The sequence below is a fragment of the Neopelma chrysocephalum genome, unplaced genomic scaffold, assembly GCF_003984885.1.
Source record: "Neopelma chrysocephalum unplaced genomic scaffold, ASM398488v2 Primary Assembly neopelma1_97102, whole genome shotgun sequence".
Classification (NCBI taxonomy): domain Eukaryota; kingdom Metazoa; phylum Chordata; class Aves; order Passeriformes; family Pipridae; genus Neopelma; species Neopelma chrysocephalum.
This window is the reverse complement of record NW_020925744.1, coordinates 1,320,853-1,391,243: the sequence shown is the minus strand read 5'-3', so window position 1 is coordinate 1,391,243 and position 70,391 is coordinate 1,320,853. Positions and strand designations below refer to the sequence as shown.

The following is a 70,391-nucleotide window of genomic DNA, read 5'->3' as shown; positions in this document are numbered from 1 at the left end:
ATCAACAGCTGTCCATGCAAGCACATCTGAAGGTAAAAATAACCTTCATTATCAGTATTGCAGTTAATGTAGATCAGTAGTTTTGCAGGCTCTTACAGCTTTCCATCATCCTGTAATGATCTGTAAAGTGTAAAAAACCACTTTCCTCTAAGTGTATAAAAATGCTTTCCTCTAAGGTGCTGAGGCTCAACTCATAAACCTTCTAGAGGAAATCAACTGTTACGCATCTTGATAAAGATATTATTCAGAAAAAAAGTACCATAATGAAATGCTGTTTTAGTTGGACTCAATTTCTTTAATGAACTGTTGGGGGTGGAGAAATTATATGCAGATCTTAAACTGAATTTGTTCAATTGAATTTATTTTGGGGTTTTTTTGTGTTTTTCTTCTAAGAGCCTTACATAAGTCATGTTCCTGTTTGGACACGAAGTGGTCAATTAAAACGTCAGAGTATAAATAAACATAGACAGCAACCTGGACCTGAAACTTCAAAAGAAGATGATGAAAATGCTCTTCCTGCGTCCAAAAGCAGGTATCAGAAGCCTGGATTGTACTGATTTCTTATTTTGTTGCTTGGGCAGTCACAAACTGCATCGGTGTCTCAGAGTGTGCTACTGGTATTTCTTCTGCTTACTTCCTATTTAACTTGCTTGATTTTAAAATTACTGAAACTAAAGTCTGATGTAAGAAAGAAAAGTGAGGCATCATCTGAAAGAGTGACTGCAGCAAAGTGTAGTATCTCTGAAAGCTCAGCCAGATACTAGAAATAAGAAGTATAGAAATAGAACTAGAAGTAAGAAAACAGTGAGGGCTGAGGCTGTTCTGCTACAACTGAGTCTGCACAATGGTAAAAAATCTGTATTCATACAGCACAGTTTCTTGTGATAATGTAACTGGACTTGTATCTGCAATGCTGCGTGTGGTCTTTGAAGAGGTGTCCCTTCCTGACTTCTTGTTATGGTGGCATATTGCAGTAAAATGAAGTCTGACTGTTTATTTTAGGAGTTGATTATTGCTTGTCGCTTAGTAACAAGGATTATAGGAGTCAGTATTTCTTCAGATAAAGCTCTTTGTTTATATAAAATTTTAAACCATTATATCTAATCTTACATCCTGAAAAAAAAACATCTCCAGTTTTAAAGATGTTATCCTGTGGAATAATTGTCAAATGTGGATGTGAAGAGTAGTGTGGCTTGTGTGCCTTAACAGTTCTTACAGGACAGGGCTTGGAGTACTAATTTGCACTGGCTTCCATCCAGAAAGCAAAACTGTGTCTATTTGAGTAAATAAATAGCCTCCTCTTCCCTTACAGGCACACTGCCCTCCCTAGCCTGGTCCATGTGTCTCTGCCTGTCATTCTTTTCCAGAGAAACCCACTGCAACCCTGGAAACTTCTTTTGAAGAACCTGAAGACAACCTGATTATTTTCTAGGAAATCACTTAAACTTGTTCCATTAGATTTCTTCAAACAAAATTAGTTGTGGGGTTTTTTTATGTGAAGTTGAAGTCTTCAGCTAGACACAGCCTTATTTTTGTGTTTAAACTACTCTGTGGGACTACAGATACTGTATTGCTGTGCTGCATTGCCAGTGGGCTGCCCTAAGCTGTTTCAAAGAGGCTAAATGGCACTGTTAAATGCTGCCACAGCTTGAGTAATGCTTTGCCCTGTTACCACTAGTATTTGATTAGTGGTATGTGAAAGGACTGGCATTATATTCAATATTGTTAGTATTTTTGGGCCTTGCAAAATTAAGCCAGTGAAGTGCTGCTGCTCCTTTGAACAAGATGTGTAATATGGTGGTTTGAGCAGAGCTAAGGGGTATCCTAAAGGCAACGGAATGGGATTTCAGCTTGGTTCTTTCCTTCCATGCACATCAGCAAGTGAAACAGGGTCTTCTATTGGGGACCTTCCTATGGAGTGTCCTCATCTCAAGACTAGCATGTGGGCATAAAACCCTCCAATACTGCCTTTACTATGAGATCGCAAAGCAGACTCCTGCAAATCTATTGCATGTGCTTTTTTTTCTTTGCTTGTATGTGGTAGTTTCAGTTCATCTAAACTTTATAATCTCAAAAGTGAGAACTGAATATTTGAGTTAGTGTTACTACCCATCAGGTGCATCAGCACTTCATCTTTAGCTATTTGCTAATGCAGTGTCTAGCTGATTGAAACATCTTCGGCCATGATGTGTTTAACGCCTTGAATTATTTTCCAGTAGGGACCCCTGGTGGCCTAGTGGTTAGGATGCGGCACTCTCACCGCTGCGACCCAGGTTCGATTCCCAGTCCCCCAGGCAGATGGAGCTCGTTAGCCCTGTGAGGCCATCCATCTATGTGAAGGTCACTCTAAACAAACCTACGTCCTGAGGACCTCACTGCCATTGTCCAAGCTTGCTTGGCCCCGGCAGATGAACCTTAGGATTAAAGGGTGGGCTCAGTTCAGCGCAAGCTGTGTCTCACCTAAAAAATCCATTGCGCAGGCTGGAAAGGTAAAAGACCTTTCCCAAAATCTTCGTTCGCGAAGACTGGCCATTATTATTATTATCATGAGCTGAGGTAAGGACCAGGAGAGATCACTTATTGATCACCATCATGGGCAAAACAGACTCAAAGTGGGAACATTAATTAAATTTGTTACTAACAGGATCAGAGCAGGAGAGTGAGAAGTAAAATAATCTTAAAAACACCCTCCCCTCAACCCTCCTTCCTTCTAAGTTCTACCTCCTCCCCTCAGAGGCATAGGAGATGGGGAATGGGTGTTATGGTCAGCTCACCACAGGTTGTTTCTACCACTGCTCAAGGAGAAGAGTCCTTCCCCTGCTCACAAGGGTTCCTTCCCACAGGAGACAATCCTTCACGAACTTCTCCAGTTTGAGTCCATCCCACGGGCAGCAGTTCTTCACAAACTGCTGCAACGTGGGTCACTTCTCCATAGGGTGCAGTCCTTCAGGCACAGGCTGCTCCAGTGTGGGTCACTCACAGGGCCACAAGTTCTACCAGGAAAACCTGCTCCAGTGTTGGTTCCTTTTTCCGCAGATCAGCAGGTCCCTGCCAGGACCCTGTTCCAACCTGGGTCACAGCATCCTTTGGGCATCCACCTGCTCCAGCATGGGCTCCTCCACAGGCTGCAGGTGGCTTTCTGCATCCCCATTGTCCTTCAGGGACTGCAGGAGCACAGCTGTTTCACCATGGGCTGCAGGGGAAGTTTGACTGGCTCCTGGAGCACCTTCTCTCCCTCCTTCTCCACTGACCTTGGTGTCTGCTTCGTTGTTCACATGTTCTCACTCTGCTCTTATCTGGCTGCAATTTTCATCTATACAATAACTTCTTTTCCCCTTCTTAAATATCTTATCACAGAGGTGTTACTATCATTCCTGGTTGGCTTGGCCTTGGCCAGCAGTGGGTCTATCCTGGAGCCACTTGGCATTGGCTCTACCGGACATGGGGGAAGCTTCTGGCAGCTTATCACAGAAGCCACCCCTGTAGATCCCCTGCTACCAAAACCTGGCCACAGAAACCCAATACACTGGTCATGAAAGAATTTCCCTGCTGAGATCACTAAAATTATGTATTAATCTAAAAGATTAAAAGATGTATCTTAATACCTGCTGCAGGCCGGAACTTCTTGCCCACACATCTGAAAACTCTGAAGACTTGGTAGAAGTACCTAAGGTGGATACTGTTGAGAAGGATGAGGAAATTATTGTTGAAAACGAGGGCCAGTCTGTGTTAGAAGCGGAGCTACATGTATCACCCCTTGAGAAACAGAATGAGAAGGAGGTGAGCTGGATGTGATAGCAATAGCAGTTTGGAATACAACTTATAATTTCTTTTAAATATGGTCCTTGCTGCCTTGATCCATGTGACTGTCAGCTCTTTGATATTTCTCACCAATGCTTCATTAAGAAATATATCTGAGAAGCTTACACTAGTATAGAATTAGTTTCAGGGAATATTCCACTGTATGTATTTTGAACAATAGAGTTCATAGAATCTTCAATAAGGTGATTTTCTAGCTTGTCTAGCAACCTAATTTTCTTCATTGATTTCTCCTAATCAGAAATTCCAGAGAACTGGAGTAAGGTCAAGATCTGATCCAGTATCACTAATTAAAAAAAAAAAAAAGTCTATGTGAAGAAGCCAATAGCTGGTCTGCTTCAGTGACTTCTCTTGGCTCTTTCTATTCGTCCCCTTAAAACTTGCCTGTTGGATTTAAACATCAAGTTTAAATCCAACTTTTATCTTCAACTTGTTAATAGCTTGAATTTAAATCTCTGAGTACCCTTTGTGCCTAGCAATGCCTCCAAGATTTTATGTTCTTACTGATGGGTGAGAAAGTCAATCTTACGTTATGTTGGGTTCAAGGGATGACTTCAGCATGCATGCGAGATGCATAAAAACTGATTGGCTTGGCACCTAACAGTGTAAGTTATGTAGAAATTTAGTGCAGGTTACAACACCAAGCTACTAGTCTGGTTAAGATAGCTACAATGCATTAAGTTCTGCCTTCTTAGTACACATTTCTAGGTACCTGAGCTATCTGCTTCTCACATTAAGCTGCTAATTTAGGTCACAGGGTACACCCACTAGTGCTGGGGGACAATAGCTGGACATAATCTTGACTTAAAAATGTGATTTATTTTTTTAGGAAACTCCATCAGAACCTCTTAATGGTGAGGTAGCAGAAGAAACTGGTAAGACCTCACTTATGGCTGATGAGGAAACAGCAAATGAAGTTCCGAGTGGCGAGTCAAAATTGCAGTCTGAGAGTCAAGGAAAAGAACCCTTAACGCTGTTTGTTCCATTAATCCTTGAGTCTCCAGCAAAATCTTCAGAAGACACTGTATCAGAAAAGGTGAGATAAATGAAACAAAATGTGAAGTAATTTTTCCTTTAGAGTGTATGTATCTTGCAGGTTTGGGGTTTTTTCTTTTGTTAAGTCACAGATAGAAAGTAGCCCCTAACATGATGTGAAATTTTTGGGAGAAGCAATTATTAGGCCAGATAATGTAAATCTATAACGACAATATACTAACACTTCTGTTTCAGTATGCAGAATGGGGACATATATACATGTGATAACTAAAAAGAAAGATATGTTTGCTACAGTTTGCCTTGGCAGTAATGAAACTGCTGTTTCTCGCTAAAATATTAGTTGGGTATGAGTGAAAAGCCACATCCTTGTTTTGTCTAGCAATTCTTGCCTGATTAGGTGTGCAAGTAATTAATTACTGCTAAAATACCTTTCTAGAACACAGGTTTTACTGGGTTTTGTTTATAGTGCAAATGCAGATTGTTATATGCTAGCAAAAATAACTGTATTTATCTAAAAAATTTTTTTCCCCTTGGGATTAATTTCAGAGTGCTTTTACTGTGCCTGAGTACTCCTTGGAATAATTTGAAAATTGGGTAGTAACTCTGCTTACCAAATGCAAGTCACAAAACAGTCTGTTTCAGAAAGAAGGAAAGGACTGACTTATCGAATGTGCGTGTAGTATTAAAAAATGCTGAATGCCAAAGTGTCCTCTGAGGTCGCTAGCTAAGGGCAATTGTTATTCAGCCTCTTGTATCTTCAATTAATTGTCCTTTTGGTTGTTTTGGCGCCCCTTCCCTCCACCCGCAGGTTTTAAATGAAAATGATTCAGAAGTGCTGACTGAAGAAGTTACATCAGTAGAGAAGGAGGGCATTGGAGAACAGCAGGAATCTGAAAAGACCACCACTGAAAATGCATCTGCTTCAGCATCAAAGGAGGAGCTCTCTGACAATGGCCTGCCTAACTCTGTGGTAACTGAAGCAGCTGAAGAATCTCTTTCTGAAAACTTACCTGCCTCATTGGAAGTTCAAAGTGAGGAAACAGGGCACAACTCACAGGAGGCCCCTGTTGCCTTGAGTCAGAGCTCTTTGATAGTGGTTGAACTTGAAGGTGTTTCTTTTCAGCAGCCTGCTGGACAGGAAGGACAGAAGAACCAGTTGGAAGAGCCCTCGGAAGAGTCTACAGAGCAGACGGATCACTACACGCAGACAGTGGCAGAGCGGGCTGCTGACAGCAGCTCTGAGGAAGCAGAAATTGAGGTACCTGTTGTAGATCGGAGAAACTTGCGAAGAAAGGCCAAAGGCTATAAAGGTCCTCCTAAGAAAAAAGGAAAGCCGGCTTAATGAAATATTGATTGTTAAATCATCTATTTATAAGAAAGCTATTTTGTGTAAAACATTAGTGTGTAACTAAACCATATCAGGCACAGGACATGCGTGTTTAAAATTCTGTGTTGGACTTCCTTTTGGGTTCATAACCTTTTCTCAAAGTTTAATTTTTAACCACCAGACACTGAACTTCTTCATAGTATGAAAGTAAATAGCCAGTCTCCTCCCTTCATAAAGGATACATGCTGAAGAAATACAGTTATGCTATCAAAGGGAACAGTTTGTGTATTTAAGGTGGCAGTCTTGGAAGAAAAATGCAGTGTGAAATCCTGGCCCTATCAAGGTCCCTTAAATTCCCATAGATGGCCATGATACCAGACATCACTCCAGATACTGGTTTTTTTTAAAGTAACTTTGTGTTCTCTACTGTGGAGAGAAGCACAGCAAGAAAAATCCTTCCTTGCTTCTTGTTCCCTTCCCAAAGGTTTTCTCAAGATTAAAAGAATGTGAAATTCCGTCATTCTAGGTCTCAAAATGTACAAGGTGTAGCTCGGTAGATCAACACAACATAAGCATTTATCTTTCATGAGAATCACTTGAAACAGCTGAGTCAGTAGAAACACAGTGCAGTATCTGCCACAGCTGATTCTGGTAATGGATTTCTTGTGTGAAGATTGAGATGCCTATGCCGTAAATGATTTGTGGCTTCCAAAGCAAGCATTTTGATAAGCCTAAGTTTTTCCAGAGTGTATGGATTGTAGACTACATATGGAATCATTTGAACTGCCTTCCTAACTACTTGCATGTGTTGAGTGGATAGTTGATTACTTGTTGCATTACAGGAAAAGAATATGACAACTTTTGATCTTGTTTTGGTCTGAATGGAAATGGTTCTTTGTTTTTTCCAAATACTTTGCTAGTGCTGTGGGGTAACTATTAAAATGTTGTGTCTGCCAGATGTGCGACTCCTGAGAGCGCTGACATTTCAGATGGTTATGACATTCATTAGTGTGGCTATTAGTGGGTTTTTCAGCAAATGCTTGTTTGCCAAACTTCCATGCCTTTAGGAATGATCAGGTGATAGCTTGCAAATATTTCTGATTCCCACTTTCTTTTTCTAACCTGAGTGTAATTCATAGGATGATAGCTTCCCAGTTCACAACATTTCTTAAAAGCAGCAACCAAACTTTGCTGTTTGCAGAGAGAAATAAAACTTTCCATGCGTATTTCCCTTCTGAGGTTCTCTTGGCAAACCATATATTTAACTTGTCACACATACCTGAGTTACTCCTTAGTTTGCTATGTGTTTCTTTCCAGTAAATGAAGCTCCTCTAATAATGGGTTAAAAACTCAGAAATAAAAGAACAATGATTCTAAGAATGGGAAATCACACACCACTTTTTGTCCTGCTTATATGCCTTTTCCAAGGTGAGTGAACTAGTCTTTCAGTGTCTCAAAAATAGAGGTACAACTATTCAAGGTTCACCTGAATAGTTGCAGTGCTGTCTTAACTTTTATCCTTTTATGAAGCTAATATAAGAATCTGGTTTTGGACTTCTATACTTATAGAGTTTAACTCTATTTGTAGGATATTGTAACTATATAAGATACATTCATGCTATTTCCTTTAGCTGATGAAATACCATGCTCTATTTGAATCCGTTAAGAGCAGCTTATAGGAAAAAAAATGTTTTAAAACTAAACTTTAAACCTAAACTTTAAACTTGGAGTGCATGAGATTACTGAGTTAAGTCTGGGTTTCTTGATCTATTGCATGTAGCTATAATATCTTAGCAAAGTACATACAGGTACTCCTTACGAACCCCATCCCTGAAAAATATTCAAGATATTTCCTGATTGTGTGCAAACATATTCAGGTGAACGTTAAGCATTTCTAAAACTTATGAAACTTTTTATATAAAGCATATAAGACAAAACTTTTTTTATCTTCTGTATGGTTTCTCTTTTACTGCTGAGATTAATTGTATTTTAAAAAAAAAGTGGCTAGAAAACACATCTCTTGCATTGCTAAGAATTTGGGATTTGTGAGGACTGGTGGCCAGTATATTGCAATTCATCTTCCATTTTTAGGGCAAGCTTTACTGAAGATGAATCTGCTGAATCCTTCAATTGATACGAATTTATCCACTTTCAAAAAGTTAAGGATTCTTTTGCTTATGAAAAGGGAGCCCCAGTTATTTCAGTTACTCCTAGGTGAATTTTTGATATCTGTCTTTATTGTTTATATTCCCAGTGAGGTTGAAAAACTGTTCAGGAGAAGGTAATTTCACTCACCTGGCTTTTACTTTACGTGGCTAAGTTGGAATGATTTCAGTTAGATATTTGCATAATGAGTACAGAAAAAAACCCCCAAAAACAAACAAACAAAAAAACCCCACCAAAACCAAAAACATAAGTATTACAATGTTATGATATTAAGACAGTCTTGGTTTCTAATGAGAACAATCAAATTTCTGATCTCATTTCAGTGAGTCAGTTTTAAATACTGAACTTAAATTCACATGTTTAAAGTATACTTCTGTAAATCTGGTGTACCTGGGATAATAGCTGATGGCCAGATTTTTACATACAGATAGTGGGCAATTGGGGTGCAATTGGAAATTCATATAACCAGTACAGTCTTGAAAAATGGACACTGTTCTAATTGTGATCACAGCAGTACTTTGAACCAAAGGCCGCATTTTATAACAACTTCTTTGGCATCAATCATTCTGCAGTAAATACGGAGTAGGAAAATCAAAATACTGACTTCATTGTTTTTATGGCTGTACTGATTGTCCCACTGGAACAGTAGTTCAATAGCCTATGCATTCTGTTGAATTTATATAAGGGAATAGGTCTGATTACTGGATTGACTGGAGTGCTTTATCTTGGGAAAAACAGTGGTTTCTAAGCTTGGAAAATTTTTTTGTCTATTAACTGTCTTATTACCATCAAACTCTTAAATAATTTTTAAGATCCTATTGCACCAGCAACAAATGATTAAAACATCAACTTTATACACATTTGTAACAAATGTTATTACAACATGCTGTGGAACTAAGTGTGTACAGTGAAAGCAAGCAGTATTATTTTTGAGCTTTGTTTAGGCTAGGAATGGAGCTTAAAGAACATTTTGTGACTTCAGCCTTGCACTTAAATGCTAAATGGTTTTGTACTTGAATGCAACATTTGTTTGAATGTCTGTCTTGTACTGCTTCTTGCACATTCTCTCTTGGTCAGTTTTAATTTCATGCAGAATTCTTGTTTGCTGTTCTCCTGTTCCATAGCCCTTTACATGAAAATGTATACATCTTACTTCAAAAGAGCTTTAACTTATTTTAGATTATGTTTGACCTCGGTTTGCTGCTTTTTTGTACCATATTTCATGTGTAGATTTCAGTAATCAAATTGATCATTTACAATGTCATTGACACGACTTACACATAGCAACAAATAGGTCTAAGTTTCAGCTTCCCTGCTCTAAGTGACTGTTCTAAAACACTATTTCCAAGGGGATATACTTCTAAATTTATTTTCACAAATGTGGTGTTAGATGTTTTCTAAACTAGTGATACTGTGTTTATAAATCTTATGAAAGATGTCTTACTATTGCATAGTATTGTACCTTAGTCTTGTTAGTGTTAATATTTCCTTTTTTTAGTACTGCCTTGGCTGCTTTTGAAATGTTTGAAGTAGTAATTAAACCATTATTTTGTGATTTTTTTTTACTTCTGCTTGGTTTTTAGTATTTGAGTCCTTTCTGCTATACAGGAAGCACATTTTAAAGTGGTTCAGTTCATTAGAACTATTACTTTACAATCTGTCTGCTACAAAGGAGTTCTAAAACATCAAAATCTTTTATCAATTAGACCAGTTTTCTGTAATTAGCTTATGCAGCAGACTTTTTTTTTTTTAAGTAGCAGAATAGGCTCTTCTGTATGTTACAGTGTGGATTCTGCTGTTTATATCAATTATGCAAGATGATGTAAACTTAGCAGTTATTAATGGAGTTTGCTATAGACAACCAAGTAGAAATGCTGTAACGCACTCCTACAGTGTGGTACATTTAAATGCCTTAAGAGCAGTAATTGCTGAGCCAACAAGTCATGTGTAGATGTCAGTAATCAAACTGGTCATTTACAATGTCATTGACATGCTTACACATAGCAACAAATTGGTCTAAGCTTCCCTGCTTTAAGTGACTATTCTAAAATACTATTTCCAAGGGGATATACTTCTAAATCTATTTTCACAAATGTGGTGTTAGATGTTTTCTAAACTAGTGATACTGTGTTTATAAATCTTATGAAAGATGTGTTACTTTTTTAGTATATAAATATATTTATAGCATAAAAAGTAGTACAGTTTTTCAAGACAGCTGTAGAAAATTATTCTGTTCATGTTGTTAATGTCTAGTAAAGGGTAAAGCAACAAGAACTTAAATGGAGGGTTATCTGTTCTGACAAAATGCCCTCTCTGCAAGCAAATAACTTACTGGCTTGTGACTCTCTTTTATTTTCAAATCACTTGTCATTTACACAAAGTAAAAATCATAGTAAGTTACTAAGTCTAGATGAGGACAATGTGTTAAATTAATTAAACAGTTTGTAACAGAAGGCTCTGTGGTATAGTTAAACTACTGCCTCTATCAGATCGTATAAGAGAAGTTATGATGACAGTATACAGGCAGCTAGCTTGACTTCCTGACCAGAGTTCCAAATCTGAAACATGACAAAGGAGCATCTGTGATAGAAGAGGCTGAGAGCTGCAATTGTTCTCCCTGAGGAAGAGAAAGCTCAGGAAGGTCTTACCTTGTGTACAAATACCTGGTGGGGAGGGGGGTGTATGTCATGAATGATTCTTTAGGTTGCCTAAGGTCAAAGGTATTAACAAAAGCAGGTTTAATATAAATTTGGAAAAGCATGATTTAATAAAGTTTGTTGGTGAGATTTGCTCTATTACTTACTGGATAGATGAAGCATACAAAGGAAAATAGAATTAGAATCAATCTGAAATTATTTACAGAGATTGCCAAAGAGTAAGGGAGATGCTCCTGTTGAGTTATGAGGTTCAGAGAGGACTCCCTTGCTTCTGTATGTGCATAGAAGGTAAAGATTGTTGGTAATAGCACACTGTGAGAAAGAACAGGATGTGGCTGGAGATGGGGGCATATCGAGGTAGGACAGCACTTTTCCAGGAAAAACGTCCTTGTTCTGGCTTCTGGGAATAAGCACAACACAGTACAGAGCAGGTGCAGGAATATGGCTGACCTACCCCCATGGCTCCACAAGGCCTGGGTGCACATGTGCCATGGGACATGGACACCCAATCAGCTGCACCATTGCTCGCAATCCCTCCCTCCCTTCCTAATTCATCTCTCTCTGTCTCTCTCTCCCTGTTTTCAACTTTTCCTTTATCCAAAACCACTGGCCTGTGCTTATACTAGATCTGGGACTAACGTGCTAACTGTGTAATTTACCAATAAAACTTCGTAAGCTTTTGTGGACCCTCTGACTTTTGTCATTCCTTTCAACCACAAGCACCTATGAATCTTGGGTGCTCCCCTCTCCTTAAGGGTGGGATGGCACAGCTTTCTAAATTCCTTATGGAGTGTGACTGAGTCCAATCTTAGTTCCAGACTTGGTCAATGGTTTATGTATTAAGAATTTGGCAGCACTTAATCGTTGACTATTTAACCATTTACAAAGTGATTCAATAGGATTTACTCAACAGTGACGTAGTTACAGATTTGACATAACAAGTTATACTGTACTTGCTATATAGGGTGTTTAAATCAATTCACATGCACATGTGTGTGCATATATATATATATGTGTGCATACATATACATATATATATATATACACACACACAAATTTACCTGCTAAAATCTCCCTTGAGTTCAATGAAATGCTCATATCGAATGTCTTTACATTTCTCAAGGGCTGAGGGTTGAGCCTTGAGGAGTGTGGAAGGCTATCAGCCTTCATCAGCTTTTGGCAACAGCAGTGGTCCTCTGAGTATTGCAAACTCTCACACTGGTGAGCTCTAACAGGTTTTCCACCCACAGGGAGATAACAGTCAGCCCACTGTGGCCCAGGACAGCTCAGAGGGCCTCACTTAGGACCACTCTTTATAGGATTGCAAGATGATTGGCTTCAATCATCAGTCAGTCTTCATCCTGGCCATAAGTAATTACTAGAATTTTTCAGAAGTCCAGTAATAATAATATTTTTCCACACTAGCTATGATTCAGGTAAGTTATGGTCAGACTGTTGGGTATGGCTGATCATCTCTTATCCCTCTGTGTGGTTAGGCACTGGAAGTTCCTGTTTACGGACTGTTTCTGGTAAGCTCAAGGGGAGCTTAACTGTGCAGGAGCCACTAATGGAGGCCAACGCCTAATGAGATCATAGAGCAGCCTGAGGAGGCAGCAGAAGGCACTACATGGTATAAAAGTGGATCAAGAGTCAGCAGTGCCCAGTTGAGCACAAACTGAAATATAGGAAATTCTATTTAAACATAAGCCCGTTTAAACTAAGCGTGGTCAAATGCTGGTTCAGGTTGCTCAGGGAGGTGGTGAAGTCTCCATCCTCAGATATACTCAAAACCTCACTATATGTTGTCCTCTGACACCTGCTGTAGGTGACTGCTTTAAAAACGGGCTTGCACTACACGGTCTCAAGAGGTCCCATCCAACCTTAACTACTCTGATTCTATCTGCTATTTAACCTCATTGCATGTGTGACCACCTGTAGCTTTAAACTTTTGTTAATGCAAAAAAGTCCAAAGCAAACCTATTCACATTCTCGCTTCTGAAATATCTTGACAGTTTCATTTGAAAGTTTCCTTCTTATAGTGTTGAAGGGTAAGAGTGCCCTCATAAACTGGATGAGCATAAACCATATGAGCAAAACAGGAAAATTAAATCTCTTTATTTGGACAATGTTCAGCTGAACAAACATAATAAATATGAAAATGTGAGCAGTTGTTTCTGGCTTAAGTTCCTCACCAGCTTGTTCTGGAATGTTTGAAGGTTCTACAGATCTTGGAAACTTCTTGAAATTCCACAGTTATTTTGCAGGAGCCCACGTCCAATGCTTGGTATCAAACCCAACTTAAACAAGTAGAACTGCATTAATACAGCCATCGTTTTCCGGATTGTTTGTTACTTGTGCATATTTCCCTAAGGAGAAAAGAGAATTAAATGTCTGCAAAAGCTCGAAATAGATCACATAGGTTAGATTTTTCTATGTTTGCAAGTTCAATCTACAAGTCTCTAAAGAGTAGGGACTCAAATGCATTTTGAAATCTAAATCTACCTTTTACTGGGCTATAAACTTATGTTCTCAAAGTATTACATTCAGGCTGTTTTTTATAAACAGATTATTTAGAGTTCTGAGTAGAACAAAAAAAATACTTAGGTTTGCTACTGTCCAAGTGAAACCCTCTATTAAAAGAAGTCAATCTTATGAAGATCATAGAATATGCTGACTTGGAACAGACCCATCAGAATCGAGTCCAACTCCTGGCCCTGCACAGGACAGCCTCAAGAATCACACCATGTGTCTGAGAGCATTGTCCAAACACTTCTTGAACTCAGACAGGCTTGGTGCTGTGATCACTTCCTCAGGTAGCCTGTTCCAGTGCCCAGTGACCCTCTGGGTGAAAAACCTTTTCCTGATATCCAACTTTAACTCTCCTGACTCAGCTTCACGTCGTTCCCTCGGGTCCTGTCACTGGTCACCACAGAGAAGAGATCAGTGCCTACCCCTCCTCTTGCCTTCATGAGGAAGTTGTAGACTGTGATGAGTCTCCCCTCAGTCTCCTCCAGGCTGAACAGACCAAGTGACCTCAGCTGCTCTTCATACAGCTTCCCCTCAAGGCCCTTCACCATCTTCTCTGCCCTCCATTGGACACTCTCTAAGAGTTCAATATCTTTCTTATATTGTGGTGCCCAAAACTGCACACAATATTAAAGGTGAGGCCGCCCCAGTGCAGAGCAGAGTGGGACAATCCCCTCCCTCAGCTGGCTGGCGATGCTTTGCCTGATGCCCCCAGGACACGGTTGGCCCTCCTGGCTGCCAGGGCACTGCTGACTCATATTCAACTTGACATCAATCAGGACCCCCAGATCCTTTTCCACAATGCTGCTCTCCAGCCTCTCATTCCCCAGTCTATACTCAAAACCAGGGATGCCCCATCCCAGGTGCAGAATCTGGCTATGATACTCCTATACAACTGCCACTGAAAACATAATACGATTGTTCACACAGTTAGTCTTTATAGACTTGTGACATTGCTCAATGTGACACATAGGCATGCAAGCTGAATCTTTGTTCTGAACTTCATCTAAGTGAATGGAAAGCCTAAGATTAACACTTAAAGTTTCTATTTTTAGAGTTGCTAGTAGTTGCTTCTGCCACAGCACAAACCTAACATTTAACAATGACTATAAGACAAGGTCTTAACAATGCAATGAAGACAAATCTTTTAAAAGTAATTCTGCAGTATAACTAGGTAAACTTACTTACCCCAGATAACTTTGCCCCCTTGTGTCACAAGGCCAAGCTCACTCACGTTAACCTCAATGACAGTACCCTTGGTAATTACACCAAGTGTCGTATACAAAGGAGAAGATGGATTCTTTTTTACACCAAGGATAGGTAGGCAAAAAGTGGCTTTAAGTTCGGGATGTGTCACATGTGCCTTCTTGAAACGTAAGCCCTGTTGCATAAGAAGTGTTAGAATGAGTTAATACTTGCTTTAAGCTCTCATGTCTGATCTAGTAAATGCTTTCAGCATTATGTCCTCAGCTTTATATATTCTGAGAGACTGGATTAGAATACAGAATGGTATCTACCTACTATAGAATGTCAGACTTATTTTAAAACCTGATTAATGACAAGATAAAGCATATTTTCAGGATATGAATTTTTAATAATAGCACAACAACAATACTTGTTACCTTGGATGGTTAATGTTCCATAAAGAAAGTATTGTAAAATATTAAATACTCATCTGTATAGCAGTTTTTATCTAGTGACTTGCACTTTGTAAAGGCTACTTTACTATGAAGTACCATAAATCATTCCATGTCAATAAAAATCTACCCAAGGCTTCTGTGTAATACCATCAAACTAGTAATGAGGTACAATCCAACAGGCAGCCTACACAGTGATTATTGACTCCTGTGAGGGAACAAGAGCAGGTATTCATCTGAAAACTTTGCTATATCACTGAATCCAGCTTTTCCTCCTGTGTGCTGCCAGGCTGATAGAGCCCAGGCACTATTCCTGCAGCTGTGTAAGTAAAGGTCAGTCTGGAGGTACAGCACTTCCCTCGCATACAGTCATGACTGCGCTTCAAGCTTACTTTAGCCAGGAGGGAGTTCTGGACTCTTAGAAGAGAGTTGGCTGCTACAGCTGAGAGATTGTAGTAGCTTGAAAAAGAAGCCTCCAACATTGAAAGCTATTCAAAGTACCTCTGATAAAGATTTGAAACCTCATAGTTTTAACTTCCTGACATCATCTGAGTTACGGGAATAAAAGCAGATATTTTGACACAGACTGTGACTGCAGGGGCATCACCCCACCCTCATGCAATCAAAACTTTATATTTATGCAAGCAAACCAATAGGAATGTTCTATGTAAGCAGTAATTCAATGCATTATCATACAAGAAAGTTCCCTCACCACAGAAACTCAAAGTAGTAAGTCTGAAGAATTATTACTTAAATGATTTTTAAGGCTAAAAAATATTACCATAGGTCGAATGAATCGCTCATATTTAGGAGGCTTCCTAGTAAAGCCATCTCCAACAAAACAAACTTTTGTAACCATTCTCTTCCAGGCCTTCTTCTTTCTCTTTCCTGTACGAATCACTTTCAAAACTTCTGTTTCCCCTTGTGCACGGACCTTTGGCACAGGAACCTCCCATTTCCCCTGGAAGAGGGGGAAACAAAAAGGTCAATATTCTTACATGTCACATTGCTGAGTGAAAGAGGACAGCCAAAGCATAAAATAAAATTTCCCTAAATCATAGTTAGTGGCAGACCATACTTGTCATACAACTTATAGCTATTTAATTAGCATTTAAAGTTTTGAAAATCAAGATATTGCATATGCTCACATTGTCCTAAACTGCTCAACTGAAACCTAAAGGTTTCAGGCTTTAATTAGTCTTTGCTTGAAGGCTGTTAAGAAAACTGAGAATCAGCAACACAAAGTGGTCATTGTCATAGGTAACTGTAGGTATCTGAACTCTGATACAGTTACTTACAGCTTTTTCTTTTCTTTTCTGTTTGATCATGTTAGAGAGAACCTTAGCCCGGGACTGGCCCTCTCTGTCCAGCAGGTATGCTGGTACAGCTCCCTTGGGTGTTTTTTCATCACTCTTTTGCTTTGTATTTCTCTTCTCATGCATTTTAATGCTGCAATGAAAGAAAACCAATATTAGAAGCAGGGAAAAAAGGTTTCTTTATAGATATACCCTTTCAACTTAGCTTGTGCCTGCTCAAACCTTTTTTTTAAGAAATATTTGTAAAAAATTATATATTTATATATAAGAAATAATCCTAAATAATTTTCAAGGTAAACAAGTATTTCACTTAATCTAACAACTGACAGACTATGCATAAAACCTTGCCACCTCCTGCCAAGATAGGAATACAAAACATGCATCTCTTTTAAGGAATTCCTGAATGACTTAAAGCAAACAACCAAATACATTGAGGGATGTACTTCCTCTCTGACAAAAAATAACATGCCACTCCTCTTCTGAGATTTGATGGCAATGCTTACAAGTGTGAGAAATGTGTGTTTGTAAAAGTGGGGGGAAAAAAGACCACAAACTAGTTAATAAACCCATTATCTTTACAAGTAGCAGAGCAAAACAACTCTCTACACTTTGAAAACAACAAAACCAACCTGGTGGACAGGTATTAAAGTTCATTAGCAATGAAGCATACTATTTACAATTTTGATTTCAATTTCTGAACAACAGATAAAATTTCCAGAAAAATACTTGTGTTTGTCTATGCTTGATGCTGTAATTTATCCTTGAAGACAGGCCTCATGCTCTGCTCAAACGCTATGTATGTTACTGTATTTTTTCTCCTATCCATTAAAAAAACCCTGTTGCCTCTTGCCATATTAACTCAGTGGTTGATGTGAAAGCCCTGAGTAAACGGATTCACTTTTTTGTCGTAATTACATTAATCGCTGTCATTGCTAAACAACACTTCTCTTGGGGAATGCCTCTAGCGGCGGAATTGTTAATAGTCATTGAGAAGAGACAAGTAATTATTAGCTCTTTATAACGTCCTGTCTCATCCCTGAAGCGTCAGGACTACAGGACGGCTCCAGAGAGGAGGCGGACACTCACGTCTTCTTCATCTGTATCTTCTCGGCGTGCCGCTGCTTGTGGTAGAGCTTGGCCTTCAGCCCGATCATCTTCTTGGCCTTGCGGGACCGCTCGTGCGCCTCCCGGCCCTCCTTCTTCCTGCGCCTCTCGTGGTAGTCCAGCCGGTACCCATAGCGCTTGCGGTGCAACTCGATGTGCTCGTTCTGCGGCTGTGGGCACAGAGGCAGCGCGGTCAGAGGGGACCGGGGCCGGCGCGGCGGGGAGGGCGCCTCTGCCACGCGCGGGGAGGCCGCGGCCCGACGGCGGTTCTCTCACTGCGGGGCCCACCCAGCCGCCTGCACCATCCCCGGCCCGCCCGCACTCCGCCGTCCCAGTCCAGCATCCCGCCGTCGCGGGACCGTCCCCGGGTCCCGCATCCCGTGCCCCGGCTCCCAGTTCCCGGCTCCCGGCCCCCACCATGTCGGCAGCCCCGCGGACTCCTCAACGGCGAAAAGGGAGGGCCGCTCGCGAACAGGCCCCGACTGGAAACTCTCCCCGGAGCGCTTTGGTTCCTCGAGGCGGAGAGGCAGGCGGTCTGCGCTCCCCGAGGGCTTTGCGCCGAGCTCGGCAGGGCCGAGAGAGGGGGAAAAAAGGAGCGGGAGAAGCCGAAGGGGCGGGTTTTGTCCCCTGGTCTGTCAGGTCGTGGCGAGAGGGGGGAACGCTGGAGGCGGTGAGGTAGCGGGGGAAGGTAAAGGGAGGGCGTCTTCCGGCGGCATGGCGGTGGGGCGGGCGGGGACAGGGGCAAGGACGGGGGTCGAGTGCGTCGCGCACCCCTGGGCTGGGCGGTGCTGAGGCTGCGGCGGGGGCAGGAGGTGATCGGGGACGGCGCAGAACCGCCCCAGAGGTTCGTAAGGCGGCAGGCAGGGCGGTGTCGTTTTGCGGAGCGTCAGCGGGGCTCGGCAGCGAGGCTCCTCTCGCGGGCTCGTCACGGGCAGTGTGAGGACCCGGTGTCCGTCCCGCACCCCTGGACAGCGAAGTGCACCTTCGGGAGACGAGGGTGCGGCTCGTAAGATGAGGGTGTGCAGATGAGCCTGTGCGCAGAGCTTCTTACCCCTCACTGTGAAACTACCACGGAGCATCAAATCACTGGAGCTGGACACTGGCGTCTCCTTAAATAAGTAGCAGCCAGCTTGGACTGCGTTGGAAGCTGCTGCGCTTGTGCTTTCTGTTGCAGACTTTTTGGCGATGCTTAAAAGGTCGTAGTACTTAATATTTTCTGTTGTTTCTACCCTAAATAGGTACTTTGCCCTGCAACCTATCCTCTTTCAAGACCAGAAAATCTATTTGCACTTCACTGATCTGTAATCGGTGCTCTAGAGCTTCTCTGAGAGTGAGTGTAAGCTCTGATGTTCATTATTTTGCTTTACTGTTTAAAAATTTCTTTGAGAAATATACTTAGTGTTTGTGGACATGTATTTGTGCTGCATTGTTAAGGCTTAATAACGTTATTTTTACAGATATGATACTGATTTAACTTGCAAAGTGTTAACCTGATTTGACTGGAACAAGACTAAAATCTTATGATTGAGTTATGTCAAAGTGATACAACCAACCTGTTTCCCGTCATAAATGTTTTGTGTGGTTTACTTACCTTGTCAGGGAACAGCATCAAAGAGTGGAGCCAGAATGTGGAGAGTTACGAGGAGAGTTTCAGTGGATTTATTGGAGTCATCAAGTTTATGCAATAAGGTAAAGTTTCCCCAAATTTTGGTACTTTCTCTGTGAGCAAAGGAAATACTTGGGTTATTCTGAGTAAACTTTTTTGATTGTGGTGGTGGTTGTTTTTTCTTTTTTCCTTTCCTTTAAAAGATGGTTTCCAGACAGAACAGGTACTTTCCTGTTGGAATGTGAAGATGAATTTGTAATTTTTATGTAATTTTTTTGACTACTTAACATTTATCATTGTTAAATTTGTATTATTTACAAAAATAATTAGACATATTTAAAACAATGTGGCTATTGGCAACATACTTTGATGCTATCGATAGATTTTTACTAGACATCCCAAATATTACTGGGATCGAACTTGGTTTAAACCTCAGTGTAGACATCATCTTCAAGCATCTGCTTCCAAATAGTTTGTGTTTTGAGCTTATATAAATATATAACAACAGTATTTATAGGTATATTTTTTTAGTTTATTTTTGTATAACTGGCAAAAATGTAACTAAATAATTAGTTATAATGATAAATATTCTATATGATTCTTTTTTCTTTCAAGAATGTGTATTTCAGGAAGACAAAAATGAGAGTTGTGAGCGTGAAACAGCAAAACTGCAGTCTGAGAAACTACAGTGCTCCACCAGGTATAAGTTAATTATCCAATCATCAGTCCAGATGAACATCAGCATTATAGTTGTCTTGAACTGAGACATGCGTCTGCAGAGTAAGATGTTACTGTGCTGACAGTACTTCTCTGTGTTGGCTTTTTCCTCTTATTTCTAAAGATTTTCTCTTTTTTTGTTTTTGAGAGAGAGATTTATTGAAAACTAAGTACATATCTTTAAAATTTGAGATGGTAGTGGTAACAGATTGTCACGAGTTGTGCCTCTGAATCTTTTTTTTTTTAGTAAGGTTTTTATAAGTTTTCTTAAATGTATTTTCTACGTTGGGTTCAGTCTTAAAAATTGTTGTTTAATTTTGTTTGTCTCCAGGAGATGTTAAGTCTCTGCGTTCTGTCATTAATCCTGATATATCCAGGTATGTTGTGCTGGCTTATTGTTTGGATGTAACTGGTAGTCAGGGCAATTGATGCGATGAAGGGTTAGAAGTTGTTGCTGGTGCAACGTCACATGTGCATGTTTAATTTAAATTTAGTACTTGTTTACTTTTACCCTTGTGACATTTCAGTATAGAACACTTATTGGTGTCAGAGAGGTCTGGAATTGTCTCTTGTTTACATCATCATAGCCAAAACTGGGCATATAGGGAAGCTCCAAATCCATGGTGTTGTTGGGAGTTGAAAAAGGGAGAAAGGATGTGTTGGCAACTAGACCTCTGCTGTTGCTATGACTGTGTGCTTTGTGTTCATGGGAGCACTCAGCCACGTTAGACGAGGGGAAGGTAACTGGGGACTGATCTGCCAAAGAAATATCCTAGGAGTGAAGTTCCCTTGGAAGGCTACTTCTGTCCTGAGCGTTAATGGTGAATGTTAATGGTGCTGCATAGAGGAAGTGAAGCAGTTCTGGAAGCTGCTGATGAGGTACTTTAGAAAGGAAGAGTTGAACAGAATCAAAGACAGCATCACGGGAACAATGGATGCTGTATTGGACCATGAAGGAAATATATGCAATGGATTGTTTTGGGCACTAGGTGTCAGGGACTGGGATGGATGAGAGGGTGGAGAGGCTGCTTCTGTCTGTGGGGAGGGCAGATGGGTGAGGATGAGAAGTGGCATTCCCTGAAGTGGAGCATGGAAACCTGTTGCAAAACTGTTCAATACTACTGATTTTCCACTGTTTCATCTTTCAGTATTGGAATGTACACTGTATCGCATATGCAGTAAAAGATGTTATTAATCTGAGATGTTATTCTCAGTGAGTATTAATTGTTTATGCAAATAAGAATATCACAGAATAAAAAAATTATTGCACTAAACCCGATGTTTTCACTTTATGCAGAATCCGAAACATTGGCATTATGGCCCACATTGATGCAGGCAAAACTACGACAACAGAGAGAATGCTGTATTATTCTGGATATACAAGAACACTTGGAGGTTAGAAATGCTCTTTGTATTTCAGTAGCTTTGAGAGGTTTAATAATGTACAGTAACATGCAATGCAGTTAGAGGTTGCTGGTGGAATACCTGATGTAGAAGCCAGTTGTTCTGAAGTTGTGCTGTGGTTTAATGGAATTTTAAATGCATGTTCCATTATGTTGTAAGGCAGTTGTACTTTGAGAGATCATAGGTTCATATTTTTCTTTTAGTGCATTATGTTTTGTTTAACATTTAATCAGAGGATCTCCTTAGTTTAGTTGTTGCTCATTGGCTGTTCTGGTAAAGCTGTTTCTTCAGTTTTCTTTTGACCTGTAAAGAAACTAGATTGAGAAAAAGTATCCATTTCTTTTGAAAGCCATAGCTCAGAAAGAATTCCTTGCTACAAGAACTTTTGCAGAATTTTTCAAGATTGAAAGGGTCACAGCAGTCTCTGTGATTTTTGACCTTTTAAATTTCATTCCCTATTCTTGATTATGTATGACAGTGATAGAAAATGTTAGGCTTGTGGAGCGTTTGAACTTGGTGTCTTGCTTGTTTAAAAATGTGGCAGTACTTCTCTTTTTATTAAAAATTAAAAACAAAATCCATAAGCAAAACCCAACCTCTTAGTGGTTTTTTTTGTTTGTTTTTACTTTGATTTTAACTTAATTATCTTCTGATTACCAAATTTTTAAATGTCAGTCACGTTCCATACAGTCAGTGCAGCCAGGTTTTTTAAAGCTGTAGTTTGTTCATGATTTTCGACTTTGCTTTAGTTTTTAAGATTCTCATGATGTTACTAGGATTAAGAACAATAAAAAGGTTGTTGGAATTGCTTGTCTTTGACTTGCAGACCATTTGTTCCTTGGAAGGGGAGCTTGGGTAAATTACCTGACATTATACAGTTTTGAAAAAGGCTAATTTTCATAGCTTATACATATATATAAAAGGGACAGTATTTCCAACTCTCTCTTGACAACTGTACTCAAAGACAATTTCAGATTTTGAATTGTTTACCTACCCAATTCCGCTTCCTGTTTACAGATGTTGATGATGGAGACACGGTGACAGATTTTATGGTACAAGAGCGAGAACGTGGTATTACCATTCAGTCTGCTGCAGTTACGTTTGACTGGAAGGATTACAGAATCAATCTGATTGACACCCCAGGTACTGCGTACTGCTGTTATTACTAAAGGAGAGTGGATGAGGTGGAGTGTCGTAGAATGTCTTAGTTTTAAATATGGTGCAAAATTTAGTTGGTTTAATTGCATCAGTAAAAAAGCCTAAACTCAACTCTGTTCAGCTTTGGATAATTATTGTTTGCTGATGCCTAATCTAGCTTGTGTAAGGTGAGCTCAGATATTTCCACACCAAATTGTACTCAGTTATAGGATTGCATTGTAACAATCTTGTGTATTTCAAAGACTGATGGGTGTATTTCTCTGCAAGTAAAGAAAGAGTTGTTTTGACATGATTTTAAAAAAAAGTAGTTTAAATTTGGAATGACCTGTTGATGTTGCCTGTTTGAATTATGATGGTATAAAATGAAGATTTTTTTAGGTCATGTGGACTTCACAGTGGAAGTTGAGCGTTGCTTAAGAGTCCTGGATGGAGCAGTAGCAGTGTTTGATGCTTCAGCTGGTGTTGAGGTAAAAACAACGGGTAGATTTTTCTTTTGTGTGTGCATCTGTCACATGAAAGGGGAGAGATTTTCTCAAACCCTCTTTGTTTGGTTATTGTGTCAGTGCCCCAGGAAAGTAAAGACCCTTTTGTCCCTGACCAGTTTCAGCATCCCATTACTGAACAGTCCACTTGATCAGAGGGTGGTTCAACTAACTGGTTCAGGGTCACATGCAAGTGGAAAGACCCCCTCCTTGAGGAGGGTCCTTAATTGGTCTGTCAATGCCTCAGAGAAGATTCAGGGACACAAACCAACAGCATCCCGGGCCTCCACAGGCCAGTATGTTACCTGCTGGCAGCAGCTGTTAGTGCCCTTGAAAGACTCAGACTTAACAGTTTATGGAAAAACACTCTTTATTAATATAACAGAAAACTGTGATGGGTTAAGATTCGAAGATTGCCAGTGATTGTATCTGGCTGCAAAAATGTATTCAAAGCAATGTACTAACAAGCTTAGTCCCTCACAAAAGCTGGCTCCGTATAATCATTCAGTGCACGTAAGAGTATGGTTCTTACCAATAGGCATCTCTATGGGGGGAAGACAGGTTCAGCCCATGGACTGATCCTAGAAGTTCCAATGGAGTCTTCCCTAACTTCTCCCCAGTTTTAATTTAGTTTATTACTATTTTTATGTTTAGGTGGAGGTTGAGTGATTCTAGTCATACCTCATGTACAGTGGGGGGTGGTTGTACTTTGGGAGGTCAGTATTACATCTGAGGTACCTTTTAGGATGGAGGCGTACATGTGTGATCTTGTTACGGTTGCTCGTTCAACAGTAAGAAATCTTTCTTCCCTCACCACCAAGTTCTCCTCGTGCAAGGATTTCAACAGAGCCTGGCCTCAGTGTCTCTGCTCAGTTCCACCCCCTGTTTAGTTCCCCTTAGCATGTACTGTGTGTGGGAAGTCAGGTGTGCTGACTACATCCCATCCAGGGAGTGGCAACTGCATGTCCCCCTATGATTTCCACACTGTTACAACTTCTGTTAAGAATGTGAATATAACTTCCCAGTTTTCTCTAATTTTACCCCCAGCCACTCCCATTCATTTTCCTGCAGCATCTAATGACTTAAATCAGACTGCAATACTGTACAGAGATGTTGCACTGTATTATATCTCTTGATGCTTTGTCGGCTTCAAGAAGCTCAGCACTTAATTTCAAGTTCTATAGTGCACATTTCTATGGTAATAAGCAGCAAATAAGTGGGATTACCATTAAAGTTTGGGGTGTTTTTGTTGGTTTGTGGCTGTCTTTTACAAACATTGATTGACGTGAATGCTTCTGGCTAGCTACACAAGTGGAAAGAAATGAATGTCTGTCAATCTCTCATTTTCAGATTTCATGCAGAAAATTGGAATTTTCAGCCAGAATTTCTGCTTGCCCAATGGCCTTTTTAACATGGCCTTTGGGTTGTAGTGCAGAAAAAGTGGTGGCAGGGTAGCACTTCATGCCATAGACTTTATATGGCATGAAGTATTTCAGTAGTCCAATCCTGTAGTAAAGTTATATGTGAAATCATTGTCTTTCATGGAACATACCTTTTTTCCAGATAAGGGATGAGAGAACTCTTGATCAGTGTAAGTCACATTATTTAACTTGCTGTTGGAAAACATTTAGGTGCCGTCAAATGTGAATCTGAACTGAGACACAGCCCCAACCCCAAAAGCAAAACAATTAGATCTGCTTGTGTTTTTTTTGACAATTCTGTAGCAAATTCTTGCATTATTCCATGTATTGAAATGGACTATTTCGGAATCTGAACTGATTTTTATATATACTTGTTTTAACTTTCAAATAAAAATATGATGATAAATGGCTCAGCAATGCACAAATTACTAGCAAAACTGCAGTAGTTTTAGTGTTGTATGTGTAGCCACAGAAATGCTTGCCTGTGTGTGCTTAAGTACTTTGGCAATAAATTCTAAAGGTTTTTTCATATATGTCCCCTATAATACTTAGTTTCTCTCCATGTTCTCTTGCTTGTATTTGTTCTTAGTGAAGGAAGGGAAATGACAACAGCTGAGAGACAAAACTGCTTGTGAAATTCATCTGTGCTGCTAGATATGGAATCGTCGGAACAGTCAGCACAGTTCCCTTCTGTACTGTGAACTCAGAACCTCAGTAGTATTGGGGAGTACACAGTTCACCTATTGGCACTAATGTTTCCATTTTGTCTTTTGCTTTAGGCACAAACTCTGACAGTCTGGAGACAAGCAGACAAACATCAGATACCACGAATTTGCTTTTTAAACAAGATGGACAAAACCAGGGCAAGGTATTTAGACAGATATTTAAATCATTGCTAAAAACCTTGTAAGAGAACGTCTCTGATAAAGTTTTCCTGTTAAGCATAGAACAACCCAATTATGTTAGTACTTACTATATACTATGCAAATGCATATGCAAATACATATTTTTATGTAATTGTAGGAGTAATTTTTGCAGTAAATAAGGAGTGGTAATGTATTTTACTAATGTCATTAAGTTTTGTGTAACTTAGTATCTGGGTTTTTTATATAGTTTTACATATGCCGTTGAGAGCATCAAACAAAAGTTGAAGACAAAACCTTTGCTATTACAGGTAAGCTTTCTTTCAAATGGAACTTCTTTCATCATTTTTTGCAGCTGTCTAAAGTTTCTACTGTATTTGCAGTTGCCCATTGGGGAAGCCAAGACCTTCAGAGGACTGGTTGATGTTGTGACTAAGGAAAAAATAATTTGGAAACCTACTTCTGATTTGGATGATGGAAAAAATTTTGAGCGAAAGCTGCTGCTGGAGGCTGATGATCCAAACCTGTTCCAAGAAGTCCAGGATGCCAGAAATACCTTAATAGAACAAGTAAAGTTCTAAAGTAAATGCATAATGTATTTAAAACTGTTACTTAGAACAGTGGGAAAAATAGTCTCTGTAGCTTAAGGGACTCTGGCTAAGAGAACTGCTCAAAGCAGGGCTGACTTCAGCATTAGATCGGATTGCTCAGGCCTTGTTCAGTTGAGTTTTCAAGTGTAAGGATGGTGATTACAGTCTCTCTAGCAGCCTGTCCCAGTGCTTGACCATCACTATTTCTTTTTGTCCAGTGGAAATTTACCATGTTATGACCTGTGGCAGCCATGCTGGTCCTTTTGTTGTGTACCTCTGAGAAGAATCTAGCTCTGTTTTCCCTGAAGCGGGCCCACCACTACCATTTCAAGTATTAAGAGACAGTGTTTGCCTCTCCAAGTTAGAACAGATACATCTCTCTGCTTCAGCCCTGTCAGTGGTTTTCCACTGGACTTCCTACAGTTTGTCAATTTCTTTTGTGCTGGGGAAGCTAAAAACAGAACTTTAGATGCAGCTTCACAAGTGCAGGGTAGACGGTATTAACTGCTTTCCCTGATTCACTGGCTGTGCTCTTGTGGATGTAGCCCAGTATGCAGTTAGCCTTTGTCACTGGAAGGTGACACTACTGACTCATAGGATCCAGCAGGACCCTCTGGGTGACTTCTGCAGAGCTGTGGCCTAGCTAGTTGATCCCGACTTTGTATCAGTGCTTGGATTTGTTCTGTTTTAGGGGCAAGATTCTGCATTTGACTTTGCTGAACTACAAATTTTTTTCACTTCCATCTGTCAAAGTTGCTTAACGCACGTTGGAAATGTTAATATGTGATGGCAAAACATGCTGAGTATAGAGAGTTGGAGTCCCTGGCTGTACAAAATGGAAGACTCCCTGCTTTATAGATAGGGAACAGGAGAAAGCCGACACTAAATTTGTCATGCAGTTGGCTAGTATGGTATCTTGTAGTCTTAGATGCCAAAGGATATTTGGTACATTAACGCAAAGCCTGACCTATGCACCTGAAGGGTGTCCATACTCTTCTGGAGTGGCAGCTAGAAGGTGGATGGGTTTTTGCAGGCTGGTCAAAATGGCAGTAAATACTGTGTTAGAGGCAGCTCAATCCAATCATAAATTGATCTATTTTGTTGGAAATGCTGCCTTTCATAAAGCTTTGAATAACATTGTGCAAGTGCATAAACAGGTGATGGTAGGCTTTCAGTTTCCTTTGGAACATCAGGATCAGGGAGATCTGTTTTATGTTGTTCTGAGTTCAGTAGAATTCATACAAAATCTGGTTTTCAAACTTACCAGGATTTAAATGGGGGTATTATTACTCAGCCTTTTATCTTAAGCAATGTCATCATTATCATGGCTAGGCTTTGCGAACGAAGATTTGGGAAAGGCTCTATCCACATTTATTACAAGCACGCTGGTGGTTAATAAGGCCAATACAAGATAGACATGTTTGATTGCAAAAGGCACAGCAGAAAGACTCCTTAGGTGGTATATTCTGCAAGACAAGATTCTTTCTGCGTTGTCTTTTCTCCTCGAGAGTAATCCTGTGTGCGTTCTCAAAGGAAGCAGCAGTGTTATAGATGGTGTGTCTCCAGGCCTCCCGATGTGAGGCCAGAGTAGACCAGTTCTGTTGATGAATATGGCCAAGTCTGAGATGTTGCTTCAGGGAGTCCTTGTATCTTATTCTTCGGGGCTCCTCTCGTGTGGCAGCCAGTGGCAAGTTCACCATAAAGCAGGATCTTAGGGAGACGGTGATCTTTCATCCTTGAGATGTGCCCTGCCCAACGCAGCTGTGTTCTCAGCAACATGGCCTCAATACTTGTGACTGCTGCTTGTTCTAGAATAGATATATTAGTCACATAATTTGACCAGTGGATGTTTAGGATTGTACGGAGACAGCGTTGTTGGAAGCGTTCTAGGAGATGCAGGTGGTGGCGGTAGATGACCCATGATTCGGAACCATATAAAAGAGTAGACAGCACAATGGCTCTGTAAACACTGATCTTGGTACTTTTCTTCAAGTGTTCATTACTCCATACTCTTTTATGGAGTTTTCTGAAAGCACTATATGCCTTTGTTAATCTGTTGTCTATCTCTCCGTGTTAAATGCTGCAGAGCTGCTTCTGTGTGGGCAACAAGGGTGGCGTCATCAGCATAAAGCAGCTCCCGGACAAGATGATTTAAGGTCTTGGTGTGGGCCTTCAGTCGCCTTAGGTTGAATAGGCTTTCATCAGTATGATATCGAATGTAGATACCGTCCTGATCATCGAGGTCTGCCATGGCCCTTTGGAGCATCATGCTGAAAAAGATTGTGAATAGAGTTGGTGCAAGAACACAGCCTTGTTTCACACCATTGGTAATTAGAAAGGGCTCAGAAAGTGCATCGTCATATCTTAAGAAATGTATTGTCAGATAAAAAGCTTTATAAGAACACTGATGGTTTTTCCCTCCTTTGTTTTCTGGGCCTTTCCTGAAGGAGGAAGGGGTGGACCAGTAGTGTGATAATTGAGATAACCTTGTGTTCATAAAATATTTTTTGAAATGGTTTCTATCCTGTTAACGCTCGTTATCAGAAACACTGTCAAATTTAGTATTTTGAACACCAGCCATTTTGCACACTTTACTTTCACTTAATTAAATAAACTGGTTCCTGTAATGTTTTAACTATTAGCCCAATTAGACTTCTAATTGCTTATCAAGGGTTTATTTCAGAATTTGGTCAATTGGTTTGTAGCCGTTAGAGGGGGCAAGTGCCTTCCTGCACATGGAGCAGGAGCCTGTGACAGTGCAAGGGTGTATGTGAGACAAGGTTTACAGAATAGTTAAGTTACAGGTCAAGCTAAGTGGTACAGTTTGAAAACACAGATATACTCTTGGACATACAAGCCTTTGACATGAAGAAGGTCAAAATGTCCTGATGCTTCTCTGTTTTTTCCAGCTGAGTGTCTGTTGACTTGCAAAGGTTACTTCTGCTTACTTCAGACTTTGCCATATTTGCAGGTTTGAAGTACAGTCGTTTATACCCCCCATGGCTGTCACTGGATGTTTTTTCCATTTCAGGGAGGAATACAAGCTTTCTCTCTCCCAGTGATGTTTTGTCTAACAGCAGCTTTATACGTGTATTTTAATGGTTTTTTTCCTATCCTTTCTTGAAACCTTAATTTCCATAATTTTCTGTGGCTTGAGTTTTTGATCTCTGATGTCTTTAAAGGCTTTGTTCTTGCTCTGCTTAGCTATCTATCCTACGTAAGATTTGTGTCTTGTCTATAAAACTGCTGTATGCCAAATAATAAAGAAGTATTCTCTTTAAGGTTGCAGATCTGGACGATGAATTTGCTGAACTGGTTCTAGGAGAACATAGTGAAAATTTTGACTTAATATCAGTTGAGAAGGTAATTTTTACATTTCATTATTCATAAACAGGTGTTTGCTAGCTGATATTCTGAGGGGCTGGGTTGGCGCATGGAGATTATTCCTTTGGCATGTGCAGATTATGATTTTGCAGATTTATCAACAGAAAGAAATCACACCAGCTTTTGCAGTGAATTAACAGTACTGTGAATTTAGAGCAGAATGTGTTTGAGTTTAGTATGAATTTTATACAAATGCCCTGTGATTCTTGGGCTTGCTAGGCACAATTTTAAAAGTAGGGTACGTTTGTTCAGGAAAGTGGGTTTGTTTTTTGTTTTGAAAGTTAGACTGCTGCAAAAGAGCTTAGGGAAAGGTGAATGGAACTTCCACGTAGACTCAGTGCACTTTGTGACTGAGCTGCTGTTTCTTATTAACAAAAGTAGCATCTCAGCCATTTTGAATTGGTTGGATCTTCACACACTGCATGTTGAAAGTGTTGAGGTACAAAATTCTGAATTAAAGGGACTGTTAGAAAAAGAACAGCTGCAGATGTGTGTGAAATGTTTAGAAATCTTAAAACCAGTGTCTTCTGTTTTAGCAACTAAACATTTGGGTTTATGGTTTGGAGCTCATTAAAAGCAGTGAAAGGAGTTTGGATGAGTGATGTTGTATTTACAAACATATATTTTTTAAACTTATTAGGGATTTATTAGCAATATCTGATAGCTGGAGTGCAATGTAAGGCTAAATTGTAGTTCATGTGTTAACAAAAAATAGTTTCTTTTTTGCAGTTACAGTCTGCTATCCGGAGAGTCACTCTAGCTCACAAAGCTGTCCCTGTACTCTGTGGCAGTGCACTGAAGAACAAAGGAGTGCAGCCACTACTGGATGCCATTACTATGTACTTGCCTGCACCTAATGAACGTTCATATGAGTTTCTGTAAGTACAGGTAGAAAAGGAGGTTCAGGAAAAAGGAAAAATAAATAGGAAAGCATAAAAGGAGAAAATAAAAGATGTTAACAAAGCATTCATATTCTCTAAAAATGTTTACTCTTTTTAGGTATTAAATAACATTAGAGATGTGCGGACAGAAAAATACGCTTGAGTACTGAACCTACTTTGGTCAGCGCTACAGGAATTGTATGCGTTTATCTTCATCACTTCAAAGTCTTTGTATTATCTGAGAATAATCTCATTTTACAAAAATGTGGTCTAGGGATCCTATTTAGTGTTGACTGAATCACATGACATCTTACATGTCCTACTGGAGCTGGAACTGCTTAGATTATTAATTTTTGGTATAAATTATGATTTTTAAAATCTGCCTCTATTAGTATTACAATAAGAAACATATCCCTTAAATGAATGGAAGTTTAGGTAACTGTGAGATTGAGTGGATTAATCCTACAAGTATGCATTTTGTTCTTTTTATTTTGCAGACAGTGGTACAAGGATGACTTGTGTGCCCTGGCATTTAAAGTTCTACATGATAAGTGTCGTGGACCACTGGTTTTTGTTCGCGTTTACTCAGGTTCACTGAAACCTCAGTCAGCTGTATATAATATTAACAAAAGTTGCATGTAAGTAAGAGAGGTCTGGTTTCAATTTAGAAATGGAATGTCTGTTGAAGTCCCAAGTAATACAAGAATTTAATTTTTAGAGAGAGAATGAGCCGGCTGCTCCTGCCTTTTGCTGATCAGCACATTGAAATACCATCACTGATGCCTGGCAACATTGCTCTTACTGTTGGGTTAAAACAGGTAATAAAAAATACTGACTCTGTAAGGGAGCTTGTTTCACTAATGTGCTTTCTACTTCTATTGCATTGTATCTCAGATGTGTTCTTGATAATGTTGTCAATATGTAAACTTGCTTTATTTGAAGTACGTTTACATGTACTTCCTCCTAAAATGAAATATCACAATGTACAAATGTCAATAATTGAACTGGAAGCTGCAGTGCTGATTGGAAAGGACTGCAAGCTGAAGGTGTATTTTATTAGGGTTCGAGCATACATTTATACTGTAAGTCTTAAAATACAATGTTAATGCCACAAAGAGACCTCCTGTGGGGATGGAGAAGGATGTTCCAAATAAGTTACCCAAAAGCAATAGTTCAAGTTGAAATAAATTTGTTTCATGCTTGCTTCTATTAGTTTAATAATTCAGTGTTTTATTGCCTGAACAGGCTGCATGAATCTCATTTGTTTTCTAAAATGTAACCAGCTTTGGGATGCATTTGAGTTTTGGAATTTTGTTAGGTTTCTGGTGGTTTTTTTTTCACATCACCTTCTCTCCCCCTCCTGTGTCTTGTGGCTCACTGGTGCTGATCTATAGAGTGCCACTGGAGATACCATAGTGTCATCAAAGGCTTCAGCAGTCGCTGCAGCACGCCGAGCTGGAAGGGATGCCAGGGAGAAGAAGTTTGTGAGTGACATAGACAGCCTTCTGCTGGCAGGTGTTGAGATCCCTGACCCTGTCTTCTTCTGTACAATTGAACCTCCTTCAATGGCCAAACAGCAAGGTACAATACAGCTACCTGGCTGACATAAATGATTTGCACAAACATATCAGTCAGTGATCATTAATAGGGCTCTTTTTGGTGTTTTGCACTGATGCTGTATTTTAGATCATGTTGATATCCTTTGCTATTACTACATCAAGCAGTACTAGTATTAGTACTTTTCTAGTTTTTGTGTCAGAAAAATAGTGGTACTTCATTTAGAAATAAGAGAGAGAGGCACTTATGCTGAGTTTTGCTGCAGTCACACTGATATGCTGTACATATGTCATGACTACAAATAACCTTTAAATGTGGGGGTTTTTTTCAGTTGGCATTTGCAGTTTTATTACTCTGTGGTGTAATGTCTTCAGTTAGCAAGACTTCTCTGTGTCTAGTTAGGGTTCATCCATGCAGTCTGAGCTGTAATCTTCCTGTCTTCCCAACAGTCTATACCAGAGGACTTGATTATTTGACTTTGGAAATAACCCTTTAAACTCTGGATCTTTATTCTAACAAAGCTGAGCGTGGTTGGGAGTGAAGAGGAGGAGGGATAAATACCAGTGTAGTGGAATGGAGCAAGGTATAACACAGACTGGGAGCAACGTGTCTGTAGGCTGAGCCAACTGGGTTGTAAAATATTACTGATTTTGGGGGGTTGGATGTTTTAGTTTGCTTTTGTTTGTTTTTTCCCCAGAGATAAAAAGACAGTTAAGTGCAGTCTCAGCTCTTAGTTTATCATTCTGTAGCTGCTTTCCTCAGCAGTTAAGATAATGGGGAATCAGGAAAAAAAAAGTACCTGTATTTGCATTTGAACTTTTCATGTTGAACTCATATTTAAATAAAACATGTAACAGTTGACAGTTTCTCTTATCTGTACAAAAGGATCAATACTTTTTATTGACTTTACAAATCATTTATAGGTTCCAGTCTGTCTCCATACAAACACAAAATATCACTCTGAAAATAGTACATTAAATAATTAAATTAATGCACTCTGTAGTGCAGTTAATTTGTGTGAGAAAATCAGAAGTTGCAGGTTACTTGTAATTTGACCTGACTTTGCCAAAATCTGTGCTTCTCTAGGGTCCTTTTGCTTGCTCTGAGAATAAGATTTGACCTTATGAGGAAAGTGATAATTAGGCACTTTCTGTAATTCTCAGACTACTGAATCACTTTATATCAAACATATAATGTTTGATATTTATGTACAGACTTGGATAATGCATTGAGCTGCCTTCAGCGTGAAGATCCAAGTTTAAAAGTGAAGATAGATCCTGACACAGGACAAGTAAGATGAATCTTCTACTACTCCCCTTATAACCAAGTTTTGTTTTAGAGCTGTGAAGTTAGTTCGTCTGCATATTGAGATTTTCTTGAATAAAAAGGACTTTCTAAATGTTGTATATACAAAGTTCGGTGTGTGAAACTAAAATGGAGCCTTGTGCAGTTGTGCTTTACAGAATAGAGGAAGTCACCCTGTGCTCTGCATGTTTTGGACAGTTCTGTATTTAAAAATGTTTGAATTACATAGTCTTTAAGATAATGTAAGATTACCTTTTTTTTAGTGGTCACAGTAGTGGTGACTACACTTTCACGTGTGTTACTGTCACATGACTAATATAGCAGTGTTTTCTCTCTAGGGTCCTTAGAATTTGAAGTATTGATGGGTTTTGACAGTTCAAAGCATGCAAGTCTTTGCTTAAAGCATTTGTAATAAAACCTCTGACTTTTGCATGTTTTTCCACTTTCTCTCAACTGTCTTTTCACCAGACTATCCTCTGTGGCATGGGAGAACTACACATAGAGATCATTCATGACCGAATCAAACGTGAATATGGAATTGAGACTTATTTGGGACCTCTTCAAATAGCATATCGAGAAACCATCTTAAGTGCTGCCCAAGTTACAGGTAAAATGAGTAAATGGAAGGAACATCTTGTTTCTGGATTTGTAACTTGATGTACTTTAAATGATATATGACTAACTTTCAGATTAATTTTACATATTAGAGGTTTTTTCCAAATGGCTGTTTCACTTTTTTTTCCCTCCTCCTTGCAGATATATTGGACAAAACAGTAGGAGATAAACGACACTTTGTTACTGCAGAGTTAGAGGTGAGACCCAGGTCAGGGGACAGAGCAATGACAAAACCCATCATCAACTACGCTGAGAGTGTTATTGGAGAACTACCCAAAGAACTCCAAGGAGCTATAGAAAATGGAATCATGAATTCATGCATTCAAGGTAAAGGAAGTGCTATGACAGCTGTACTAGTATAATATTTTTATAAGAAGTAATTTAACAAGTTTCTAGAAGGAAACACTCCTTGGTAGCTTGAAAACTAAAAAGTAGTACATACTAACATGTAAGATGCAAAGGAAAATTATGAAATTTCCTTAACTACAAAAATTGCCAAACACTTCCCTATTTCAGGAATGGAAGTCAGCATCCTTTGATTTGGTTTTCAGATTGATTTCATCTCAGTCACTGTAAAGTGAGGTTGGAGTTCTTCTGGTTTATTTTTTAACCTGCTATTAAGAGATAAGGTGTTTACTTCATGACAGAAATGGTTTCAGAGGCCAACATGTACACAATGCACTCTATTAGTGTTACTGATGCATTTTTTGCAAATACATAAAATCCATGAGTTTTCAGTAAAGCCTTACCTAATTGCAAAGTGAGGGCTTTCTCAAGGACTAAAAGTGTCCTTGACTTTTGACTAAAAATAGGAAGTATTTAATTACATGTTGCCAAAGAGCTCTGTCTTACAATAAAATTAACAGGTAGTTGATTGACAAATGAGAATTACTCTGTACAAAGTGTTTTTTCCATGTTGCTACGTGGAATTGGAAAGCTTCTCCCATCTCTGGCTGTTGAATGACTCTTAGTTGTGCGCTTTCTTCATGCTCCTTGAAGACACTTCAGAACTGTGCTGTCTCCAGCCTAAAATTGATGCCATTAAGTGCTTAAAAAACCCAAAAAGATCTGGCCATGTTCTCTGTAAGAAAAAAGCGACGTGTTTTTTCTCAGATGGCCTCACATCTAGTCCAATACAGTTTGGTCTGGTTGAGAGTCCTGGGTTGGAGGGAGATAACCTGTCTGAGATGCTAGATGTCATTAATCCTTTATGGAATTGAGTTAACCCTGGAGTTGTGGTGGTGGGTTAATATCAGGTTTTGCTGTGATCATATTGTGTTGAAAAGGAAGATGTAGAAAATACTCTGGCTTCTGATTTAACAAAAGGTTTCACTACTTTTTCAAGTGAGGTCTTGTTTCAATAGACAAGACAAATACTATAGTGTATTTTTTAAAAGCTTCATTTTCAGGAACAGTTGCATGGATGAGCACACTCAGGAACTTACTGTTTCAGAATTATCTATGTTTTTGATAAAGAGAGTAAGAAAGTATTCCTTTGTCTCTTTTGGCAAAGCTAGGTAATGACAAAATCACAAAATGAGGAACACAACCAGTAGTCACATTCTTTCAGGGGCGGACAGGGAAGGAGAGAGCAAAGAGGAAAGTGAGCAGCTTTAAATTAATCCTGAAAAATTTTTTGCATCTCTCTTAATATTCTGAAAAACAAATCTGCTTTTTTCTTTTCTTCTCTTCTACACTGGCCCACCCAGGACCTCTGCTTGGATTCCCAGTTCAGGATATAGAGGTGACAGTGCAATCACTGACAGTGCATCCAGACACCTCCCACACAATGGTATCAGCCTGTGTCTCCCGTTGCATGCAAAAGGTACACTGAAACTGTAAGCTGATGAAGAATACAGCACCATGATATACTGCTGGGAAAATCTGTGTGTATCTGTATCTGGTACTTGATCTGCTCTGTCAGTGTAATGCCCTCGCTGAGAACTCTACAGCTTTTAAAAGTAGAGAATTTGAGAGACGGTGTTAGCTTCATGATAGAAGTATCTATAATGTCAATTTTATTTTAAACAAACAAACAAACCCCCAAAAATACATTGACGTAATTTCCCTTCCTTCCTTTCTGTGTAGGCTTTGAAAAAAGCTGGTATACAAATACTGGAGCCCCTGATGAACCTAGAAATCACAGTAAGTGAAAATCATCTCAGTGCAGCACTTGCTGATCTTGCACAGCGGAGAGGTAGTATTCAGGAAATTCAGAGTCGTCAAGATAACAGAGTTGTGGTTGCTGCTGTTCCACTAGCAGAAATGATGGTATGTGATTACCTTATTAATGGTAAAAATAATTTTTTTATATGCTTAAAAAAATGGCTTCACTTTTTGTTATGGGTAAGTTTAGAATGGATGGGGTTTCTTACTGTGTTTTAATTATTGAAGGTCCAAAGGAAGTGCCCACAAATCTAGTAGTGTTCTTTTGCCCAATTCATATTGTTAAACCAGCACATACTCAAGTGTAAGTCAAAGAAGTAGTAAGTACTGCTAGAACAGGTTTAACAGGGAATAGTTTTTTAAAAATATTATTATTGACTCATGCATGTATTGCACTTTTAATAGAGTAATGTTAAAAAATTCACTTACTAGTATGTTGCAGTATACTTCTGACACTCTCTCTCTCTCTGTGATCTAAGCAGCCTTCTGTGCTAACTTATCTTCCCTTTATCCTAAACTGAGTGACCATCATGTCCATTTTGTCCAGGGCTACTCAACAGTTCTGCGTTCTTTAACATCAGGCTCAGCAACGTTCACATTGGAGCTTGCCAGTTATCAAGCCCTGAACAGTCAAGAGCAAAGTGCACTTCTTCAGAGGAGGATGGGGTTGGTGTGATCACTTTACTCTGTAGAACAGTGTTTTCTATCCTCCAGGTTAAATATTTCCATATGTACACCAGTACATTCGCCTGGGACCAACTGGTAGTGGTAAATGATGAGTCAGCAGCCTTATGAACAGACTGGGCTCTTAATTGTCCGTGAGGGAAAGTTCAAGAGCCTGTTCTAATGGCACAGCCTTGTAATTGCAAAGCAGGGATGGAACCACAAGGTGTTGCTTTGCAAATTTTTATCTTACAGATAAGATCTGTAAGGAGAATTGATGCACATCCTTTTCATAGAAATGAGGACTAAGTGCACCTTAGTGTGCCATGAGAACTGTTTCTTAATTTAGTAAATAAAGTTTGTGAAGTTTATGTCTATCAGTGAAATAACTTTACAGTTTCGGCAGTCTGTATCATTTGTTTTCAGCTGAGCGAAAGTATATGGTCAATATGCACTTCAAACAGTACAACTTAAGTATTACTTCTTGTACTGGTAGCAACTAGTTATGACAGAGTTCAGGACTGCGGTAACTTCTACCTGAGTTTGCTTTAGCAAGTAAGTGAAATGGATACTTCTGCAAATTGTGTAAGATCCGTGCAAAAAAAATACAAGAAAGAGAGAGTTCTTCCACGACGGTAATCCCTACTTACCACCCTGCAATATGATGAGGGAGGATTTTTTTTTTACTTTTAGGAATGAGTGAATTAAGCTGTAATAGTCCTGATTTGCTATGAGTTGCAATTATCTGGTTACTTAGAAAACTGGCCAATGATAAAATCCTTTGAAATAAAAAAGATAGTTTGCTCTTTATTTAAATGGTGTCTTAGCTTTATTTTCTCAACTTTAGAATGTAAAGAAACTGGAATTAGTAACTATGGTATCAAGTTTCAGGATTTCACAGTGAAGAATCCCAGTTTCTAAAACCCTAAAAACAACCATTTTTACTCCAACAAGGTTATCAAACAATTTTATTTTAAAAGTGAAAATTTTAAATCTTGATTCAAATACATATTCATACCCCAGAGGCACTTGAGGTTGTTGAGGAGAAGTCTTTGCAGCAGTTACGGCCCTCTCGCTTCATGGGCGCAGTATCCAACGAACACCGGTTCGGCCGCTATGCCACGGCTGTTAAAATAAAGTGGAATGTGTATGACTATAATCAAACAACTGGCTGTTTGTATAGGCAGGAAGAGAGATACTGGCACTCCATTCTATAAACAAAACAATGTCGAAGAAATAACAGATGGCCTCTGTAGGGAATGAAAAGGGGCCCTATTCCACTTCTAATTGTACTTCAGTTCTCTGTTTCAATCAGAGCTACTGAGCTATTAGCAAACATGTTGAAAAGCTTGAATTCAGGACCCAGTTGTTTTGATGTTCTGCAAAATTTACAGCTTTTATTGGAAAGAAGTCATAAGAACATGCAAATATAAATCAATTGACATTTGCACACTCTCCCTGCTGCCAACCCTAATGTTTCCTCCATATGCAGCTCTAATTATGTAATTTTCATTCATATTTGGGGGGAGCCAGGACTTCTTCCAGCTTACACTATCATAAATTAGTCTGTTCTCATGTGGCTTTAAAAACAAACTAACCAAGCCCTTGTAGTTTATGATGGTACAGTAAGATAGTATAAAAAGAATTTTCAGAGTTAAAGAAGTCCTAGTCAAAATTCTGCTTCTTGAATATTTAAGGACTAGATACTACTGCTACTAGTGTTTAAAAGTGCTGCAGTGGAAGAAACTGAATAATGGATTAGCTCAGCTGAACTATTGCTGCACCTAAGCAAGTCCTACTCTTATTTAGTAAAGACAGGGCTGGTGTCTAGGCCTCTAGAATATATGCCCACCTTTTTGTTTCCTTTCTCCCATTTTCATTTCAGTTTGGGCTGCTGTGTCCTAGGGGAGGTTGAATTTAGATAAGAGTAGCTACTGCTTTCACTGTACTGTTTCAAGAGCAGTGGCCTCAACCTTCAATAGACAGAGTTACTGTTCTTCCAGTGACCACAACCGAGCTGTTACAAAGTGCTACCCACCCATTCCCTCACTCCCTCATAACCAGCTGCACAGCAAGCCAGAGCTGTTCATTCTGCTTGGAAAGGCTCATTGGCCTTCTAAAATTGCCATGGTCTATGTATACACCATATATAAAAACATAAGTAGGAACACAGTCCTTTTCCCACACACTAAGACTACAATAGCCTGATATTAAATAATCTCTTTGAGTTCGCACAATTCTAAGGAGGCTCTGTATACATGAAAGGCAACAGAACTGCAGCTCCAAGGAATGCTCATTTCATCACTGGAAAGGCGATGGTTTCTCTAGTGTATTTCTTGTTCAAAACCTGTATCAAAAGAATAATTTTCAGGAGGACATGTCCTTTTATTAAGGTAGTCAGTTTCTAACAGGAATAGTTCACCCTAAGTCAGCAAAACAGTTCTTCTTTAAACTAGTTTCTGGTGCTAAAATGTGCAGTAAGTACAGGGAGTAGTGCTTAGTCTGCCCCTGCATCTCTCATGCCAGCACCACGAGAGCAGTTGTCATCAGCCAGCCAGCTCCCTACACAGCAATACAAGTACCAGTGTTCATGAAGAAGATGTAGATGCAGCAGTCCAGGACTAACATGGCTTAGTTCACTGTAAAACCCTAATCCTAGTGGTACAGCCACTGTACTCTTCACTGTTCAGTTGTATTTGTGTTTTCCCTGAGCCCCATCAAGAGATGCACCATCCTGTTAAGTAATAGGGCATAAGTTTTTAAAGCCCTTTAATCTTGTTTTTAACATGTATTTGTTAACTCCCTCAATGTATCTATTTTTCTCATAATCGAGGAAGATAGCACAATTTACATATAGCTAGTTTCCTAAGCATTATTTTAAGCCAGCTTGAAATAAACCCAACAAATCAAAACTTACAAGTCCTTCAGTCATTCTTGATTAATTAAGGAGCTAGTGTGTACTGTAAGCTAAATGCCAGTGATTCCAACAGATAATCATTCTAAGACACCTACAGGAATACAAGCAGAGTGCTTCAGTTTTAAGTGCTGACTATAACTGCTTTTGTATCCTGTTCTGTAAAAGGCTGATTTCTTTCTCCCTTGAAATACTTCCACACAGTGTTGAGATTTTCAATAGTTGTCATAAAGTTTTGTAGAGAAATAAAACGGCATGTTTCATTCTTGCTGCAGTCCAACTATGCACCAGCATTTGGGAAAACCTAAAAAACTCTGATTGTATATTTTAAAAGTGGAGTCAACCTTGGACTTAAAACCTAGGCATCACTCATATGTACAACTGTGAATATACAAAGACACCACTAGCAATAATTAACCAGTAACTTGTCTAGGTACTTTTTAGGAAAGAACTGCAGAGAAGAATGTGTTATGACTACTGTAGACAAAGTCAGTTCATAAAGGTATTAAAATTTATCAGAGACTCCTTAGCTACCACTTTCAGACCCTGAACTAAGGCAACACCTGAAAGAATATCTTGATCACCTCTCAGGCAAACAGCTCCACTTGATTACCTGTGGCAGGTCTTTAATTATTATTTATAATAAATAACACCAACTTTTTTTTAAAAGTGTACTTTTTCTTTTGTCAGTGTACTCCTCTCATATACCCTTTAATATCCTTTTTGTCTGAAATAAGTCAATCATGGTGTTAGTTTTTCGTTTAAAGGAAAGAGAAACATAGATTTCACTGAAAAAGTGAGTTCTGAAAATGTTAGTTATGAAACTGTCTAAAACTCCTGTCTCAATGCATCTTTCTTCCTCTTCTGTGGATACAAACCACACTACCTCTCTTCCCTTCATTTCCAGGTCAGCAGTTTAGGTCTGTACTTCTATTTCATTGGTTACAAGACATTAGAACCAAGATACACTGTAGCCACTAAATCTTACCGGAGCATGCGGCAGCGATGATTCATTAGCCTTCTATAGGCATCTTGCAAGTCGGTCACTTTCCCGCTGCTCCAGAGTCTTTCCCCTACAGCACTTGCTCGAGGCCTGTAAAGGTATACTAAGTTTTAGAGTAGGTGTGGTCTATAACCAAGAATAGATAAAATTTTTTTATAGCTGCTCAGGTTCAGCACAGAGCACTGTTACCACTATCATATAGTCTTGTTGGATTAGTTAAGATCCTTGTAGCTGGCTTCTGAAAATCAAATGATAAAGCAGTTCATACCATAATCTTGGTGTCAGGTTCGTTGCATCCACAAATTCCCCCCACAGGCAGGCTTCTCCACCTATTAAAAGTTTCTTCTGTTCTTCAGATCCTGAATTCAAAGCAAAAGGTCAGAATTTTTATTTTTCCAGAAGATGAGAATATATTAACAATTTAATTTTCTACTACTTAGAGAGGATTGATGTTCAGTTGTTTGCTTGATCATATAAAACTATCCTGAGCACTAACTTAACATTTTAGTAGTCTTGTTACTGAATGTGAGAACCACCAGGCTGTTTGCCCAGAGAAGCCACTTCTCCTCTCTTTCAGAAAGTATTTTACCTTTTATCCCCTGAAGACATTCCTGAGCCTCCTGACATTCCTCAGGGATATCAGTCCTGATGGAAACTGTTCATTCTATCACATGCAGAAACATTCTTTGAAAAAACCACTTAGTCAGGTGTTCTCCCTAATCAGCTCTGAGACCTACTTTGCACAAAATAAAAGCCCCATGGAAAGCATAACATGTTTGTATCAGCTTTAGACAGAAGGAAAGAACATGTCTTCTATAAAACAGTTTCACACTCTAGAAGCTTGCTAACATATGTCTACCAGCAGCCATTCTGCACAACTCCCCACCTAAAGTATGATGCACCTTGTCCATCATCCTGTCTCACACAAGCACCAGTATCAGATCTTGAGGAAGGTAACACCTTTCCCTGTGAGAAGTGCAAAGTTCCTTTTTTTTCAAATTTAAGAATTTTCCAGAGTTCTAGTTGACATTAAATTCCTTTGATTACACTATAATCACAGTGATGGAATGACCACTCCAAACAGCCTTATTCTTTCCATTTACCCCTTACTATAAACAAAAAATTTCATGCACAGAACATGCGTATAAAAAAAGTAACAAACCAGGGAAGTCAAGTGGTTCAACACTGTAGTATTTCTTCCAGTCTTGCCCATAACTGATGTAGTCCAAGTACCAGGGTGCAGCCAGGACAGCGGAGAACCCAGCTCCAGTGACATGGCTCAGTTCATGAGCATAGTTGTTTGCCATCCACACTTGAACTACAGTGTCTGGTTTCAGCTAAAAGGGGGTAAGACAGAACAAACAACCCCGATCCCCCCCCCCCCCCCAAAAAAAGCCATTAATGACAATCCTAATTGCTGTTACCAGGAAAAAAGGATGATGAATTTCAAAACTGGCTATTTCATTTTGAAGAGGAACATTTTGGAAGCTACCTGTGGTCATCTCCCCCAGAGTCTAAAGCTAATCAGCTCTTTGTTGGTTTTAAACACAGCTCTTGTGAGTGAAGCCTAGGTTATACTATAGACAGTTAATGCTCTAAGAGGATTCCTGCATGCACCCTGTATCTGACCAGCTCTTAAAAGCCAAGCATCTGGTGTTACTAGATCAGACACATAGTTGTGTAAGGCGGAAAAAAAAAAAGGAAACTCCTAGAAACTTCCCTGCCCTTTACTCTGACACTTTAAAACATATTATATTAACTGTGTTCACCTTCAGAAAGAACTTCAGTGCTGGTATTCCTGTCCCACCTGTCATGGTCAACAAATGGTAATTTCAAGGGAGGCCCCACACCTAGAGAGACTTGCTAATGTCAGAAGACTTGCTTTAACTTTCAAGAGACGCAAACAGACCTACTTAGTAGCCTACTTTGGAAGCTTCCCACAATATTGTGCTGTTATACAAAAGTATCTTATTAATTTTCCCATCTTACCTGTGCTTTGTGATCAAACACTTCTTGCCAGATGATTTGTCCTTTGTTATAGGAGGAAACAATGTCCAAAATGCTGGAATTTATAAATTAGATCAGGTTTGTGAACTTCAGTAAGTACAGGCACTTGAAGTAGCAACATTTTCTACCCTAAGGCCCATCTGACATTTCCCATCACTGCATAGGGTACCACGAAAAAGCATGTTGTTCTGGTTTTGGCCTTCAGTGCTCTCGAAGTCCATGCGTATAACAGTGTGCATGTGCAGTAACACAAACTGATGTTCAGAACTACCAGCAACTTGTACACGGTAACTAAATCCATGTTATTTAAGAAGGAGCCAAATAAATGGCTCCAAAACCTTTTCCTCTACACCCTGTGTGCTGCCATTACTGCAGTTATCTAGTTTAAGATATCCAATACATTCATAGTGTGTGTAGAACTAGCCTAGATATCCTTGCTGTATCCCACATTTTACAGCTATGAACTTTACATTTGATGTATTAAAGTGGGTAGTCCCCCATGTGCCGATTTTTGAAAACAATATAGATATTACATCAGCTTTAGTATCTGCACCTCAATGCTATCCTCAGATAGTGACTGTGAAAAACCGAGCAAGAATGAAAAAAACTAACATACTTCTGAATATAGTAAGATTCCAGTTTAGCATAGTCACAGCCAAAACCTTGCTTCTTCATGAACTCTTTCACTTCAGGGTTAGATTTCCTTAAATAATAACAAGGAAACAAGTTAAAGAAAAGATTATTTTTCTTATGTTTTAAACCAGATTTCCCAAACATTTCCACCTAAGCACAGCACTAGATGGTGCCTTTGGCATGCCATAGCCTGGAATGCAAAATAGAGCAGAAGCAGCAGGCTAACATGACTTCAATATTTTGAAACAGTTTCATCCTGATTTGAAGTAAAGCCAATAGTCCTAATTCTCTGGTAAAACTAGTGAAGTCTCTGTTCTGAAGTGGTCTCTGGCAGACTGCCTCAAACTCTTAAGAGCTCTGGGGTTCCTGGCATCTCTGTGACTTGGTGGGAAGGTTGTCAGCAGATCTGGGAACTCAGCAATTTTGTGCTTTTACCACAAAAGCAAACCAGCACTTCCGTGGTAAAGCATTTGTCAGAAGTTCTCTTTCTCTATAAAAATTAAATCAAGTCCTGAGTGTTCAGATTTGATGTTTAAAAATAATCATCAAAATGTTCAAATTCTGTACTATTAGTTACTCCAGCAAAGAGACTCCAAAATATTCAAAATCCACAAACAAATTAAGAGCTCTATTAACACATGTCCCACTTTAAATACAAACACAAAAGAAATCAGTTTGGTAGTACTTAGCGTTAGCGTATTTTCTGGAGGGCAGAACTCAATGGAAAGATCTACTTTAACATAGAGTATTTAAATGTTAATTATCTTATCTAGTACTTTTCTATCATATTAGTTCTCTTTCCTGCCAGGTTAATTTTCATAAAGAAATCCTTTAGAGTACTTGAGCATTTGTAAAACTACTAGACAAAGCAAAATTCTGCACAATATCTCTTGCTTGTTGAGAATCACAAATGCTCTGCTTGTAAATAATTATAGAGATAGGAGTGGAGATCTTTTGGTTATGCAGTGAAAACTGTCTCATGCAACTGAGTTCCATAATTAATGGATGTGGATAGGTTTAAGAAGCAGTAGATATTTGTTCTTTGAATTGTCACCATACCAGCAACTGAAGTCCACTTCATCTCCTCCCAAATGAATGTATGCATCTGGAAACACATTGCTGACCTCTTTGAAGAATTTAGTCATGAAGTCATAAGTTGTATTCAAAATAGGATTTACAGGTCCAAAGGACCCAGTTGGCTGTTCTCCATCGTAACAAGGAGTGAGAAGGTCTTTTTGACCTAGTAAAAACAATTAATAGAGGACATTCAGTTCCATGTTGCTATGCTAGCTTTACTAGCAGGAAGAAGCAGTTACCCATATTAAAAAGGTTAATATTCATGACTAAAGTGCTCACCTATTCCAAGTATAATCAAATAGAGGCAGAATGAAATAACTTGGACAAGGTTAAAGAACCCTCTAACTGGCAATTAGGACTTGGACTTTCAGATTTGTGATTTAACACACACTAATTTACATAACATGTAACACTATATCTGAAAAACAGCATTTGGATGACTACTTGAATAAAAAAAAACTTTAATGGATTTAGGAAGGAAGCCAAGCATAATGAATATGCTTCAGAGGCCTCTTTTCTCTTTTAATTACTCTGTTTTGCTAACATCTAAGTAGGTGTGAGGTATATAGCTCAAGGTAGATGTCCTACCTCACCCTCCTGGGAATTTACCTTTACACAAGAAAGGAAGGCTAAACAGAGATCAAAACTACACAATGGTTCTCAAGTCAAGATTATCTGAAGCAACATGAGCCACGATAACTAAATAGGAAAGAGTTATTGTACGTGGGTTGGAGATACCTAAATCCAGCTTATTTAGTATATAATAGTTGCAGCAGCAGCACCTTCCTGCCTGTGTTTCCTACTCTGAGCACATTTCCCCCAAATGAGGCCCTAGTGCTAAATTGCTTCTACTACCCTACTCACAAGCATTAAGACTTCTCTCCAATATCCTGAATTTGAATGCAAGCAAAGCATAGCTACCCAAGTTCATAAGCAAAGCCAGGACTAGCTCCTGTGCATCACATAAAAAAAAACTATATAGGAAGCTATCAAGAAAATTTGATTTTAGGCAAGGGAGATAACTTGCTCTTCAAATGAATGCAGAACACCCCACATACTGCTAGGCAAGCCAGTGATTTAATAATTCGCTGTAAGGACAAAGACCACTTGAGATAAAGGATTCAGAAAGAGTGTGTTTAGCAAATTTGGGGTTTGCCTTGTTCCTCTCCTTCTCATTTTGAATTACTGAGAAAGAGCCTAAGACATCTTTCAACATTATAGCCACAGCCCTACAGGATGAATACAAGACTTGCTAAAGTCTTGCTAAAGCTAAACTTATGAGGCACTAAAAAAACCTTTACTTTTGGCCAAAACCATCTTAAGTTAATTGCAGTGAAATTGCATTCATTGCACATTGAATTAAGGCACAAGGTTTCCTGGTCCTTGAGTACATGTAAACACCAGCATTCTGTATCAAGAGAAGTATTACTGTGAGACCGAGAAGGTAAGAGAGTGAGGAAGTATCCAGCTTTGCTGTGTTTTGTACACTGGCAGATTACCACTTTACTAAGAGATAATCATCACTCACTTTGAAAGAACCTTCCCAAAGCAGAAATCTCTACTCTACACCAGACAGCAACTCATTATTTCTAGCTACTGCCTTATTCTAAACCTGAGTACTGAGTGAGGGGATATCAACAACATAAAGTCTAAGGCAGAACAGATCTGTACCTTTGCACACACATCCAGCACAGGACGTGTCAACTTTCTTCATTCATTTTAGTTCCTGTAACAGGTAAAGGTCATGATAAGAGGTAAGGAAGGGGCAGACTCTGTGATGTCAAGGGCCTTCCAAAGCACTTTATTGACTACGTTTTAAAAAATCCATTTGCTTGCTACTACTCACCACAATCTCGTAACAATTAATACTTTTTTCGACATACCTTTTCCCCAAGACTGTGTGTGTCCTGGGGTATCAAACTCTGGGATAACTCTAATGCCTCTTAATCGGGCATACTCAATCACCAGATGGACATCAGCAGGAGTATAGATGAGATTAGAGGAATACGCTCCCTGTAAAATAACTCACATTTAGAGACAGTTTACAAAACACTATACCAGCAGCTCACAAAAATTGGACTAAAGTGTTGTAAAACTGCTCTACAGTCTACATTATAAGTTAGCCTTTTCTGGTTTATCACATGTGCAACTGTACTGATGGAACTTTTTGGCTGACTAGTGGAGAGAAGAAAAAAACAATCAAAAAACAAACCAACAAGTTCACAACACTGAGAGAGACCTCCTTGAGAAGACCATCTTTCCTCCTTAGCTCACAGTTACTGAAGAAAACAGAAAAGCTAGTTTCTATTCTGTCAGATTTCTGAAAGATACAGTTTTCAATTCTTCTGTACAGAGGCAAGTTATTTTTTCCCATTAGCTCTGAAACACAGGGCCCTTGCTACATAACACACAAGACTAATGGAAAAATTTTGCCAAGTCAGAAAAAATGGTGTCTTCTTCCAACACCTCTGCTTTTCAGTTTTGATACTGTGACCAATTTAGTATCAGGGAGTGTTTGTTTTGTGACACTGAATTTGAGTGTTATTCTACTCCCTCACATCCAAAAAATGTGACAAATGACCCAGACAGCTACAGTTTGCTAAAACAGATGCTTGCTAAAGATCTAAACTATGTAAGAATACATCATGAGTCTTCATGACTAATAGCACCTTAAGCTTTCATTTATCTGGAAATGGTTTCCACAGCTGAGTTACTCAAAAAACGTAACAGCAAACAAGAAGATTTTCAAAGAGAAGGATATTGAGACAAAAGCCATCTTCCTCTCTCCCCTGTCAGTGGAGCATAGGACAGAACTCCATAGCCATTACTAGGAAAAATAATCTGACTGCACTGTGCAAGATCTACAATTTTTGAATTATAAAATTCTTCACAGCATCTGCTCAAGCACCGCCTACATAATTTTCATGAGGGTCAGATTCCAGCAAGTGATTTAAAACAGAATCCCTAATCTTGTACTTAGGCTTAGTCTACTTAAGTATTCATGTTTGATTTGGTTTCTACCGTACCATGACTGAGCAAGAACCCCATGACTTTCAACTAATTTAACAAAGCCTGCTATGAATCTAGAAATAAAGAGACACACTGCACTGTATTTGTTTTAGAAAACAACTTCTCACTTTTGTACCTCTTTATAGGCATGCTGTGTTTTGTAAAGTTAACTAGATCTCAGACAGGGCAAAAGTACTATTGCAGTGGTTCCAAACCTAAATCTGGCAAGAAACTCTCTTACATCTGAGTGGCAGGAAGCCTAACAGTTAAAAAACCCCACCACCAGAAATTCAAGCAGTGTTCACTACTTATTTGTATACCATTACTGTTTGAAGTCCTGCAAACACTGAGGATCATTAAGAAAATCTGCACAGAAGAGTTAGGAAGGCCATATACCACGTATCCACCAAGGAAGATTTGAAAATAGTCCACACAGACACTCAGGTAGAATCCTAAATGTGGATTTGCTGATTACTGGTCGTGTGGTACTGTTTCACAATCAGCCAAAGCAGATGTACTCAACCATTGGTAAACTCTGCATTTTATATTCATGAAATATGTACTGGATTTCAGCCCTCCCACCCCAGTCCAATGATGTTCACTCACCTTATCACTTAATTCAGGAAAATAAATGCTCTGGTAAGGGAATGACTGATCATCTACTATATGCCAGTGGAGAACATTGAACTTGTTAAAAGCCATAGCATCCTGTAAGAAATAATGCAAAAGACTCTAGTCAAACACTTCACTCTCATAGAAAACCTATGGAAAAAAGTCCATGCCCGAGCATATCCTGCAAACCTAAACTAACAGCTAAAAAAGAAAAAAACCAAACAAACCAAAAAACCCCAAACCAAGCAAAAAAAGCATAGTGTGTTTCACTGAATCCTAGAAGTACACACCTCTACTGGTTCATTTCTCTCCATCTATTTGCACCTCTGCTGGCAACAAGCTCTTGGTCTAACCCTCTTCTATCAGCCTGTGTAGTAAGAACTGCTATAAACACTCATTAATTTATTCCATTTCAGAACATTTCTGGGTAATTCTGTATACACCATCAGATATTTCAGCCTACAGAAAAGCTTATACTTTTATAACTACTTTGGACTCGAAAACTTAACAGCATAAGGGAGTTTCCTGTAATTCCTATTTAGTACATCCATTCTTGCTCCTGATTTCTGAAGAATCCATTTCAAATGCACACAAAATAAACCATGCTTTTTCCCCACAAAAGACAGTGCTTCCCTTATGTTTTCAGTTATTATAGTCACTACTTCCCTTTTTTTTGAAATTGAAGATAAGATCAATGTTAACACACTTATTTTAGAATTATGACTCCAGTTGGACAGTACATACATACCCTGAGGTATGCTAGTTTGATAGTCCCTAGAAGCATGTGCTGTGAGCAGGCCAAATAAGTGTTCTCTACATTGCTCATGACTGACTGCAACACAGCTGTTTCTAATCCCTTGCCACAATACAATTATTTTCACATTTCTCCCATTCTTTTTTTCACTAATCTGTGTTTAAAGAAGTGATAAAATCTCTTCAGGAACTCCCACCAAATCCAAAAGGATATTTATACCTTGTCCATTCCCCAAAATTATCTCATCTGTTTCATTACACTGCAGAAGTTTTAATTGCCACCTCTTCATTCATTTCTATCAAATACCATCCTTCCACATAGAAAATTACATCTCCTGACTTTCACCTCAGCCACTCTTCTCTCAATGATAATGCCCTTCCTGGAAATACAATACAGCAGCTGAACACGAACAAGAAAGGTACCTGAACTGCTGCCCTAAGCATCTTATTATCACATGTCATTGAAGAGATTATTGCTTTTTATTACCCTGGATTCAAGCAGGCGCAGAGGTGGGAGGAAAAGTACACTTGTTCTTAAACCAGCAAAATTGCATAAAAGATAGCTCTAATAATGTGTCAGAGAGACACAGATGCAATTTAAGGAAAGAAAACAACAGCAACAGCTACAGAAACACAAAACTAGTAGAAACGCAAGTCTCTTTCGATATCTCTTTTAGACAAGATGACAACAGCACAAGTATCTACTTGAGAAGCACCCTCCATTGCAAATGAAACACTGCACACAAGCACTACTTGTTGAACAGGCACTGACCTGGAAGGTAAAACAAGTAGTAAAAATTGGACAAGTTCTGAGCATAGTTCAAGGATGACCTCAGAAACGAAGACTGGTTTTACCTGCACTCTTCCTGCCCATCCTAAACCTGTTTTGCAAAGTTCTGCAACACGGAGGGGAAATTTCGAGTATTATTTCATTTTGGAGAAGCAAGACAGACAAAACAGGAAAATGCCTGTTCCTCCACTTCAACTCACTAAATAATCTCTTCTACAAGGATTTCAACAGCAAAAAAGGGGAGCGCAAGACAGAAAACCCCACAGCTTTGGCTGCTATGCTTATAAAAATTCACTACCTTTCCATGAAGGTGGGAGCATAAAACTCTTAGCGTGCTTACATAAGCTTTTCGGAGAAAGTTTTATTTGTTTTGTGTTTTATTGTTGTTTGTTTGTTTTGTTTGTCTGGGGTTTTCTTTTCAGGAGCTTCCAGTGAACATTTCCAGTTTTCTCTCTTGCTCTGTAATACTTAATCACTGGCTTGCTCTTAGCAGCCTACGAAAAGGACTACCAAAGCCTGGCTACTGAAAAGATGGGAATTTTCCTGCAATCACTGGCACTAAGTTCTAAGCTAGAACTTGCAAGGTCTCCTGTGTACTGCTTGGTGACAGTCAGATGTCTCAGAGCATGCTTCCAAGAAATAACACATTAGCTGGCTTGGGCAACAAAAAATACAGAGAATCCAAGGTACCACAAATCCCAGTCCCCTTTACAGATTCACTAATCATTGTGTCTGCCTACTTGATTCCTCTCCAGTCTTTTCTGACCTTTGCTTAACAAAGTTCACTCTGTCCTTTTAGAAGTCAGCCGGAGGAGGTGGGTTTTTCTTTCATAGCAGCTCCAGTTGCTGCCTACTTCAGAGGACAAAACACAACAACAAAGAGCCTTCATTATAATGATACAAAACTCCCCACTTACCAGGTTTGTAAGAATAGATTTCAATGGTAAATAATGCCTTGAAGTGTCTAGTAAGATTCCTCTATGAGCAAATCTTGGGAAGTCATTGATTTCAGATTCATTGACAAGAAACTATGAGAACAAAATTTAAAAATTAGAACTCCCATTTAATATTCATCATTTCAAACAGGAAATACTTTTTTTTTTCAGAAAATGTCTCTTGGAAATCTGTTAACAAACTGAAAAGTTACTGAATGAAATGGGTAAATCTGCTGTTTCTAGAAAAGCATCTAGTAAAGAATCTGTTTATCTGTAATCAGGTTTTAGTTAATACTTACACTTCCATAGTCATCTTCATGAACCAACTGGCTGAAGGTTTCCAAACCTGGAAAAATATCCAAGAAAGGGATGTGAAATACAACCCAGTACCTGCCCTTAAAGTTTTAGTTAAAAACAGGACCACAACTATTTACAGGCACTCACACAGCTAGAAAGAATGCTTTGTAGCTGAGTTTCCTTCTTTTTAGCAGTTTCCTTAATTGCTCAAGCATCACTGTTTTAAAAATTCCAAAGAGAGAACCATTCAAATTCTCCATTACACACAGATACTGAATACTATCACTACAGCTCAGTGGTAGCAAATTATTCCTTGAATAGTAAGAAAGCTACTGAGAGTAAAATCTGCTGATGTAACATTGCAGTAAGAACAGCAGACTGAAACTTCAGCATTATGATCTTCCTGGTAATGTGTTCAGTATGTCAAGTTATTAGGTGCAGTCAGAGAATAATCTGTTTACACTATAGATTGGAGAGTTTTTAGCACCCAGGGTTTGCTTGGCCTGGCTGATTTCAGGCAAGCGAGAGTGCACGTCTAATCAACAATATCTGAGTATCCTTCTGGCCTGACCAAGCTTACTTCCAACGACATACTGAATGAGGGCACAGCTGGTTCTTAGTCTGCCATGAAGTTTGTGTAAGCCCTAGGCAAATAGCTCTATATGAAAAGTAGCAGCTTACCTCTTAAAGCACCCCATACCTCATAAGCTTTCAGTATAGCCACAGGCTCAGTTACAGTTAAATTATCTAAAGAAAAGAAAAGAAAAAGGTTATTCCTCAAGAAACCATGAGTTGACAGGCCAATGGTAACAGGCATTAGAGATTCTTCAAGTGCCATGTCTCCCTTTGTTTTTTAAATTTCGATCAATCCTGTTTTTAACGATGACAGCGAGCAATTATTTTTCATTTATGTTTTTCTGATATAATGCGAGCTACTGTTCAGAGTTAATAAATACTGCTCAACAGTTAATAAATAAGAAGACAAAACAAGTGAGGTGCTTAATAATGGCAATGTTAAAATACTGTACATGGGCCAAAATTCCAGCCAAGTTTAACTCGATTTAAAACATAACAGATTATATTTCCGCTTTTAAGGCATGGTGATAAGGGTGGAGTAACTATGCCAGACTTAACCACAAAAAGTTCACTTCTCCTTTCACCTTCCTTTCATATACATTATGCTTACATATTTTTATTAGAGATGTAACTTGTCATATAATATTGCCAGGTACTAACTATAAAAGTATAATGACAAAGGAAAAAAGCTAATAATCAGACCACAGAATCACAGAATATTCTGAATTGGAAGGGACCCACTAGGATCATTAAGTCCAACTCCTGGCCCTGCACAGGACACTCCAATAATCACACCATGTGCCTGAAAGCATTGTCCGAACACTTCTTGAACTCTGTCAGGCTAGATGCTGTGACCACTTCCCTGGGGAGCCTGTTCCAATGACCAACCATCACCTGGACGAAAAACCTTTCCCTAATATCCAACCGGAACCTCCTCTAACACAGCTTCACGCCATGCCATTGGATCCTGTCACTGGTCACCACAGAGAAAAGACCACTGCCTGCCCCTCCTCTTTGCCTCATGAGGAAGCTGTAGACAACAATGAGGCCTTCCCACAATCTCCTCCAGGCTGAACAGACCAAGTGACCTCAGCTCCTTCTCATACAGCTTCCCCTCAAGGCTCTTCCCCATCTTTGTAGCCCTCCTTTGGACACTCTCTAATAGCTTGATATCTTTCTTATATTATGGCACCCAAAACTGAACACAGTATTCAAGGTGAGGCTGCACCACATAGAGTAGAGTGACTGGCTGGCGATGCTGTGCCTGATGCACAAGTAGGATGCCAGGTCACTCCACTGATCCCACATCTAATGGACATGTGTATGGGGGCAGGGAGATAAAGTAAGGTAGGTAAAATGGAGAATGGTATCTGAAGGACTTCATAACAATCGTCCCTTAACTTTAAGTAACAAAGTACAAAGTACTGGTGAAAAAAAAAGGTAAAATAATTTTGGTTTTGCATTAAGGTGATTCAGTAAATTTTAGTGAAGAAACAAATTTATTTTAAATATTTTTTTAACCATGTACACATATATGTATAAAAATACACTATTTCTATAAATCTATAGATTTATATTATTATTTAAACAGTAAAGCAATAATAAGCTGACCAGGATTGCACATCTGACACAGCAGAGAAAAAAAAGGGGTTAATTGCTGTACAAAGATTTATTTGATCTGTGTGTGTATCAAAGAATGGTTTGTCATATAATACACAGTTCAAACATTTACCTAAACTAGCAGGAAAAAGCCATTCAGTGACACAAAGAAAGTACCTCAGTCTTCCATGTTAAACTAAGCACAGATTGCACTGACTGCAAGGTTTGGGTAAGAAAGAGAACTTAGAAGACTCTTGCAAGTCTTTCTGTGGTAAATTGTGATCAATTGTCACAGATTTATTTCCAAGAGAGCAGGCTTTTTTTTTCTGAACAGATATCATACCTTAACTGAACACAGAACAAGCTATTTGGAACCTTTTACACAAGCAGGTAAGAACTCAGCAGGGAGAAGGGTAGGTACTTTTATTACATATTCAATACTCTTTTTATAGGATAGTCACTGACTGATAAATACTATCTCTACTAAGGAGCCACACCATCCAAACCATCAAGTGACCAGCATTTTTCAGAATTTGTTCCTTTGAAAAACTTCAAAAATCCAGAAAATTAAAAACTCGCTGAAGTCTGTAAAGCTCAGCTTACTACATGAGGAAAACATGTTGTTTGTAACAGGAAACTAATTTCTTAGAGCAGAGGGAAAAAACTCTGCCTGTTCTAAAGAATGCAACCTAAAAATCATATGATCTGACAGACTGCATGACAGAAGAGAAGAACCAGCTTTGGTAAAAATCTGAAGTTCACAAACCAGTTCAAAGTTCAAATTAGTAATATGGCAGCACAATAACCTGACTGTGGTAGAAAAATGCTAAAGCATTAGCATTTTTTCTGCTATATTTTATTTACATTGAAATGTGTTATAAGCTTGCACACAAAACTATTTAGCTATATGTGCCAAAAACATAGAGTACATTTAATATCAGTACATTCTATTACAAGTCAAGTGGAATTAATCCTGCTGCTGATGTATGACTTAAGATTAGAAGGATCTTTGTCTAAGAATCTGTATCCTGGATACCAAACAACTGCCTTCCCCAGTACAGAAGATTACCTCAAAACAGAACTAGATGAATATGTTGATTCCTGTGCTAGCCTGCCCAGACAAAAAGCAATCCTATCACTCATCCTTATTTCTGTTAAGAAAATTCTCTGGTAATTAGTTCTTTATTTAAAGTACTTCTCCAGTCTGGACTTCAACCACAGAACTAAAGAAACACAGAAAAATCCAATAAAAACACCATGGTTTTAAATCCTTTCTGGTACCTACTGATAGAAAGTAGATTTATAACACTGCAAGATAAATAACAAGTTCAACTCACTTTCTGTTTTTCCTGGAAAAACAGGAAATACCATGAGCATATCTCAGTATAAATAGCTTCAATTCGAATGTAGTAATTTTTAAGGATAACATATGGTAAACAAAGACAGCCTTCACTCAACACCCTGTACTGAAAGGCATGATCTCTTTGACTACACATAGATCTCACCAAACATAACTGGATATTGCATAGCTACTTGCTAGAAAGGACAGTAGCAGCTAAATGACCTGTACGGTAGCTAAACTGCAGAAATCACAGGCGACATGTCTAATGAGCTTCATGATTCCCTGTGAGCTGAGATTTCCCACAGCATCAAGAGCAGGAATCATTTTCTGGTCGCCACTGTTCTAAAACGTTCTTGAGCACCTCAGTGAGCCCGTGTTTTCCAGTTCCCTAAAAACAAAACCCTGCTGACTTTTACAATGGACACGTGATGGGAAAACCAGCGCTTAACGGTGCCGCCTGGGCCGTGGAAGGAGCAGCCCGGTGGGCGGCCGTGCGGGTACTCACAGGCCTCGCTGGAGCCCAGGTGCGGGAAGCTGTCACAGCCGGGGTCCGGCGCCTCGATCACCACCTGCAGCTCAGACAGCTCGGGCTCCCCTCGGGCAGTCAGCGGCCTTCGGCCCCACCTCCGCCGCCGGGAATGCCCGAACATGTACTCGTAGTACCTGCCGGGGAAGCACAGGCGCCGCCGGGGCCCTGAGGCGGCTGCTCCCGCCGCGGCAGCCCTCCGGCCCGCGGCCCCGCCGCCGCTCACCTGCGGAAGGCGTCCTGCAGCAGCCCGCAGCCCGGCCGCGCCGAGGAGCCGGCGCCGTGTACCAGCTGGAAGCGGCCGGGCGCCAGCTGCAGCTGGCGGGGGGACGTGCGGAGCCACTGTGGCAGCGGCCACAGCGAGTCCTCAGAGACGGCGTCCGCCGCCAGCTCCCAGTCGGCCGGCGCCGGCCCCGGCCCGGCCTCGGTCCGTGGTGCGCCGTGGCGGAGGCTGGTGCTCACCAGCACGGCGGGCACCAGGACGAGCCCAAGCAGCAGCCCTACGAGCCCCATGGCTCTGTCCATAGCGCAAAGCAGCCCCCTCAGCCCGCCGGGTCCCGCTCCCAGGGCAACCCGGCCCCGCCTCCGCCATCACGGGGTCGGTCAGGGCGGGCTCGGGCGCCTCAGAGCCCGCCCGCGGCACCGCCTGCCTGGTCCCCCCTCGTCGGGTAACGCGGCGGGGTGGTGGCACCTTGTCGGAGGGAGGTGATTCTCAGCGCTCCTTTGACGGGTTTTCTCATATAAAAAAGACATTAAGCTGTTGGAGAGCGTCCATGGAGGCCATAAGGATGGTGAAGGGTCTGGAGGAGGAAGCCTTATGTGGAGCAGCTGAGGTCACTTGGTCTGTTCAGCCTGGAGAAGAGGACGCTGAGAGGCGGCCTCGTTGGAGTGTTCAACATCCTCACGAGGGGAAATGGAGCACGAAGCCTGTCTGAGTTCAAGAAGTGTTTGGACAACGCTCTGAGGCACATGGTGTGACTCTTGGGGTGTCCTGTGCAGGGCCAGGACTTGGACTCAATGATCCTAGCGGGACCCTTCCAACTGCGTGTATTCTGTGATTCCATGATTCTCTGTCATCCAGCGTGGTCCTGCATGTGGAACCGCTTTGCAGAATAATGAGGGAGCGTGACTGGGCCAGCTTAATTTCTGTGTGGAAAAGATGTGATGCATATTACACTTTTATAAAGGAAAAACTCTGCATCTCTTGTACTGCTACGAAACAATTTCAGTCTCAGAAGAAATTACTTTTTCACAAGTTTTCTGCGGATTGTGTTATAAGCAATATTGTGAATAAGGAGGAGTCCAAGTTGCAGTGAAGTGTATCAAGCTTTAATTAAACAGACCAGATGTTTTCGCCAGTCTGGGAAATTCTGCAAATTTTAGAAAATTGTGAAGTGTTCATAAGGCAAAGCAAGCATTTCAAGGCTGGAAGTCACAGTGGGGAGGAATTCGGGCTTCAAGCCACCTCTAACTGAATGGTTAATATGAACACTGAAGTGTCATTGCTGTTGATTCAGCTGATGCACCCGTTAAGCCCACAGCAATGACACCTGCACGCTGCTGCTGCAGAGTAACTGAGGAGCCAGTCAGCCATTGTCCCTCAGAGATCCTCCTTGTGTGGAGTGTTAGCTCTGCAGTCACATGCTCCCAGTAGTGGCATAGACTCCTGAGTTTTAATAAAGTAAGTTTAAAAAAAAAAAGTCTCCATAATGAATGTCTGTTTGCAAAGAACATAGACATTTTGCAATGGAATTACTAAGAAGCAAACACCATCTTCTCCAGCAGAGTTTGTCCTCCTCTTCAAGGCTGTGTCTTTGCAAGTTTAGAGGAGCAGCTCTTTCCACTGTCTGGAAGGCTCCCTGGAAGGTGCAGGTGCCTCACCCACCTCGAGAACTATTGCAGGGCTGGGCTGCACAGCAGTTTATGAGGAGGTGAGTCATGGTTGCTAGATGACCCCACAACTGCTCCCTGGTCACAAAGTCAGATTTCTGTGATCTGACACACTCAGCAGGTCCAGGGAGCTGATCTAATCTCATCCCTGTCCAAAAAAAAAAAAAGGGGGGGGGATGGCACACTGGTAAGGGAGGGAAAAAACAGCAGGATAAGGGGAAGATTGAGGCTTTGCCAGGCCTGTTTGGACTATGAGCTGCTCCTGAAGGGAATGAATCACAAAACATCCTGGTTTTGTCATTTGCTGTATCCATTTGTGCAATTGGAGCACCAATGCTTGATGGAAAGTGTTTGATGCAGTCTATCCATACCAGAATGTTATTTAACCTTCTCATGCTATAAGTAAAAAGCAATTCTTATTATATGATATTGAAGAGACACAAAGGACATAATGCCTGTACATCTACCCTCCTGCCCCCTGCATCCATGACATATGTGCAAATGTCAGTGCTTTCTTTTCTGGTTCTTTCAGAGGCAGTTTTTACCCTTTGCTGTTCAAGTGGTGTCAGAGGCTTCAAATTGCCTGTTACATACACCTTACCTTCCCTTTGCCTGGCATAATTGTCTCCTCAACTGTACTGACTCAACTGTTCATGTTGCCTAGCTCATTTTCTAAAGAAACCTGACTGTAGTGCCTTTAATAACCAAAACCAATCTGAGCTTGCATTGGCATTTTTAGACACTATTATGTTAGAAGTGCTGTGATGTAACCCAGTTTTATATTGCATCCGGAGACTGGTTCTAAGCTCACAGAGAAGAAGTAAAGAATAAGCAAGGCACCATAGCATTGAAGGGTATTTGACTGCAGGCTGCAGTGTTCTAGTTGTTGTCTTCAGGGGCTAGCTGATTTCGGTGGGTTTTCCAGTGAACACAGCAGAATGTTGAAACTGCAGAGCTGGGACTGTAATTGTTTCTAGCATGAGCACAATGAAAGACGACATCAATGTGCTTCGTGATCTTTTAAACAAACAGGTCCAATAACAATTCAAAGTTTTGGATGTGGGAATCTACCGTGCTTTTTATCCCTAGCCTATTCTATAAGTTTGATGTTGTGCTCCTGAGAGGAATGGATTTTGATCTTCCCTTATTGTAGACTTTTTGCCTAGATTGTAAACTGTGTTAGAATGGGAACGTATTCTTATCTATGCTTGTAAAGACAAAATTTTTAAAACAGAAGTGCGATCATGAGTCATTCAGATAAGGAATGCGCAGCCTCTGGTTCTGTTAGAGATGACTTTTCCATTCTCTAAGGTAAAAGTTAAATTTCATTTAGTTACAGACTAACTCTTTCTTCTAGTAGGTCTGAAAAGGGGAAGAAAAATGCTACAGTGAAAAAAACATTATAAATGTAGCTGAGCTTGACTTCTACAACAGAATTGTACATATTCCTTCATACACACTCTGTGTTAAATAAGAATAAAAACAAAAGCAGTTTGGGACATTAAGGAATCTCAAAAGTTCACCTTGCTAACAAAAATGGTGGAACAGGGCTGCACAGGACTAACTTTTACAGGAGGAAGTTCTTCCAATTGTGTAGCTCTCAGTTCTTCCAATTGTTCTGTGGCTACAGCAGTCACTTCAAAGTGACGGGAGACCTCTCAGCAGTGTTTCCAGGTGTGCAAAGAAATATACAATATAGGTTCTCTGCTTGACTCCACTTCTTATTTGAAAAATAACAAAGGAGCAGAGAGGAAACAGTGACTTACTATTACTGATTAATATTTTGTGGCCACTGCAGTCTGGTAAACATATGGGAATGTTACTGCCTGGTAAACTAGGGTGTGAATTGAGATCAGACTGGCAATTGCGTATCAGCGTCTCTTGAAAACATTTTTTGAGTACTTTAGAGAGTCATCCATTAATTTTTGCAATAAATTTATCACAGTTACCAAGAAGAATGAGTTTCCCATTATGTGGAAACCAGGTGATATTTTACTTGCTGCATTTCCAAGCTAAGCTAAATTACTAAGTTAACTGAAACTGACAAATCATAAGTAAATGTTTTCACTGTGGTTGTAAGAAGGTCTCCTGTTCTGAGTGGAACATATCTTGCAAGTATAATTAGTATATATCCTTTGCAGATGGGACCGAATCTTTACATACAGTTGCTTACTCTCTAAGTAAGTGGCATAGGGTACCTCAGCTGAAGGTCTTGCCTACAAGGGGGTGCTGTGACTTATTAAGGTAGGATGATAATTTCATACTACAAGTAGCTGCTTACATTAATTTCCTATAGGGAAAGACTATGAAGATTCTGCACTTTGGAAATGGAATAAACTAGTAGGGACTGAAGTTTGGATATGTAATAAAATTGAGCAGGGAGTCGCTGCAGTGTATATTCTTAACCTACCTTATACATGGTCTTCTGTATGGTGATTGTATGTCCAGATTTTTCCAGATATATGTTCTTTTTTATCCTGGTCACTTTGTACAGATCTACTTTTAAGGACATCCTTTAATTATGAGGAGTATCCAGGCACCCATTAGATCTAGTAGACTGGAAACCCCCCGACAGCCTAGAAATCCTGTATATGACCAAAGAGTGCTTGAATTATGGGTTTAGGACTGACTTCAAGTATGTTTGTTGGCAGAAGAGAATTTCAAAATGGAAGATTATACAGGAGCTGTGTGTGAGTTACATGCTGAGAATGTTGGTACTGATGTTGACATATATAATTAGGGACAGGAACTAACCAAAACAGGATGTTTAACTGATGTAACTTCAAGGAAACTCACAGGCTAGAAATGTTTCAAACAATAGCAAGGACAGTTTGTGAATGGATGCACATGCCAGATGCATGATTAGTGCAAGCTAATCTGTGGACACAGCATATATAATACATTCATATTGTTTTGTAAAGGGAATTGTGGCTGCCAGCTTCACTGTGTGTTATTGTCTGACTAGTGTTTTAGTATTTGTTATGTTGTTTGGATACAAGGAAATCTGAGTGATTCTGATACTGAGGTAGTGGATTCAGTGTTTAAGCCCCTAGAAGGTGTGAAAAACATGTTAGGAGAAAGTGCTAGCATATGCCAGATGCAGAAATGTTCTGGTCTACTGACTGGCTATAAAACCCCTCATGGTCTTTTGTTAATTTGTCTTTTTTGTTTCACAGCTGTCTGGGAACTCTATGACAGTAAGATCTGGAGCAGTGCTGCCTCTGGGTTTGGGGACTTCAGATTCATGGAGTCTCCTATTCTTAGAGAAAAATGCTACTCCCAAATAGGTTGCTGAGGGGTCTTCGGTTTCATCAGCCCTGGTTCTTTGCTCTCTAGGAATTGCAAGGAAATATCAGAGGGAGAAAAAGGCTGAGGCCTCTTGTACAGTCTGTTTTGAGTAATGATTTGTGCCTGATAATTTCCTTTGTGCCTGATCAGTTACCTGCTGTTTTCTCAAACCAGTATCCGTCACTGCCCACACAGTTTGTCAGGTATGACATGATAGAGCTGTCCTGGATTAGAAGCAAGGTAGTTAGCAAAACAGTAACTATATTGAGCACAGAGGAATAAGGACTATTCAAGCAGAAGGAGAATTTCTTACACTTCTGGACTACTTCCCTGAAGATCGCTAAATCTTTTACCACAACAGCCAAAACATTCAAGTAGTTCTAGCCAAATACAGTTGTCCTTAAAAATAGCTCCAGTTGTTCTTGACTTTCTTCTGGGGAGGCTTCTTCACAATTATAGACTATAGTCTCTAGCCTTATCTGTCTGACTTCTTTCAACTGAATTCCCTCAGTCCTGGAAGCATGTGCTACTAAGTGCAAAACTTCTAATCATGCTAGTGCTTCATTGTATATATATAGAGAGAGTACAACTCATATGGCGAGAGGGGACCTAGACTGGACCACTGCTTTGTCTGTGCAAGATAGCTATGATAGCAGTGCAAACCAGCAAACCAGCAATTTCCTTGAAAGTTTTCTGATGTTAACCATTCAAGGCATCCTGCCTCTTTGCTGCTTCCTGGGGAAATTAAAATCCAGAATCACAGCATAGCTCCAGCTGATAATATGATACGACAGCATAGCAAATAGACCAGGTACTGAGCCTGCTTGTTAGATGCTCTGTCTTCTGGAAGTGGACCAAGCTCAGTGTAGTGGGTTGACCCTGTGTAGTGGTTTGAACCAGGTTTTCCCCCTGAAACTAAGATAAAGTGGTAACCCACAGGGGGTGGTGACCCTTGGGGTTTGACCCAATCAGTGCTCCTGCAAAGTATAAACATATCTCTAGACCGGAAAAGAAGAAGTGGTACTGGTTGTTGAAGAAGAGTGGCCATGTTGTTCTGAGGCCACGAGGAAGGGGCTCAGAGCCCCTTGGGGCTTCGGCCCCCCCCAGCCCCCGGTTGGGGGGCTATGGGGACTCGGAACAGTGTTAAACTGGGCTGAGTGCCTGTAGCTAAGAGCTGGGGGAGTTTCTCCCCGGTAAGCAGCAGTAGGAGACACTAAGAGTGGCGGCAGAGCAGCAGTGGACGGAGGAGAGCAGTGGCAAAGAGCCAACAGATAAGAACCAAAGTAAACAGCAGAAGCCGGCATGCAGCTGAGGCAGACACAGAGTTGTTTGAAGAAAAGGAAAGCAGCAGCAGGAAGAGAACTGAGCCACTGCAGAGAGAGAGTTTCGGGGGGTAAGAACTAAACAACCAACACTTCCCAAACTCCCTGGAGACTCCTCTGAGAGAGAGAAAGATGATTGAACTCACTTGAAAGAGTCTTGGAGTGCAGTATGCACTGCAGAGAGGAGCTGAGAAGCTCCGGCCTCCTGAGAGCTAAGCCAGGACGGCCAAAGGAATGTGTGGAGGGGGTGACCTTGGGCCCCCCCATTGCTGCTAAGCTTCAGAGAAGCTGGCAGCCATCTTGAGGCAGAGCACAGAAGCTCTGACAAGGGGCTTGAATTCCCCTGAAGATACCAGACCGTCACGAAGTGCTGCACTTCGTTGATATGACCATGGTGGAGCAACCTTTGTCTGGGGTAACGCAGCCCATGGAAAGACCCTTTGTTTGGAGACGAGGGGCCGAGAGGGGCTTGGAGGCCTCCCTCGTGTGTGCTGGCAGAGAGCCAGCAACTGCTGCATGGAAGAGAAGAAGAGAACTGCTACTCTAGAGAGACCTGCTGCTCAGAGACTGGAAGGGGTCTTTTCTTCTTCTTCTCTCCTGGACTTTAATTTGGAGGGGGAAGAGATTTGGCCCATTGTAAATATTGTATGTCATGGTAGAACTAGAGTTAAGATTGTATGTAATGTATTATACTATTTATTTATGTGTACAGACACTGTAATATAATTCCTTTCCCCCCATATTGAGTCTTGTGTTTTTGTCTGGAAAACCCATCTCACATGGGGTTGAGATGTGGGAGGGGGGCCAGGGATCAGGAATTGGATTTTGGGCTCTAAAACCATGACACCCTGGCTTGATGCCAGGTGCCCACCAAAGCTGCTCTGTCACTCCCTCCTCAGTTGGACAGAACACAGAGAATATTGAAGAATAATAGAATGGTTTTGTGTTGGAAGGGACCTTAAAGATCATCTAGTTCCGATGCCTCTGCCACAGGAGAGGATGCCTCTGCCTAGAAGACGGATGAGAGACTATGATGAATATATGATGAAAGGCTCATGGATCAGAATAGGGACAGAGAGAGATCACTGATCAGTTACTGTCATGGGGAAAACAAACTTGACTTTGGGAAAAATTTATTTCTTGCCAATCTACTCAGAGTAGGATAATAAGAAATAAAATCAGATCTTAGAAACATCTTCCTCCACCCCTCCCTTCTCCCTGGACTCAACTTCACTCACAATTTTCTCTACCTGTTCGCCCCAAGCAGTGCAGGGGCTCAGGGAATAGGGGCTGTGGTCAGTTCAACACATGTCTGTGCCGCTCCTTCCTCAGGAAGAGTGCTCCTCGCACTCTTTCACTGCTGCAATGTAGTTCCCTCCTACAGGAGACAGTCCTCCATTAACTTCTCCTATGTGAGCCCTTTCCACAGGCTGCAGTTCTTCACAAATTGCTCCACTGTGGGTCCCTCCCATGGGGCGCAGTCCTTCATGGACTGCTTCAGCATGGGTGCCCCGTGGGGTCACAAGTCCTGACAGCACATTTGTTCCAGAGTGGGCTCCTCTCCATACGTCCACAGAGCCTGTCAGGAGCCTGCTCCAGCATAGGCTTCTCACACAGTCACAGCCTCCTTCTGGCATCCACCTGCTCCAGCCTGGAGTCCTTCACAGACTGCAGGTGAATATCTGATCCACCATGGACCAGTGTGGGCTGCAAAGGAACAGCCTTAATCACCATCACCTGCACCATGGGGTGCAGGGGAATCTCTGCTCCCATGCCAGGAGCACCTCCTCCCTCTCCTTCACGGAACTTTTCTTCACTGACCTTCGTGTCTGCAGAGCTGTTTCTTTCACATAGTCACACTTCTTTCTCAGGCTGCAGTTGCACAAGGGACTTTTTTCCCCCATCTTAAAAACATTATCCGAGAGGTGCTACCACTGTCAATGATGGAATCAGCCTTGGCCAGCGATGGGTCTGTCGTGGAGCCGGCTAGTGTTGACTCTGTTAGACATGGGAGGAGCTTCTGGCAGGGGCTACCCCTGTAGCCCCTCTGCTAACAAAAGCTGACTACAAAACCTCAATGTGCCTGACTGTACAGCAGCATTTTTTTCGAGGTGACATCAGAATTCTAAGATCTCAAGATAGCAGAGAGCATCCAGGTTAGCAGGCCAGTGGATCAGGAAGAGGACTGGTACAGAAAGGCACCTGTTAATGTATTATGAACCAAAGGCAGATCCACATGGACCCAAGTACTATACATTTGTTTGAGGTTAAATTGCTGTCACAGCATCTTAGTCACTTATCAGTTCCATCACTGTAATAAATTACACATCAAACCCACAGATCCTTCTCTGTTCCTTTGTTTACACTAGACTAACTGCCCTTGTGTAAAAGCTCTAAAGAGGGTGTTTTCTAGAGAAGTGCCTTGTCAGCGCTGAATATGAATGTGACAGAATGATTGAAATGGCCAAGAAACATCTAGTAGGAGTCTGCACACAACGTCTGAGGTGCAGAACCCTTGCATATTTTATATGTTGGAGACTTCTTTAATAATCAAAGAGGACAAAGTCTATATATAGAGGTACTTTTTTCATTCTTTTTTTTTTTCTTAAATTTAATTAAACCTAGCAGTATTACAGGGAAAGATGGCAAAATTTTTCCTCCCCCTCTGAAGCCACGTCTTTGGCAGCAGGTGGTGCTATGTTCTCACTGAATCAGCGTTTCTCTCCCGTTCCTCGGGGCCTCACCCTGAAAGTGGAACTACAGGCGTTATGGAACGCAATGGAAACAACTTGTCTCGTTTGCGTCTTTTGTTAGCTGATTACAAACCCTCCTGGGATTCCATGCACTTAGGTTTTTGCTGAGTTCCTCCGTGCTGTGCATATATGGCAAAATAAATGTTATTGCATTTCATCCCTGAATAAATGCATGCAAATCAGATGCCTACTTAACGATTACTTGTATTCTGTGTAGTTAACATTCAAATTTACTGATTACAGATTGCAGGATAATAGTAAATTGTGTGATTGTTACAGCTTTCAGTGCGCAGGGGTAATCCTGTGTCATCTTTTAAGACACTCAAAGAATTTTCCAGTGGCAAAAAAAGTTAAACCAGCTATGTTTAGAGAGGCAGGAAATAAAATTATTATTTCTCATGACCTGAGTAGATCTTGTTTTGTTTCTGCCTCCTTCCTTGCTGTCACTGAAAATGCTAAACTTAGGATGTATTCCATTGATGGGGCCTTGGAAAAGTTTTCATCTCTTTCTCCTAACTTTACTCTGCACTAAGTCCCCACTTAACAAACAGTGGTTTCAAGTGGAGACCCAGTTCTCTACAGAGGGTTATGTTGAGTCTGTTGTGATGCGATGTCCAATTTGTGGACAGTACGATTTAGTCAGAGAGGATGACAGGCCTACAGGTAGGCCTTCAGAGACACTTTGAGAAACTTAAGGATTGGACTGTCAGAAAGTTTGTGAACTTCAATGCTCTGTGCATCAGAAGAGCTGGTAACTTCTTCAGTGCAGCACTGGAACAAGCTGTCTGGAGAGGCCACAGTGTTTCATCCATGGGGCCTTTGAGCTTGGCCAGGTAAAGCTGAAGGTGACCTCATCTGGTGTTGGTGTTAATCTACTCTGTGCAGAAGTCCTTTCCTGCCAATACTCTTTTATCAGTGTTGCTGTAGCTTATTGCCAGCTGCAGTAGATCTATATTGTACACCACACTCAAATTAAGGATATGCACTGATTAATGACCTAAATGTATGTGCCATAGAAGTTATTAGGCTCAGTACCCTAATGATATTGTCGTTTGTTCACCTTGGATACCCTAAAACAAGTTCAGCTGCTCTATGCCACCTGGTCATGCTGCGCCTCTCTCTGCTGCAGCTGAACAGAGAGACCCCGCAGCTTCACTGTCATTGCGCCTGGGTGTGCTGATGTAGGTAGGGTATAGTAAAGTTGACTCAGACATGGAGCAAAGCTATCACTGCATTTATATGGTCCTGGAAGAGAAGTAAGTCTTGTAGAGAGAGCAAAAGAGAAGAAGAAAAAAAGGTTCATGTGCTCCAGTTTTTCCACTGAGGTAAAATCCCATATGTCAAGTTCTGGCTCAAGGGCAGTCAGATCACCTAGCAAGAAAGGGGTTAGCAAAAGGTGGAAGGCAAGGATGCTCCTAAAGAGTTTGGGATGCCTGTGTTATGCTTTGTGTCATAAATGATACCATCCTGCATGACATCCTTGTCTCTAAATTGGGGAGACATGGATTTGATGAGTGGACCACTCGGTGGATAAAGAATTGGTTGGATGGTCACTACAACTCAAAGTGTTGTAGTCAATGGCTCAATGCCCAAGTGGAGACCAGTGATGTGTGGAGTTCCTCAGTTAGTATTGTGACTGTCCCTATTTTAACATCTTTGTTGATGACATGGACAGTAGGATCGAGTGCACTCTCAGCAAAGTTGCTGACAACACCAAGCTCTGTTGTGCAATCATACTGGAGGGAAAGGATGTCATCCAGAGGAACCTTGATAGTCTTGAGAGCTGGGCCCATGTGACCCTCATGAAGTTCAGTGAGGTCAAGTGGAAGGTCCTACATCTGAGTCAGGGCAGTCCCAAGCACAAACTGGGCAGAGAATGGATTGGTAGTAGCTTTGAGTCAAAAGACTTGCAGGTGTTGATGGATAAGAAGCTGTGTGACTCAGCAATGTGCACTTGCAGCTCAGAAAGCCACCTGTATCCTGGGCTGCATCAAAAGAAACATGTCCAGCAGGTCAAGGGAGGTGATTTTGTCCCTCTGGTCTCATGAGACCTCACTTGTAGCACTGCATCCAGCTCTGGGGTGTCCAATATAAAAAGACATAGGCCTGTTGGAATTAGTCCAAAGGAAGGCCATGGAAATGATCACAAGGCTGGAACACCTCTCCTATGAAGACAGTCTGAGAGAGTTGGGGTTATTCAGCCTGGAGAAGAGAAGGGTCTTGGGAGAACTTATACCACCTTCCAGTACCTAAAGGGGGCCTGCAAGAGAGCTGGAGAGGGACATTTTATAGGGGTATGTAGGGATAGGACTAGAGGGAAAGGCTGTGAGCTGAAAGAGGGTAGGTTAATATTAGATATTAGAAATAAATCCATCACTAAGAGGATAGTGAGGCATTGGAATAGGCTGCCCAGAGAAGTTGTGGATGCTCCAGCCCTAGAAGTGTTCAAGCTCAGGTCAGATGGGGCTTTGAGCAACCTGGTCTGATGGAAGGTGCCCCTGCCCATGGTGGGGTGGCTAGAACTACATGATCTTTGAGATCCCTTCCAGACCAAACCATTCCATGATTCAGTGATCTATTTGGTATCTATAGGTCCAAAAGGTCAGATAGTGTTGCTAGCTACTAATGTGTTCTAGTTTATTGCCAAATTAGATCTGGTGTATTGTTCACTGCTGGCAAATTGTTTCTGATTTTTCATTTTTTATAAACAGGACTATGACCCCAAAAAGCAACAAGGTGCATGGAGAGTAGTCTGTTAAGGAGAAAATAATCTAAACCCTTTTTTTTCTGCAGTGTCAAATACAGACTTCTTGATGCAGGACGAGGGAATATGGAGGAAGGAAATATGAATTAGCCTCCTTAGGCTCACTTCGTTTTTAACACGAACTTTGATTACAGAAGAGGCATGCTTTATGAAGCAGTAAAGAAGCCAGTGCATACAAACTCTTCCACTGCTCCTTATAAAATGAAACAGGAACATGTGTTAGGATTACAGCATGTATGCAAACAGGACCCAGAGCACATACAAGGCAGATGCATTTTCTAGACCAGAAAATCAAAGATAAATGTATATCCTCTTTCCCTTGGACTTTATGAGAACAGCGAGAGGAATACTCTATGTTTTAGACAATAATATAGGTAACAGTATATTAAAAAATCTCGAGAGAGGAAAACTTCGATGATATTGTTTGGTTTTTAACAACACTTGTCTTTCTCTTGGAGAATAGAATGTTGCAGTGAGAGCTTGCAGATGCTTTCAATAAAAATTGATAGTAGGACACAGGTGAATGAATTACTCTAAAGACTGAGGATGAGCCCAGTTCTACCTGCCATATAATTTGTAGCTGTTCTGATTTAGCTTGGGATTGTTCTGTTTCTGACTTGGTTAGCATGGTTTTGGCTGGCATGTTACATTTGGAGAGCTGTGTCTCCTTTGTAAAGTATTTGAAGACCTCCTAACATAAAACTATTATTAATATTTATAGTCTTTATGTTCTTTGGAAAAAAAATAATTTTGAGCAAAAATGTGTTAGTCTTGTGATGTGTGTAACAAGCTTCTTGTTTTGAATTTTCCTTTGTTATATGTTTATAATTCTGTAGTCAGTCAAGTTTAATTTCATTCTGTTAGATACACTATAGACATATTCTAAGTGACAGATTTGATCCCTAGAGGTGTCAGGATGTTTAGCAGTGCAGAGAAGCTGAGTTGTTTTTACTTTCAATAGCAGGAGTCATGCAGAGTCTTGAGACTGATTAAACCAGGCCTTCTTTTTGCGATCCAAAGTGGGAAAAAATCACTTATGTTTCCAACACAGAAAAATTGCAGGGAATGTACAGGATATTTCTCTTCTAGTACTGCACAAGTGCATTGTCTCTCTCTTCTTGGTGGTGTTTATACACAGAATATTTCTGTGTACTCTGTCCTCCTTGAGCAATCCATTGTATAAGAAAAATCTTTTGGTCCAGATTGCTTTCTGTTTGCTATAAGAGAACAAAGAGTTTCCAAGAGAAAGGGGAGAGAATATATTGGTAATTAGGCTGATACATACAGTGAGACATATTAATTACCTCCTTAATCTTGTCACAGCTCTCTCAATCATTATACACAAGCCTTTAGAAATGGGATGGGGGAACTCTTCTGGCTTTGGGCACAAACCACATTATGGAGCAATTCAGCTGGCTATTCACTTCCACCAAGGGAAGTGAATAGCCAGGTTTATGTTTACCAGGGATAATCTCCTGTGCTGTGCTACCAGATCTCTAACTCTAAATGTCTTGGCCTTGTAGCTGGCCGTACACATACACGAGTTTTCTGACTGGTCTAAGGGGCCTGCTGAAATGCGAATCAATCAGGCAGTCCCTGGAGCTGTCTTTAGAGAAGAGAACTAATGACTGTAGCAGGACAGGTCTTAACCTGAGAAATAGGGTATGTTATTGATGATCACTTTAACTTGACTTCTGAGGAACTATCAGTGATGGTGGATCAACCATCATATTTTTCATGGACAGAATGATGAATGTTTTCCCATGTTTTGAGTCCTGTCTAAGCCTTGGGTCATGTTTATAGTCTATGCTGGGTTTCAGGATAAATACAAGTTACAGGGTCTTGCTGTTCATAGTACTGAATTTAATTTTACTCTCCCAGCCGTTATGTATCTCAAAATATTTGGAAATGTTTTCTAGGTTTTTAGTGGATATATTGTAAATCTGTTTTAAATTTTGATGTTTAGTAAATTTGAAGATAGCTAGACAAATTAAGCATGTAACTATGCAATAGACCTTAGACTGTAGCCCCCAGGTCTTTCTGAGACACTATTAGGACTGCCTCCCTTTACCTAATAATTGAGATGTCTGGGGTTTTTTCAAATCACTGGGCTCCTGCTTGGGATTTACTGAAAAAGAAGGTATGGTATGAGAAGTAGTATGTAATTTGAAACAGGACTCAAAATGAATTGAGGAATGAATTGAGGTTAATGTAACTTTTTAGAAACAAAAGTTGTGAGATCACATTATGATGCCATTTTGAAACGGATTGTAAAGTAAAAAGACTATTGTTGCTTTTTTCTTCTTTTTTTTTTTCTTTTCAGGGATGAAACCAGAAAAGTCACACTGATACACCAATTATCCTAAAAATGTGTGTTTTCACTTGGTAATCCTCACATCTCTGTATATCTTGTATTTCATTAAACCAAATCCCACATTTAATGAAATGAACTTTAATCACAAGGAAAACTAGTGGTGACTGTCCAACTCCTATGTTTCTGCCTATTTTTTAATGCCATTCTTACAATTCTTCATTTCTATCTTGCTCAAAGTCTTCTGTGTCCTGTCTCTTCTGACATCTTGGTGAAACACCATTTTTATGACATAGTGTCTGCTGCTTTCTCTTTCCTTTATGTGCTCGCCTACATGCCTTTCCATTCCCTCCTTTATCTCATACTTTTACTATTGCACTGGAAACCCGGCTTTTGTGAGGGACCTAAACAAGCTTTTCAGATGTCATGTGGTCCTTTGAGAACTGGGACTTTCATTTCAAATAATATTTGAAAACCCATTTCTGGTCCTTACAGAGAGGGAAAAAAAAAAAACAAACAAGAAAAATCCCACAGCCCAATTCCAAATTGGAGGAATTAAAGGATCTTAGTTTTCAATGTCTTCAGAATTTTTAGCTAACTGCTTGATATGTTTTTGGGTATGGTTACAGTTACCAGCAACTTTTGTACTAACGGTTTCCATTTATTTCCATTAGTTGCTTGCTCTGTTTTTTGTAAATATTATCGACAAGTATGTGCCATTTACTGCTGGAAGAATAAGTAAGTGCATATTTAAAATGCAGTCATGTGAAATTTTAGTCTGAAATTTAGATTTTAAGTGCATCTCTTTAAACATGATAGCACTGATGATTCAGTCCCATGAATTGCCATTAACTGTATCTCAAACATTTGCTGTAGCTTAACTTGCTATTCCTGTCCCTTGCCCTCTTGAAATAAATGGACTTCCAGCAAGAGTTTTGACAATACTTTTGTCTTCAAGTAATAAAACATCTGGAAATTAGGCTAGATGGATAAAACAGTTCCATGTAATAATATGTATCTGGCATTCATACAACCTTTGTATAATGCATGTTTTTATGGACCAGATGTGGTATTTATGTGTTATGAGGAACAGAGGCATGTTCAGTCATGCTTTTTATTGCATTTAAATGCAAGGTATATTTTAATAACTCTCAAAGGGAATTGTCTCCTATTGATTAGAAACTGTCAGTGTGTTAGACATAAACCTGAAAAAGCAAATGAATCTGTCAGAAAACTGTAGATGAAATTTAAGCTGACATTAAGCTGTATACTTATTGTGAGCTGGCTCCAAAAAAAAGAAGAGAAAGAAGGAAAAGAAAAAGGCAACTAATAAATTTCTACTTATTCCTCCAGTGAAGGTGATCTATGAAGCCTTTGATCTAAGAGTTGTTTATTTCTTCTCCAGAACTGCGTTCTGTTAGAATTGCAGGTCTATGAAATTATCCTTTTACGACTATTCTTCAGTCTTTCACATTTTCTCATTAAGACAACAGCTTTGCATAAAAGCCAGCTGCAAAGTCTCCATTTTTACAGTCTTCCATGGCATTTTTAAGTAAGGTGAGCTGAACTTCTATTGAGTGGAAAAGAGATTCCACTGAATCACATCCACCTTGCTTTTGCCATTGTTAAT

General features: G+C 40.2%; 4 protein-coding genes across 12 annotated transcripts in view; 2 read left to right on the top strand and 2 right to left on the bottom strand.

The window, feature by feature from the left end:
• The window catches only part of FAM169A (family with sequence similarity 169 member A), a 37,831-nt gene extending 27,961 nt beyond the window's left edge, over positions 1-9,870 (top strand). For both annotated transcript variants that reach the window (XM_027671479.1, XM_027671478.1), the window contains exons 9-13: positions 1-32; positions 394-532; positions 3,615-3,780; positions 4,649-4,855; positions 5,624-9,870. The exon at positions 1-32 is cut by the window's left edge and continues 23 nt beyond it. In XM_027671479.1, coding sequence (XP_027527280.1) covers positions 1-32; positions 394-532; positions 3,615-3,780; positions 4,649-4,855; positions 5,624-6,157 — 1,078 coding nt within the window. In that variant the 3' untranslated portion in view covers positions 6,158-9,870. The remainder of the gene's footprint in view (positions 33-393; positions 533-3,614; positions 3,781-4,648; positions 4,856-5,623) is intronic.
• A 3,193-nt stretch (positions 9,871-13,063) lies between these two features.
• On the bottom strand, positions 13,064-18,185 carry NSA2 (NSA2, ribosome biogenesis homolog). Its single transcript, XM_027671486.1, has 6 exons — positions 17,966-18,185; positions 17,531-17,718; positions 16,427-16,577; positions 15,910-16,089; positions 14,680-14,872; positions 13,064-13,331 (listed from the first exon to the last, which is right to left on the bottom strand). Exons 1-6 carry the CDS (start codon positions 17,966-17,968, stop codon positions 13,264-13,266), a joined length of 783 nt encoding a protein of 260 aa, XP_027527287.1. The 5' UTR covers positions 17,969-18,185; the 3' UTR covers positions 13,064-13,263.
• A 48-nt stretch (positions 18,186-18,233) lies between these two features.
• GFM2 (G elongation factor mitochondrial 2) lies at positions 18,234-36,966 on the top strand. Of its 6 annotated transcripts, none has more exons than XM_027671474.1 (22): positions 18,250-18,392; positions 18,787-18,878; positions 19,148-19,237; positions 19,770-19,854; positions 20,203-20,248; positions 21,169-21,266; positions 22,293-22,418; positions 22,812-22,900; positions 25,116-25,204; positions 25,450-25,510; positions 25,583-25,768; positions 29,072-29,152; positions 29,903-30,051; positions 30,552-30,692; positions 30,773-30,872; positions 31,449-31,635; positions 32,826-32,902; positions 33,385-33,523; positions 33,673-33,858; positions 35,241-35,356; positions 35,620-35,802; positions 36,245-36,966. In XM_027671474.1, exons 3-22 carry the CDS (start codon positions 19,175-19,177, stop codon positions 36,371-36,373), a joined length of 2,331 nt encoding a protein of 776 aa, XP_027527275.1. In that variant the 5' UTR covers positions 18,250-18,392; positions 18,787-18,878; positions 19,148-19,174; the 3' UTR covers positions 36,374-36,966. The 6 variants fall into 6 exon arrangements, with proteins under 6 accessions (XP_027527277.1, XP_027527275.1, XP_027527273.1 ...); XM_027671477.1 differs by having other exon boundaries at positions 18,251-18,392; positions 19,773-19,854; XM_027671475.1 differs by having other exon boundaries at positions 18,251-18,392; positions 18,787-18,884; positions 19,773-19,854.
• Positions 36,967-37,311: 345 nt separating this feature from the next.
• On the bottom strand, positions 37,312-55,011 carry HEXB (hexosaminidase subunit beta). Of its 3 annotated transcripts, XM_027671482.1 has the most exons (14): positions 54,660-55,011; positions 54,413-54,570; positions 51,072-51,137; positions 50,393-50,439; positions 50,076-50,186; positions 47,610-47,711; positions 45,878-46,007; positions 43,977-44,157; positions 42,901-42,987; positions 42,267-42,339; positions 41,440-41,614; positions 40,546-40,636; positions 40,263-40,367; positions 37,312-37,485 (listed from the first exon to the last, which is right to left on the bottom strand). In XM_027671482.1, exons 1-14 carry the CDS (start codon positions 54,956-54,958, stop codon positions 37,422-37,424), a joined length of 1,689 nt encoding a protein of 562 aa, XP_027527283.1. In that variant the 5' UTR covers positions 54,959-55,011; the 3' UTR covers positions 37,312-37,421. The 3 variants fall into 3 exon arrangements, with proteins under 3 accessions (XP_027527283.1, XP_027527286.1, XP_027527285.1); XM_027671485.1 differs by lacking the exons at positions 50,076-50,186; positions 50,393-50,439; positions 51,072-51,137; positions 54,413-54,570; positions 54,660-55,011 and adding an exon at positions 49,925-49,943; XM_027671484.1 differs by lacking the exons at positions 50,076-50,186; positions 50,393-50,439; positions 51,072-51,137; positions 54,413-54,570; positions 54,660-55,011 and adding an exon at positions 48,364-49,886.
• Positions 55,012-70,391: the final 15,380 nt, after the last annotated feature.

Bases quoted from the DNA above. Each gene is read 5' to 3' on its own strand.
- GFM2 (XM_027671472.1), top strand. From the start codon at position 19,175: ATGTGGAGAGTTACGAGGAGAGTTTCAGTGGATTTATTGGAGTCATCA. The intron at 21,267-22,292 runs GTTAGAAATGCT...TCCTGTTTACAG, and splicing joins ATATACAAGAACACTTGGAG to ATGTTGATGATGGAGACACG. The intron at 33,859-35,240 runs GTAAAGGAAGTG...TGGCCCACCCAG, and splicing joins CATGAATTCATGCATTCAAG to GACCTCTGCTTGGATTCCCA.
- HEXB (XM_027671482.1), bottom strand. From the start codon at position 54,958: ATGGACAGAGCCATGGGGCTCGTAGGGCTGCTGCTTGGGCTCGTCCTG. The intron at 40,368-40,545 runs GTATGAACTGCT...ATACCTTTACAG, and splicing joins AACCTGACACCAAGATTATG to GCCTCGAGCAAGTGCTGTAG. The intron at 37,486-40,262 runs GTAAGATTTAGT...TTATTTTAACAG, and splicing joins CATCGCTGCCGCATGCTCCG to CCGTGGCATAGCGGCCGAAC.
- NSA2 (XM_027671486.1), bottom strand. The intron at 16,578-17,530 runs GTGAGTGTCCGC...CTTTCATTGCAG, and splicing joins AAGATACAGATGAAGAAGAC to CATTAAAATGCATGAGAAGA. The intron at 13,332-14,679 runs GTAAGTAAGTTT...TTTTCTCCTTAG, and splicing joins AGGGGGCAAAGTTATCTGGG to GGAAATATGCACAAGTAACA.